The sequence below is a fragment of the Mangifera indica genome, unplaced genomic scaffold (genome assembly GCF_011075055.1).
Source record: "Mangifera indica cultivar Alphonso unplaced genomic scaffold, CATAS_Mindica_2.1 Un_0004, whole genome shotgun sequence".
NCBI lineage: Eukaryota > Viridiplantae > Streptophyta > Magnoliopsida > Sapindales > Anacardiaceae > Mangifera > Mangifera indica.
This window is the reverse complement of record NW_025401096.1, coordinates 262187-334275: the sequence shown is the minus strand read 5'-3', so window position 1 is coordinate 334275 and position 72089 is coordinate 262187. Positions and strand designations below refer to the sequence as shown.

Below are 72089 nucleotides of genomic sequence, written 5' to 3'. Positions count from 1 at the left end.
ACTGGGTCAAATATAATAAAACACCAATGCCACTAAGATACAATACTTCAAGGCTAAGTATCATTTCATCCTCTTCTTTCGAATTGAAATAAGTCTTTTTTTCTAGATCGAGAGACCTAATAATCATTGGGGTGCTCAAAAAATAAGCGTTAACTATATTAAAACATTTTAACAATTTTTTAATATACATTGATTGATAGATAAATATTTTATTTGAATTGTGTTCGATCTACAGGCCAAAACAATCTTTTATTTTCTCCAAATCCTTCATCTCAAATTCCTTTTCAGATATTTAACAATTTTTTAAAGCTCTTCAAGAGTCATAATTAAATTCATATCATCAATATAAACTATTACAATAACAAATCTTGATTTAGACCTTTTTATAAAGACACATAGTTATATAAGAGCATTCATATAACCATCTTTTTTTCAAATATTCATTCAGACAATTGTACCATAATCTTTCAGATTGTTTTGACTTGTATTTTGTAATTAATTGAGTACATGTCTCTTGGATTAACCCTTTTTACTTCTGGCAATTTAAATCTTTCAAGGAGTTTTACATAAATTTTAGTATTCAAATTTTCATATAAATAAGCAGTAACTACTTCTATTAGACACATATCCAATTCTTTTGAGACTATTAAGCTAATCAAATATCTAAATGTAATTATATTCACCACAGGTGCACATGTTTCATCAATGTCTATACATGGCCTCTGAGAAAAACCTCGGGCTACAAGTCTTGCTTTATATTAAGTAATCTCATTTTTCTCATTTTTTTCTCATAAATACTTATTTATAGTCAACGGATAGTATGTCCTTAAGTGTTGAGACTACAGACCCAAACACTTGACATTTTACAAGTGAAACTAATTTTGTTCAAATTGCTTCTTCCCATTTAGGAGAATTATGTCTTTTTTTGCACTCAACCACAATACGTGGTTCAAAATCATTATCATTCATAATTTAGTAGCTATTGCGAATGAGAATACATTGTCAATGTTAACCGTTTCATGGTTTCACATCTCTCGTGTATAAGTATAATTTATAGAGGTTTTTGTATTCTCATTTTCCTGTATTTTAGGAGTTTGTTTCACTTCAGGGTATCTAGTCTCTTCAAGGAGCATAATCTTTTCTGGAGAAATATCAACTAGTGCGGACTCTTCAATTATTTTAGGATCATCATGATTTATATCTGTTTGATTATTTGTTTATCTTTTTCGAAGAATAGTATTCTTCGATCTAATAAGTCTACCACGCTTCTAGTGTGTAACAGATTGATCACTTATGACTCTAATGGACTGTTTAGTAATTACATTAATTCTTATTGATGCGTTGGCAGTTGGTATGTGTGATCTTATCACTTTTGTTGTATCCACAAATGTATTAGGTATTTGGTTGACAATAATTTGTAAACACACTATCCTTTGCATTTCAATTTAACTTTGAGATGTGCAAGAATCTAGATAAGACATAATAGGTAAGTGCCAAGTAAGCTCATGTCTAACTTCAGAAGACATTTTCTTTTTCTCTAAAAGTGAGAATATTGTCTCATTAAAGTAACAATCTGTAAAGTGTATAGTAAAAATATCACTGGTTAATGGTTTCAAATACCTGATAATAAATGGTAAATTATATTCAACATAAATTTTCAAATGATGTTAAGGTCTCATTTTTATGCGTTAAGGAGATGCAATAAAGGCATATACAATACAACCAAATATCCTCAAATAGAATATATCAGATTGGTGATCAATAACTAATTACAAAGGAGAATGTTGATGACAAGAAGAAGGTCGCAAGCGAATTAAAGTTGTAGTATGTAATATAGCATGTCCTCACATAAAAGTTGGTAATTGAGTTTGTAATAATAAACTATGTGTAATTACCTGGAGTTATTTGATAAGAGACTCAACTAATCCATTCTAAGTGTGGACATGCAAGACTGGATGCTCAACATCAATTCTCATAGACATACAATAATCATTAAATGTCTTAGATGTAAATTCACCAGCATTATCTAGTTACACTGACTTGATCAGATAATATGAGAAATGTGTCTTCAACTTAATAATTTGAGTTAATAGTTTAGCAAAGACAATATTTCAAGTTGATAAAAAACAAACATAAGACTATTGTGTAGATGTATTAATTAAGACCATAAAATAACGAAATAACTCACTTAGTGGATGAATGAGTCCACATATGTTTCCTTGAATCATTTGTAGAAATGATGGGAATTGAACTCTAATTTTGGAGGGAAATTGTTTGATTACTAATTTTTCTTGTGAACAACCAATACAAAATTTTTCACTAGATAATAAAATCTTATAACTTTAATTTCATATTTTTCATAACTTATGCAAACTTCAAGTTGTAAATAAGATATAGTTATAATAAATACTTTGATAAAACTTAGGACTTCGGGTCTATATATATATTCTCATAATTTTGTAAACTTTAGGTTACAAATTGGATATAATAAACATATAAATGATATTTAGGACTTTAAGTTTATGTTCATGATTTTATAAACTTTAAATTATAAATTATATGCAATTATGAATAAAAAATTAAATAAAAAATAACAATAATTAAAATATCAATAATTTGTATTTTGTAAATAAGATAATATTATAATTAAAACATTTATATTTATAATATATAAATAAAATTATAATATAATTAAAGTGTTATTTATATTATAATATATCTAAGTGATTTCTGTTTATAACATGTTATAAAGTATGAATTAAACCAGAGAGCAAAAGGATGAAAGAAATGAGTTGCTTTCTTGAGAGACAAAACCAGAAGATGAAAGAAAATGATGAGATGACTATATTGTATTCAAAACGATTTAAAGAGTACTAATCTTTACTTCCTAATCCTATCCTCGTCAAATCACATGTTCAAATCATGGTTCTAAAAATTGGACAAAACGATTTGATCAAAAACTAAAAGCCAATAAGGATATTTTAACTTAATTGAAATTTTGAATCCGGATAAAGTATAATCAAACAAGCCAAACCCAACGATTTAATGTTCAATAGATAGTTTATCTCAATCAAATTTCTATGTTAGCGTGTACCTTATAATAAAAATAAAAAATTTTACAATTAACATAATATGTGTTATTGGACTAAATTCATTTTTACTTTAAATTAATTTTTAATTTTATATTTTAATGAGTCAAAATTAGTTTGAATATTTTTTTTAATCCAATTAGCACACGTACACATGAAAACATTGGTTAAAATACATAAGGTTATACCTAAACTAAGTTCACTTGATATTAGAAACTACTCGACACAAATTTATTTAGAATTGAGTTAGGATGAAAACTCATTTTTTAAACTAAATCGAATTTGAATTATATAAAGTTTAGTTTGATTCAATTTGAATTTATAATTTTATTTTATGATTCATAGATAAAATAACATTATTTTATCTATTATTCAATAAATTAATATCATTTTATCAATAAATCAAAATTTTCATAAATTTTAATCATAAATTTAAATTATAAATTTAAATTATCTTTAGCTTGAAATTACTGATCTTAAGAAAAATAATTTTTTATTTAAAACAAATTCGAAAAAGTAGATATTGGGACTCAGAGTTGTTTCTCATCCACTATAATATATTGGAAATTGGAATTTGGAAATTTTGAAACATATACTTTTTGGAGTCTTGTCTGAATGGGTCGCTTCTGTCAACTCCTTTAATTGTTTTGGACGCATACATTGTTACGGGTCTCAAAAGTTGAAAGACTTTGCCTTTGTCGATTCAAGCGGGCCAGTATGTTTTCAAACAATGAATCAGTAGTAAACCTACCAAGGATGCTTAAGAGTTTTTATATAAACCCACCAAGGACGCTTATCCACCATATCAACTTTCCTCTTATACCATTTGCAATAGAATTTCAATCCTTCAACACCATGAATTCAACAAACCCCAATCAGAACTTTGGTCAGTATGGCGCAGCAACCGGAGTCCCGGTGGCTCAAGGCTTTCAGCACCAACCCAGATTGGGAGATTGGTCTTCTGGGCTTTGTGACTGCTTTTCTGACTGCTCAAGCTGTAAGTTCATTATTCCAATTTCCAAAGAGTTTCTTGCCGACAACCACCTCAAGGTTTCAAAATGATTAATCTGTTTATTGTTTAACAGGCTGCTTGACTTGTTGGTGTCCGTGCGTCACTTTTGGACGAGTTGCTGAGATTGCTGACCAAGGATATACCTGTAAGCCATCAACTACCAATGAGTTAAAATACGAGGGAGTTAAATTGAATGATTTTACGTTAGAAATAAATATCATACAACCTACGGTTGGTTTTTCTTGCAGCTTGTGGTACAGCAGGAGTGCTTTATTGTCTACTTGCTGCGGTGACCGGTTGTACCTTTTGCTACTCTTGCTTTTATCGCACGAAGATGCGGCAGCAGTTCAAGCTGGAAGAGAGCCCTTGTTGCGACTGCTTGGTTCATTTTTGCTGCGAGTCCTGTGCTCTTTGTCAAGAATATCGCGAGCTCCAAAGCCGAGGATTTGACATGTCCATTGGTATGTATATATATATAATGGATAATTGAATTTTAAATTATGAATTATCATTTTCTGATCGTCTTGGAACTTTCTCCAGGATGGCACGGTAACGTTGAAAGACGAAATCGGGAAGTGGCCATGGGAGCTGTTCCTCCTTACGTGGAAGGTGGCATGAAAAGATAGAAAATCCTCGGTGGGAGAAATGTATTATATTTCTTAAGTTAATGGTGGAGGAGAATAAGGAAGAATTAAAAATTAATAAAATTATATTCATCTAATTTTAAATATTTAATTATATGTTTAGATGATTTATTTATATATAATTTGATAAATATAAATTAAAACTAATAATACATAATTTTGCATATTAAAAATTATGAGTATTAATGGATTAAAGAGGTTGAATGCATTGAAATTGTACAAAATAGTCTAAGATTAAATTTTTATTTGATATGCGGTTAAATTTGTTTTACATATTTGATGTATGTAGAAGCGCTTGTTTATCTAAATTGACAGTCATGTGTGGCTGTCTATTGTGTCCCATGAATGAAGATATTATTTAATTATGAGTTGGTCCACAATCCGAAGATGACCATATATATATATATTAATTTATAAGAAAGTTATCTATATTTATTTTAAATATATAAATATATATTTTTTAATTTATATAATTAATTGATTTTAAATTAAAAATAAAATAATATTTAATTATATAATAATAAATATAATTATATATTTAAAATAGTTATATATATAACCACGATTAACTTAGTTAAGTGATAGCGGGAGAGAGAATATTAAGGGATAAATAATTTGCGATGTATCCACCGGCGGAGCGAGGCAGGGGACCATCCTTGACTTTTTAAAAAAACTAATAAGTTTATAGGTTTTTTTTTTTAATTTTATTAATTCATTTTACTTTAATAATTTTATATATACATCCAACAGCCTTAGCAATTTGATATGACAATGCTTGATATATTTTGTCAGACTAAATATGTTATATGTGTTATAAATATGATAAAGATTTTTTGAGTAAAAGATTTTATAATTACAAAAAAGCTTAAGCAGAAAAAGATGGGAAACAAAGTAAATGAAAGCAGGAGAACGAAAAGAGAACGCAAGAAGCATGAATTAAAACGATTAAAAGGGTGCCTCACTCTATATTACGATGAAAGAAGGAAGTTGTTTTATAGACAATTTCCTCCAAGGCGATGAATGCGGCTCACCGTGCATTCCATGCATTCACACCCAACTTTTAAATTTTCTTTTCATGTGGTGGAAAAATTCATCTACTCTTCTTTGAGTTTTCATTACTTATAGATAATTACATTAATTTTGTTAAGGAAAAATACAATAGGATAAAAATCAAAATAAAAGAACATAATTATTTAATATCTTGTAAAGTATGATTGAATGTGTTAAAACTGTCTTATTAAAACCCTTACTAGAAAAACTAGTGGAACAAAACCCAATGAAGGAGAAAATAATATAGTGCACATTTTATCCAAAATGTGATAAACTTAAAAATTTGCTCCCCTAAAAAATGTTTTCCCTCTTTATAGTAAGATTAATTTGGTTGCTTGTTGAGCCACCATATACCGATATTATACGCTAACTTTTCAAATATTGATGTCGATAATATCTTAATGAACAAATCTGTAAGATTATCACTAGATTGTATTTGTTTGACATCAAAGTTTTTGCTCTGCTAGAGCTCATGGGTGGAAAAGAACTTTAATGAGATATATTTAGTTCTATCTTCTTTAATGTATCCACCTTTAATTTGGGTAATACATGCTACATTATCTTGATATAACATGGAAGAAATATTTGTTGTAGAAGGAATACTGTATGTATTCTGGATATGATAGATGACAGACCGTAACCATATGTATTATTGATTGATTTCATGAAGAGCTAGAATCTCTGAATGATTTGAAGACGTTGCAACAAAACTCTATTTGGTGGAACATCGGGATATCATTGTGTCATTATAAGTAAAAACATATCTTATCTGCGAGCAGGTCATATGAGGATAGCATTTGCATATCTAACCAAACTAAGATTTTTAGGGGACTTGATAGAATAGAATAATCTCAAATCTCTAGTCTCACATAAGTAACGAAGTATATGTTTGATTTCATTCTAATGGCGACAGATTGATGTAGAGCTAAATCGGGCTAATAAATTAATTATGAATGATAAATCGATCTAGTACATTGGGCTAAATATAATAAGGCTCAAATAGTATTAAGATATAGTACTTTAGGATTGAGTATCTTTTCATCTTTTTCTTTAGGACAAAATAGGTTCTTTTTCGAATCGAGAGACCGAACAACTATTAAGGTACTCAAAGGATAAGTCTTATCCATATTAAAACATTTTAATAATTTTTTAATATACGTTGATTGATGAATAAGTATTCTATTTGAATTGTACTCGATCTGTAAGCTGAGATAATATTTTGTTTTTCCCAAATCCTTCATCTCAAATTTTTTTTCAGATATTCAACAATTTTTGACAGCTCTTTAAGAGTCTCAATTAAATTCATGTTATCAACATAAACTACTATAATAACAAATCTTGATTCTGACCTTTTGATAAAGACACATGGGCATATAGGGTCGTTCACACAGCTCTCTTTTCTCAAATATTCACTAGTGTGATTGTACTACGGACGTTTAAATTGTTTTAATTCGTTTAATGATCATCATAATTTAATTGAGTACATACCTCTTGAGTTGACCCTTTTTGCTTCAGACAATTTATATCCTTCAAGGAGTTTCATATATATTTTAGTATTCAAATTTTCATACAAATAAACAATATCTATGTCCATTAGACGTATATCCAATCCTTCAGAGACTATTAAACTTATTAAATATCTGAATATAATTGTATCCATCATAGGTGCATATGTTTCATCAAAGTCTATACTTGGTCTTTAAGAAAAGCTTTGGGCTACAAGTTTGGCTTTATATCTAGTAATCTCATTTTTTTCATTTTTTTTTTAAATACACATTTATATCTAATGGGTTATACGTTGTTAGGTGTTGGAACTACAGACCCAAACACTTGATATTTTACTAGATAAGCTAATTATGCTCGAATGGCTTCTTCACATTGAGGTCAATCATATCTTTGTCTGCACTTAGTCATAGTACATAGTTTAAAATCATCATCATTCATAATTTTAGTAGCTATTACAAATGAGAGTATACTATCTCTCATGTATAAGCATAATTTAAAGATATTTCAATATTCTTATTTTCCTATTCTTTAGGATTTGATGCCACTTTAGGGGCTTGTGCTACTTTAGGGACCATAACCTCTTCTAGAGGAACATTAGAGAGTGGATTTTTCAATTATTTTAGGATCATCATGATTCATATCTGTTTGATTATTTGTTTTTCTTTTTCGAGGGATAATGTCTTTCAATCTAATAGGTTTATCATGCTTCTAGCATATAATAGATTGATCAGTCATGGCTTGAATGAACTGTTCAACAGTTACATTAATTTTTGTTGGTGCGTTGGCAGTTGGTACATGTGATCTTGTCACTTTTGTCGTATCTACAAATGCATCAGACATTTGGTTGGCAATAATTTGTAAACTCACTATACTCTGCATTTCAGTTTCACTTTAGGATGTGCAATGATCTAGATAAGACATGGTAGGTATATAACAAGTAAGTTTATGCTTAACTTCAAGAGGTGTTTTCTTTTTCCCTAAAGGTAGGAATGTTGTCTTATTAAAGTGACAATTTGTAAACCGTGCAGTAAAAAGATCACCTGTTAATGGTTTCAAATATCTGATAATGGACAGTAAATTATATCCAACATAAATTTCTAAACAACGTTGAGGTCTCATTTTTATGCGTTAAAGAGATGCAATAAGGATATATTCAGCACAACCAAATATTCTCAAATAAGATATATCAGGTTGGTGATCAAGAACTAATTGTAGGGAAGAACATTGATTATAAGAGGAAGGTCGTAAGCAAATTAATGCTGCAACATGTACTATAACATGTCCCCATATAGAAGTTCGTAATTAAAGTCTTAGTAATAAAGTATATGCAATTACTTGGAGTAGTTTGATGAGACACTTAGCTAATCCATTCAAAATGTAGACGTACGAGACTGGATGCTTAACATCAATCCCTATAGACATGCAATAATCATCAAATGTCTTAGATGTAAATCCACTAACATTATCTAGCCGTATTGACTTGATCAAATAATCTATGAAATATGTTTTTAATTGACTAAGCCATTCAAATCTGATGGATGGTCATCCACTTTTAGTCTTTACTTCTGATGCGAATTTTAATAAGTTGGAAGTGGTGGGAAGAAGTTATAGAAATGACTAATGGCTCTTGTTTATTGTAAATGGAAACATTGTCGTTTAGTAGTTGGCTATTGAGTAGTTTTAATAAATGTATACGGTGTCGTTTAATAACAATTCAATGCTTTTTCATTTTTGGCTATGCAAGCATTATGTAAATAGTGGAATACTGATTTAATGAAATAGAATTTTTTATGCCTAAAACATTTCTCTCTAAAGTTTCTTTCTATTCTGGATTTCTCTGTAAAAAATTTCTCGTTCAATTCTTCTTCCAAAACAACTCGTGCATGCATGGTATCAGAGCTAAGACCTAGCCATGGTGGACGAAACTCATTTTCAAGATTTTTGTTGAGAGATGATGCAGATGATTGTGTAAATAGTAACAGAATTGGAATGGCGGCAACAAGATCATCTACAAGAATCACATACATGGCTTCAACAAATAGGGGAGGAATTGTAGAAGTTGATAGGTGGATTAACTCTTCAACAAACAGAATTAGTTTCTCAAATGGCGACACGATTGGATGAAGGCACTTATAAGGCAGCTCACAATTTGCAACATCCTTAGAGCAGAGTACCAAGGTTAGATATTTCACACTTTGATGGAGAAGATTTCGGTGGTTGGATTTTAAAGGCTCGATAATACTTTGAGGTCGATGATACTCTTACTCATGACAGAACTGAAATTGCAGCTCTACATTTGGATGGCAAAGCCATGCAATGACACCAAATGAAAACCAAAGAAGACGTGATTTTGTCGTGGGAAGAATATACAGTGGCTGTGTGAGCTCGATTTGGAAATTATGCCTATGATGATCCCCTAACAGACCTGAAGAATCTAAGAAAGGTAGATTCCTTACAGAATTACCTTAATCGATTTGATGAGCTATACCCTAAGACTAGAATTCGAGATGATCAAGCTTTGAGTTTCTTTTTTATTGGATTGATAGATGAATTGCAAATACCTATACGCATGTTTAAACCTAGAACTTTATTAAAATCTTACTTATTAGCTAAATTGTAAGAAATTATAGTAGCCACTTTTAAGGAGCAACCTAAGCCTTTAGCCAAGACTCCACAAGTTCTTACCATGAGTAAAATTGGGGACAAAGGCTTAGCTCCTAATGTTGTGTAGCTTAAATAAACCTCTGCTAGCCTATTGCATATATCAACATTCCCAAACTACTGCAACCATTTTCCTTAAGGACAACTACCAGCAAAATATTTGATGAGAAGCGAGCTACGATGGTATGATAAGAGGTTTGTACCTAGCCATAAATGCAAGAAGAGGCTAGCTTTTGTCATTCAATTACCTTATAGTTGAGAAAGTGAGTGAGGTGGTAGTACCAGAAGGATATATGGAAGAATCAGGATTGATGCAACTATCTTTACATGCTTTTTATGGCTTAGTTGGCTTTTATACAATGAGAATTATTGGTATGCATGGTCAAAGGTAGTTTTTTATCCTAGTGGACTCAAGAAGTACTCATAATTTTTTGAGTGAATACATAGTGCAGAAGTTAGGATCCCTAGTGAAGGTGGTAAAAGAAGTGCAAGTCATAGTAGCCAACGGCTAAAAGTTGCAATGCAAAACGGTGTGTAAGGGACTATATATCAAAGTGGAATGGCAAACTATCCTTGTAGATGCTTACACCTTTCTGATAGAGAGCTATAACTTAATTCTAGGAGCATAATGGTTGGTAAGACTTGGAGACATCATATGGAACTTTAAAGCACTAACTATAAGGTTTTTGGTAGGAGGACAATAGTACTTTTTAGAGGGTTCTAAAGACAAAGAGGTAAGTCTTATTGAGGAAGAAAAATTGAAAAGACTTTTGAACAAGCCACAACAATTAGCCTCTATCCAACTTTTACTGGTTACTAACTCAGATGTAACAAGACAACTCTATAACCTCTAGATTGGTAAAAGTGATGAAGCAAAATCTTAGCAAGAATTCGAGGAGCTTTTAGTTAAATATGGGAGTCTTTTTAAAGAGTCTACAAGTCTACCATCTACAAGGTTATAAGATCATCAAATTCTTCTATAAGAGGGGATTTAACCAGTGAATTTAAGGTTATACAGGTATAAAGTAATGCAAAAGGATTTAATAGAAAAATTGGTAAAAGAAATGTTGGATTCAGGAGTGATTCAGAATAGTAATAGCCAAAACTCCAGTTTTATGGTGTTAGTGAAGAAAAACTATGGTACTTGGAAGAAGTGTATTGACTATCAAGCCTTCAACCAAGTAACCATCAATGATAGGTATCACATACCCTTGATAGAAAAGTTATTGGATAAGTTAGGAAAGGCTATGATTTTCTACAAGATAGACCTCCATTCAGGGTATTAGCAAATCCAAATGCATCTAGCTTCTATCATCAAGACAAAACCTTCAAGACCTATAAAGGCCATTATGAGCTTTTGGTGATGTTTTTTGCCTTATCAATGCTTTTGCCACATTCCAAAATGTCATGAATGACATTTTTAAGCCACATTTGCAAAGGTTTTTTTCAATGTTTTTTGATGACATTTTGATCTACAACAAGAGTTAGAATAATCATTTAAGTCACCTGTAGGTTATATTGAAGTTGTTATGATTAATCATTTGTATGCTAAAAGGAGCAAGTACATCTTTGGTGTATCATAAGTGGAGTACTTAGGCTACTTTATTAAGGCTCAAGGGGTTACAATGGATTCTAAGAAGGTAGCTGCAATCCAAGAATAACCTATCTTAGTTGAGTGGATTTACAAGTTTATCAAGATATTATAGGAGGTTCATTATAAGAGAGATTCCTTCTATTGGAATGAGGTTGCATAACTTTCTTTCAAGCACCTTAAATGCTGCTTGAGCACAACCCTAATTATGGCCTTTCCTAACATGAATAAAATGTTCCTCATTAAGGTAAATGCCTCTAACTGTGGGATTAAGGCAATGTTGATGCAAGAAAGCCACTCTATTGCATATATCATTGAGGTTCTCTCCCCAAAGAATCAGCCTCTGTTGATATATAAAAAGAAATGTTGGCTATTTTGCTTGTAATAGGAAAATGGGAACAGAACCGACCATCAAAACCTAAAGCATCTCTTAGAGCAACGAGTGACTACTCCGTCTTAATAGGTGTAGGTTGTAAATCTTATACAATATGATTACAAGATTAAGTACAAAATGGCAAAGAGAACATAGTGGTTAATGCTTTATCTAGAATTCCTTCTTTGTAAGCTCAAACATCGTTATGGTTATTTTACCTTATAAGTTGCTGTTGCAAATTGAGGAGGGGTAAAGAAAGGATACTCACATGCAACAGATTATCCCAGATAAGGAATAGGATCCATAAACCTATAACAAGTTTGAATGGTTGAATGGCAAGCTTAAAAGGAAAAAAAAGCTAGTAATTGCTAACTATCCAAAACTTCAGGAGTGATTACTTTAGTTATTTCATAACTTCCCTATTAGTGACCATTTTGGAATAGCCACCATGATAAGGAAGCTAATAGCAGTGGTATATTGGAAAGGTATGTAGAGGGTTATGCGTAACTATATCAAAAGTTGCAACACTTGTCGACAGTACAAACCAAAGAACTTAACTTCTTTGAGGTTGTTACAACCTTTACCTGTTCCTTTAGGAGTCTTCCAAGATCTGACCATGGATTTCATTGAGGGGTTACCAAAGTCTTAAGGAATGTAAGCTATTTTGGTAGTGGTTGATAAGCTGACTAAATATGGTCATTTCATAACACTCAGTCATCCCTTCTCAGTGTAGACAGTAGCCCATCTCTTCCTTGACAATGCGTACAAGTTGCATGGGAATCCTAACATAATCACTAGTGATAAAGGCATGATCTTCCTTAGTAAATTCTAGCAAGATCTCTTCCATTTGCAGGGTATTCGTTTATAATATTCCACTACCTACTATCCTCAAACGGCTGGCCAAATTGAGGTCATTAATAGGTGTTTAAAAGGATACCTTAAATGCATGACAGGTAAGTTTCGTCACACTTAGGTGCATTGGTTGTCCCCAGTTGAATATTAGTATAATACCAATTATCATTTTAGCATTGACATGTCTCCTTTTGAGGCATTATATGGGTATTCCTTACCATTGCATATCTCTTACTTTCCAAAGGATCTAGTATTACTAAGGTGGACAGCATGCTGAAGGTTAGGGAGACTACTATAAAGATTCTTCGATGTAATGTTGTTAAGGCTTAATCTCATATGAAACTCATGAATGATAAGAGAAAGGTTGATCACGATTTTCAAATTGGTGATTTCATTGAGGGGTTACCAAAGTCTTAGGGAATGTAAGCTATTTTGGTAGTGGTTGATAAGCTGACTAAATATAGTCATTTCATGGCACTCAGCCATCCCTTCTCAGTGTAGATAGTAGCCTATCTTTTCCTTGACAATGTGTATAAGTTGCATGGGAAGCCTAACACAATCACTAATGATAAATGCATGATCTTCCTTAGTAAATTCTAGCAAGATCTCTTCCATTTGCACGGTATTCGTTTATAATATTCCACTACCTACTATCCTCAAACGGCTAGCCAAATTGAGGTCATTAATAGGTGCTTAAAAGGATACCTTAAATGCATGGTAGGTGAGCTTCCTCACACTTAGGTGCATTAGTTGTCCCTAGTTGAATATTGGTATAATACCAATTATCATTCTAACATTGACATGTCTCCTTTTGAGGCATTATATAGGTATTCTTTACCATTGCATATCTCTTACTTTCCAAAGGATTCTAGTATTGCTAAGGTAGACAACATGCTGAAGGTTAGGGAGACTACTATAAAGATTCTTCGATGTAAAGTTGTTAAGGCTCAATCTCATATGAAACTCATGAATGATAGGAGAAAGGTTAATCACGATTTTCAAATTGGCGATTTTGTGTATGTTAAGTTTCAACCCTATCGTCAGGTTTCTCTTCGTCAAGGTAGTCCTAAGCTTTAGCCAAAGTATTATGGTCCCTATCAGGTCTTTGAAATCATTGGGAAAGTAGCTTACAAACTATAGCTTCCTACTAATGTACAAATTCACAATGTTTTCCATGTCTTTCTTCTATGTCCAACCTATGCTAGGGTGCATGCTTCTCCTTTCTTACTACCTTAAGTATAACATGTTTCATGCTATCTTTAAGTAGTTCTTAGTAGAAGGTTGGTTCGACATGGCCAAGCTCTAACTACTAAATTACTCATCCAATGGTTGGGAGAAGCAACAGATACAACAACTTAGGAATTTGTTCATACATTGCAACAACGTTTCCCTAACTTCTCCCTTGAGGACAAGGAAGCTCGAGAGAGGCAACTAATGCAGACCAAAGATAACAAAATTTTAACAAGTTAGAAATGTCGAGAAGAAGTTATAAAAGTGAGTAATGGTTGTTGTCTATTGTAAATGGAAAAGTTGTCATTTAGTTGTTGGTTGCTAAGTAGTTTTAATAAATGTATATGATGTCATTTAATAACGATTCAATGTGTTGTTGTTTTTGGTTACACAGACATTATCTAAATAGTGGAATACTAATTGAATGAAACATAATTTTTGGCACCTAAATCATTTCTCTCTAAAGCTTCTTTCTATTCTAGATTTCTCTATAAAAAAAATTCTTGTTCAATTCTTCTTCCAAACCAATGTCGTGTGTCAATGTCCTATTCCCTTCTCACTAAATGAAATGTTCAAATCATAGTTCTAAAAATTGGATCGATTGGTTCGATAAAAACTCAAAGGCCAATTCAATAATATTTTAAACTTGATTAAAACTTCGAATCAGGATAAACTATGATCAAACAAGTCTAAACCCACCGATTTCATGTTCAATTGATAGTTTATACCAATCAAAATTCTATTTTTATGTGCATATTATAAGAAAAATTAAAATTTTAGAATTGTGTTACCAGAGTAAATTCTTTTTTACTTAAATTTAATCCAAAATTTAATCTTTTAATTATTCAAAATTATTTTAAATATTATTTTTAATCCAATTAGCACAAATGAAAACATTAATTAAAATATGTACAATTAGACCAGAACCAAGCTAGCTTAGTTTCATAAGCAAGCTTAACTCAGTTTGGTTTCACTCAAATTCGTTTAGAGTTCAAGTTAGGAAGGTTAGGTCATTTTCTAAACTGAGTCAAATTCGAGCTGGATGGAATTTAACTCAGTTAGGCTAAAATTCATTTTTTGAATTCACCATAATTACCAATATTGTAGATATGATACATATCTTAAGGTGCATCAAATTTTATATGATACAGTGTATGTATCGTACGATATGATTTGTATCGGTCTGCATAGATAAAATTAACAATATAGATCAATATACCTTTTCAAACTAAATTGGACATGTAATTAGGGATTGATACAAACTGAGTCGAGCTCGAACACCCTTTGGCTCAAGTTTGACTCAAATATAACATGGTTCAATTCAATTTGATTTGAATCAATAGTTCAAATTTATGGTGTAGTTCAATTCAAATTTAATTCGTGGTTCATAGTTGTGACTTGAGTTCATGGCTCATTAAAAAATGACGTTGTTTTACCCAAATAATAAGTAAAACTATCTATTTGAGTTGAACTTAAGCCCAAAATAACCAAACACCTCTTAGCTTAAGTTTAGCTTAATTCCAAAAATGAACAAAATCTTCCTATTTGAATTCAATTCGAATTCAAATTAAACAAATTTGATCTAAACCAAATTGTGTCGAGGTCTCTTTTAAGACTAAGCCGACTTAATTTAGATATAGCTCAAAACTGAGTCACCCAATAGAATCTATTTTCTTTTGTAAAGCAAAAATGAATTTTTTATTGTAACTACATATTACAATTTATTTTTTTATTACATTACTTATTTTTGCATGATGAAGTTTAATTATAATTCTTACTCTATATTTTTTCTTGACTACACTAGTAACAATTTGAGAAGATGATTTTAGTCTTTCATTTATTTTTTGAAAACATTAATGACATTAAATTGAAGTGGAAAATTAAAATGAAAAATATAACCAAAAAAATACTTGAATTTAATTTTTAGATTTTTTATTATTTTATTTTAAAAATATATATGATATGACATATGATATGAAAAATTAAAATTTTAATACATGATACGATCTAACTAGTATGAAATTTATAGTTCAAGTTTGTAACTCATTATTGAGTAAAAAAATGTTATTTTATCATTGAGTTATAAACTTGGAGTACGAATCTAAACCGCAAATTTGATCTATGAATTTGAATTATAAATTAAAATCAGAATTCAAACTGAATTATTTTTTATTCTAACCAAATTTGAACTATCCTTAATTTTAGCTTATTGAACTCAATTAAGGTAATTTTTTTATTTGAATTGAACTAGAAAAAAGGTGTTTGGACCATAGTTATCAGCATCCTATGATATATAACATATATCTTATGATACCATATGATATAAGTGTAAAACGATACGTATCATTAGATATATCAAATTAATATGATACAATAAATGTATCATATGATATGATATGTATCCTACGATATAACACATATTACCAATACAAATTAATATAATTTTTAAATAAAATGATGATATAGTAGAGTTGTATATAAAAGATTTTAAAATTTTAAAGATATTTATTATATTTTTTAAAATAATTACATGTTGATTAAATTATTTTTATTATTTTTTTATTTTTTTTTAAATTATATCATATAATACTTAATACATAATATATAAAATTATATTTTTAATATATAATATGATGTCCAGCCCAACTAATATAATTTATTAGTTTATAATAGATTTGGTACATAACTTTTATCATATGATATATAATATGATAAAAATTATATCATACAATACTAAATATATAATAAAATGTTTACCATATGATTTATTGGAATTTGGAAATTATGAGACAAATACATTTTGGAGTCTTGTGTCAGTCGGTCGCTTCTTTCTAACTCCCTATTAGTTGTTTTGGATGCACACATTGTCACTAGTCTCAAAAAACTTTATCTTTGCCAATTCAAATGGACCGATAAGACTTGAAATAGTGAACCCAGTCGTCACTCTAAACCCTTTATCTTTTCATATAAGAGTTGTATATAAAAAATTTTAAAATTTTAAAAGTATTTATTATATTTTTTAAAATGATAACATGTTGATTAAATTATTTTTATTATTATTTTATTTTTTAAAAAATTATATCATATAATACTTAATACATAATAAATAAATTTATATTTTTACTATATAATATGATGTACAGTCCAACTAATATAATTTATTAGCTTAATATAGATTTGGTACATAACTTTTATCATATGATATATAATATGATAAAAATTATATCATACAGGACTAAATATATATATCATACAGGACTAAATATATAATAAAACGTTTACAGTATGATTTATTGGAATTTGGAAATTATAAGACAGATATATTTTGGAGTCTTGTGTTAGTCGGTCGCTTCTTTTTAACTCCTTATTAGTTGTTTTGGATGCACACATTGTCATTAGTCTCAAAAAACTTTATCTTTGCTGATTCAGATGGACCAATAAGACTTGAAACAGTGAACCCACTCGTTACTCTAAACCCTTTATCTTTTCATATAAGAGTTGTATATAAAAAATTTTAAAATTTTAAAGATATTTATTATATTTTTTAAAATGATAATATGTTGATTAAATTATTTTTATTATTATTTTATTTTTTAAAAAATTATATCATATAGTACTTAATACATAATATATAAAACTATATTTTTAATATATAATATGATGTACAGTCCAACCAATATAATTTATTAGTTTAATATAGATTTGGTAAATAACTTTCATCATATGGGGTATAATATGATAAAAATTATATCATGTAGTACTTAATATATAATAAAACATTTACAGTATGATTTATTAGAATTTGGAAATTATGAGAAAGATACATTTTGGAGCCTTGTGTCGGTGAGTCGCTTCTATCTAACTCCCTATCAGTTGTTTTGGATACATACATTGTCACTAGTCTCAAAAAGCTTTATTTTTATCGATTCAGATGGGCCAGTAAGACTTGAAACAGTGAACCCAATCATTACTCTAAACCCACCAAGGACGCTCATCGAGCATATCGGCTTTCTTCTGATACCATCTCCAGTAGAATTCCAATCCTTCAACACGATGAATTCAACAAACTCCAATCAGAAATTCAATAAGTATGGCGCCCCAACCGGAATCCCGGTGGCTCAAGGCTTTCGGCACCAACCCACATTGGAAGCTTGGTCTTCTGGACTTTGTGACTGTTTCTCTGACTGCTTAACCTGTAAGTCCATTATGCCGATGAGTTTTTTTTCCTACAACCGCCTCAAGGCTTCATAATGATCATTAATCTGTTTATCGTTTAACAGGCTGCTTGACGTTTTGGTGTCCATGCATCACTTTTGGACGAGTTGCTGAGATTGCAGACCGAGGACATACCTGTAAGGAATCAACTAACAATGGGTTAAAAAATAAACGTGTTGTAAAGTGATTAAGTGATTTTTTTATTTTTGTTGCAGCTTGTGGTACAGAAGGAGTGCTTTATTGTCTACTTGCTGCTATGACTGGTTTTACATTTTGCTACTCCTGCTGTTATCTCACGAAGATGCGGCAGTAGTTCAGCCAAGAAATTGTTGCGACTGCTTGGTTCATTTTTGCTGCGAGCCCTGTGCCCTTTGTCAAGAATATCGCGAACTCGAAAGCCGTGGATTTGACATGTCAATTGGTATGTGTGTGTGTGTGTGTGTGTATATATATATGAAATGGATCATTGAATATTAAATTATGAATTGAGTTATCATTTTCTGATCGTCTTGGATCTTTTAACAGGATGGCAGGGTAACGTTGAAAGGCGAAATGGTGGAGTGGCCATGGGAGCTGTTCCTCCTTCTGTAGAAGGCGGCATGAAAAGATAGAAAATCCTCAGTGGAAGAAATGTATTATCTCTCCAAAGTTGATAGAGTTATTGCCATATAATAATGATATATTATAAATTAATAAAACTAGATGAATGTAATTTTGGATACTTAATTACATATTTAAATATTTAATTATTTAATAATGTATCATTTAAATATTTAATTATATATTAAATAATAATTATATATAGCGTTGTTAATTAAAAATTACAAGTGATTGAATCCATAATTTTTGTGCCGAATAAAGTTTAAGGTTTCACTACTCATAAGGTTGAATTTAGATTGAATAAATTTAAAAGATCAATTTTTAAGAAAATCTGGGTATAACCCATGGACAGGAGTGACATGCCATAATATAGAAATGACTAACAGTGGAAAGGTGAACAAGTAGTATACTTGCCATGTAATTATCAATTAGGGTTTACGTATAAAAGTTATATTAAAGTGATAAAGAGGAAAAAACAATTTCTTATTCATGTTATATTCTTCATTATTTATAGTGAAATTTTCTACATCATTTGCATGTGGTTTTTTTTTTTATATTAGGTTTTTTACACAAATATTTGTATTCATGTGTTGAGTATTTGTGTCTTTGATAATTTGTTTCTTTCATAACAAATCATATAATAAAATATTCCACATAATTATTATATTATTATTAATTTCAAGGTTTATTGATTGTTTATTCAAGTCATAAGCTCGTTGGTTCATCCAACTATTCAATATAAAATTTGAGCTCAATTGAAAAACGAAACTCAAACAACTTGAGCTCAATTTACACCCTAGGAGCATGTATCAACGAAATGCTATGTTAGCTTGTTATCTTGATCATGTGTCAGTGGCCCCCATAGTGGTGGAAGGTGGCCTGAAAAAATAGGCACATGTATCAAATCTTGTTCATTTGAGCTTTGAACCTACACAAATAATAATTCTAACAATAAAGTTATTGTGCAGTTATTGTAAATTTTTTTTTTTTTTTATAGCGAGAAATTTGATTTGAATTGGAAAAACAATATTAAACAGATAAAACTTTTAAGTTTACAATAATTATATCAGATAAATAAAAAATTTGATATTGAATATCGTTAAAAGAGACTTGAACTTATATTCTTTTATACATAAAATCTCATATTTTATCACACAAACTACTATTTAGGAATATATTCGATTTGAATAATATTATATACACTAAATTTTAAATATCTTATTAAATATCTAAATTACATGCAAAGCTTTATTAGTTGTTTCTTGTACGGTTATTTTTATAAGTAATTTTTCTTTCGTTTATCAGAAAATGAAGTTAAATTATATGATTAAAGGGAATTTGACATAATTTAAAATTGGTGTTTACTCAATTTTTGAGAAGGCATAGTTGTTTGGAGTAATCGACTCGGTGAATGGGGTATTTCGGTATTCCCTAAAAATGAGGGGCGGTTTTACATTAAATTTATGGTTAAATATTATTTTGTTAAAATTTAATAATAAGTAATACTGGTGCAGCAAAAACGTGATGGGCCCATAACCGACAAGTTCCTTATAAGCCTAGAGTCTCTTGGAGCGTACCTCTAATGGGTCGATCCACAATTATATATTTGTTATTATTTTAATGTTTTGTTTTTTGGATTGTGTTGGATCGGCTTGTGAATCAAATCCTAACCCCTTGTACAACCCGTAAAATTGTAAGTCATGTCTTTGAGGGCTATGCCTACTTTTAGTGGGTCGGGTCTTGCCCCGGCTAATCCAACCCTCTAGATATATCCATGTATTATGAGTTGAACAAGAAAAATTGTAAGGTCAAAACATTATTTGGGTATTAATATTCTATCTTAAACTAACATTTTAACTTTAAAATGATCACCATTTTAAAAAGACAAAAAAATTGAAACTAACATTACAATCGGCAATCCAATTTATATGGGTACTAATAATGAATTAATACATTATTAATATCTTTAATCACATAAGATTATCCATAATCATAATTATTAATAATCAAATTAAATAATAATATATTATCATATAATTAAATAATTAAAAATAAAATAATATATAATTATATAATAACAATATTTATAAATCTAAAATATATATATATATATAATATTATCTTTTAAAATAATATATAAATTTTAAAAAAATTAAATTTTTAATAAATAATATAATATTTAACTACCACGATTGCAACTTAATTGATAATCACTTATTCAAGGAACCTATGAATGCAATGGGACCAAAACTTATTTATTCAATGAGTCGCAACTTGGCATCGAGTAATCAAGTTACAATTAATTATACAGATGTGAACCTAATCAAATGGATATTGACCTAATCAAATGACTCATTCATGTCTTGAGTAGTCCAACCATCAATATATTGCATTAAAATAATTAAAATTTTCCATATATATTAATTGGATTGATCACAAATTTCCAATCGTACAAATAGACTCTTATTAGAGTCTTGCCGTCAATATTTTTTTGTTATTTATAGTGAAATTTTCTCCATCATTTACATGTGGGTTTTTTTCATATTAGGTTTTCACATAAATACTTGCATTCATGTATTGAGTATTCGCGTCTTTGATCATTTGTTTATTTCATAACAAATCATATAGTAAAATACTCTACATAATTATTATATTATTCTTAATTTAAAGGTTTATTGATAGTTTAATCAAGTCAAGTCATGAGTTCGTTAGTTCATCGAACTAGCCATCATATGGTACATAATATGTATTATATAATTATATACAAATAAAAAATAATATATATTATAAAATATATTAAAAATTTATACTACATAATGAATGTACCGACAATTAGTTTTTTTATATGCGATTAGACTAATACATCGAAATTGACAATCTTTTATTCAATTAACTTATTAACAAGGTTATGAAAACCTAAATCCTGTGGTAATCCCGTCCGATTGTCAATTTAGATGTAATCATGTTACTTTAATAAAATCAAACCATTTTACATTTTAAATCAAATCAAACTGAAAAAATGCAGTTTGATTTGGTTTGAATTACGGTTTGAACGTATTAAAATTATCTACTTTTAATTATATATTATTTAATAAAATTAATTGAATTATAGTTTTTAAGAATATAATATATACACATAATATATATATAAATAAAATATACATGTAAAGAAAATAACAAAATAAATATTAAAAAAAGCAAGATCTACAACTAATTATTTATTGAAAATTTTTGTTAAATATAGTTATATATAAGCATTTTAAAAAAATGCGATTTACTATTTAGTTTAATTTGAAAATTGTCAAAACAATAACCCAAACTAAAAACTGTTTTTCAAAAATTTATTGCTCCAATCAAACCATAATTTTTAAACAGTTTGATTTAATTTTATAGTTTAAACTAAATTATGAATACTCATAGAATAAAGGTTATCCTGTTATGACACCTTAATTTGTAAATGGGATAATAATATAATTAAAATATTCATATTTATATTTTACAAATTGGACAATGACATAATTCAAACACCTATAGTTTGCATATAATAGATGGGATAATGATATAATTTAAATATTCATTATTTGTAATAATGAATTAAAATATTTATGTTTACATTTTACAAATTGGATATCCACAAATTTTAAATATTCACGGTTTTTAATTTGCAAATAGGATATAAATATAATTAAAATATTTATGTTTGTATTTTATGAAAAGAACAATTATATAATTTAAATTTTAGTGGTATTGAAATATATTTAAAAGCAAATTATACAATAAAATATTGTAAATGATGTGGAAAATTTACCAGAGAATGGAATATTGAAGTAGGAGATTGAAGTTAGACATAGAAGTTGTGTTACCAAATAACGAAAGCAAAACAAAATTTTCACTTGGATCGAAATCTCCCCAATGACTACATATAAAGGATATGTGAAACGTAAAGGGTGGGAGACCCATTTATATAGGATTCCCACCGCCTCAATTGATTTGATGGGATATCTATAGGGGTGGATTCAAACTGAGCCGAGTTTAAACACAGGCAAGCTCAATATCAACTCAGTAACTGTTCATTCGAGCTCGAGCCACGGCTTGAGCTCACTGAGTGCAATGAAATGGCAACTCGTATTCAAGCTCGTTGGCTTGCGAGCTACTTGTAAGCCTTTCAGGAGCCTAGCTCGGAATACTTAACCAGTCGAGCTACTCGTGGGCTATTAACGAGCTGAGGTCAAATATGCTTAATGATCCGAGCTATCGAGCTCGGCTCGATTATGCCTAACGAGTCAAGCCTGACGAGCTTAAAGTTCACAAGATCACAGTTTCAAAATGTTATTTTCGTTTAAACATCGCTTAAAGCATTTTCATTGTTTGTAAATCAATATATTTATATATTTTAAATATTTTCAAGAAGAAACACAAAACTAATTTAGCAGATAATGAATCCCTGTAACTTCCATTCTTGTTTATCAGTTGTGGTATAGTATAAAATCTAGGCTGCTTCCAACAAATTCCCCTCCATCAATGACTGTAAGAGATCCATAGCTACTAATATTTATGCTTTTTCATCCGGAGTTTTGATCTCGCAAATCATTAGTAAACACCCCTGGGGAAGACAACAACATTTTCAGTTTATCAGATCCTGCATCATCTCTAAATCAAGAAGTCAAACTCACTTTTGAATGATATCACAATATGCTAATCGGTGGATTGCAAATCCGAAAACTCAAAACTATATGGGACTGAATCTTAAGCAGTAGTCTTCAAGCGCATACTAAAGCATATTCGCATACCAACTTCAAGAGGATTACTCACTTCATTTTATATTTTATAACACAAGTATGGTGAAGATCTGAAAAGAGATTCATACACCCAGAAAACCAATCTGACAGAATCCCAGCATAAGGAAGCAGATGAAAGTATTTGACAACTGGGGTAACTACTATGAAGATGATGGTCTGACAATAACACAGATGCTTCAGTAATTTTAACAAAAAAAAGAGGAAGAAAGTAAATTAATAGTCCATAACATAGCTCATTAGAAAACAGTGAAGGCGAAACAAATAAACCACCAATCTAAGACAAAACAACAGTCTAAATAACTCAGAAATTTAAGGAAAAAATTAATATAATTTCCTGCAACTTTGCACCAAACAAGTCATTTATATAACAATTATACTAAGCGATAAAAAAAAAGGACTTCAACCATACAAAAACGCAAATAATCATTTCAAACCCAATTTAAAGTAAATAATCTACAAATCAAGACAACCAAATAAGGAAAAGATACAAACAAAGAATATATCCAAGATCATCATGTCATTCAACAATTCAAACAAATCAAAACAAACTTTGAATCAATAACCTAAACATTTTTAATATTTAATAATGGAAGTTTTCTCCACCCTCAAAGTATAATAATAGCATTTCAGAATTATATCAATAACCTGATGAGGTTCATTTACTTCAAGGAAGCCTCAAGGGTTTACCCTAATAAACCCAATATAGTATCACTCTTGTCTCCTTTTACTTGCTTTACTCTTTTACCCTTGCTTTGTTTGAATAGACAAAAAGTGTTTATCTAACTAACAATATAGGTGCAAAAAAGTTTATAAATGCTATTAAACCCAACCAAATTCTATTAAGATAAAAAAACAACGTCACATACACCCTCAAAGTTAATATTATAAAGACAACAACAATTAAGAATTAAATGCTATTAAATATTATATTACCTTATATCTTTATTTATCTGGCAAGATAAGTTTAACAATCTCGTTTTCACCTTCCATCTTCAAGAAATTAAAAATGAATGAAAGCTATTAATCATACTGCCAACAATTAAAGGAAAAATCAATTTAAAGATCATGCAGTTATGATAAGTAATTGACTACCTCATCTTGTTTCTTCATATTATAACGTGTTCTCATTCAATCGGCTCCACATATAAGAATATTGACTATTTCTGATGACAAGGATGACTTGTACGTGTCAATCACTCTACTACCCACACTAAATGTGCTCCCAGAGGCTACTTTTGTAATAAGAATTGTTAAGATATCGACTGTTATTTGTGAAAGTACTTTATACTTGTATTGATTATCCCTCCACCAATGAAGTACATTAAAGTTGTTTGAGTTAACATCATCAGGTATCTCAACACCACGTTCTACAAGATACATTTCCAACTCAGACTTCATGGTTTCTTTTAAGTAGGTTTTCTCTTTATGATCCTTCAAACACAACCAACTATATCCAAGACCATACTGTCTACTCTCATAATATCAAGAGCTTGATGATTTACCTACAAATTAAATATTAGAACCTATGATATGTTATAAAGTTTCAGTTAATGACAATAATTATCTAATGTACTTGATAGTGCTTGTTGGGTCCTTATCTGTTATTGTGGATGTGCAAATGAAGTTGATGAATTTCCTAATGATAACATATCAATGTATTCCTTGTATAATTTTTTTAATATTTTTTTAATATTTTCTATCTCCACAGGGGCATTTTCTTCACCATATAAAATGGGAAATGTCAAAGTAATCATAAGAAACTTTATCCTAAAATCATCACAAGCCAAACTAATCAGTTAGAAACATGTTCTTTATCTACATATATATTATAATAAACACAATCATTGATAACTTAATTACCTGGGATCCATGATGCTAGCGATTGCCATAAGGAAATTCACTTCACCCCAATATTTCTTAAATTTTTCTGACATTGCTCGTACCATCGTCAATATAGAATAATCTTCATCAAATTCTCGCTCTTTAAGGATCTCTTTTATCCTAAACATTTCTGAAAATACCTATTTGCGATTGTATACTGCGACCTAGAAATTAATTTTGTTATATCATCAAATATTTCTAAAAAATCACAGATAACCTCCAATCTCTCCCATTCTTCCTTGGTCGAGTAATATATATAGTTTGACTCAACAAACATAAAACGAAGGAAAACCTCTCTAAATTGTATTGCTATCGTTAGCATTTTGTATGTACTATTCCATCGCGTGGCACAATCCAAAACTAGCTTCCTTTCGCAAAATTTTTTTGTCTTGCTTCACTTGCTTTTATAAACTTCACACTCTCCCGAATATTGTCCATGATGGATTTAATTATAGCCACCGTATCTTGAACTAACAAATTGCAATATAGGCAGTGCACCTAACATGGAAAACTCTTCCATCAAACAACAAAGGTCTCTGCATTTGAAAATCTTCCTTCAACCTTCTAATGCAACTATCATTTACAGTAACATTGTCTACTGCGACAGTTTCCACCTACAAACAAAATTAATGAATAATAATGAGATGCAATAAAATTATACATGCATTTTTTAAAACAATTGGCAAAGTTGATTTTACCTTATTTTCAATCCTCCAACGCTTTAAACAGTCAAAAATTGCTACTGCAATGTCTATTGTTGTCTTAGGCGGAGGTAAGTGCACAAAATTTATAATTCATTTATTTAACGACCACGACTGGTCCGCCCAATGTGCCATAATTACCATATATTCAATATTTTGATGATCCGACTTCCAAAGATTAGTAGTAATGCTAATCCTTCTGGTCTCATCAAAAGTGTTCTTCAACTTCATACGCTTTGCTTGATAAACCCTAATGCAATCAGCTTTTACTTGTTTCTTTCCAATTTTTTCTTAAAAAGGTTACAGAACGTGACAAAAATTAATGAAGTCGGGGTGCTCAACTATATTAAACGACAATTCAAATATCATAACTAGGTGAGTCAGGGCCTCTCGAACTTGAAACACTAACATCATAATCATTGTATTAGTTAATACAATTAATTTCATAACAATTTTATAGTAACAATAAACATTATTAATTGAACTCAAACTGATATTGTGATGCTCATAATTCGTCTTTGTTTTTAGCACAATTGGAGTAGGAAACCCTAAGGTTGAACGCTCAAAATCGAAAATAGTTTGTCCCCCCCACGACTAAATCATTCCTCATTGCTTTCTTCCTATCAACACATTGACCCATATGTCATGTCAAATGGGAAGTAGCCTTGGTCTTTTGCAATTTCAACTTTTTCTTGCAATATTTGCATACCGTATATATAGCATCTGTAATAGTAACAAACATATCTTCTAAAAAACACTCCTAAACAACTGATGTTTTCCTTCTCTTATTAGATGGAATAATAGAAAATGGTGCTTTTGTTTGTCTTTCAGTACATTTAATTGTTTCATCTTCTTCAACTGAAGATAAGACATCAAAATCTTCAATTGCAGCCAAATCAATATCCACACCATTAATTCCAACTGTTTCAGTAGGTATAGGTGCTTCAATTTGCACCGATTTTCTCTTAATCGATGCATATACAGAAAGAGCCATCATGCTAGTTGTAAATGCTTGTGATGAAACTCGACTTGCTCCGGATGGTTCTACTATTTTTGATGTCATATTTTAAATCACAATCATAATTAGACGGTTAGCTATAAATGTAATTAAAATAAATTAGATATATATAGAATATATTTTACCATATCATATCAAGTACCACAAATTTTAACATTTTTGGTCATTGAGATTCCATTTCTAATATCATACAAAGTACCAAAAATTTTACCATTTCAATAAAAATTCAGAGAATCATAAAACTATTCTCCTTAATTACATTTTGGCTTGTGATTTTATTTTCTAATTAAACATTTTCAACCGATATCACCATAACAGTAGTTTCTATCATTCACAGAGATTTTGGGGCAAATTTCAAAATTAAAATTAGAAAATTAACAATTCTTTTCAAAAAGTTATAGGCAAGTTGTAGGCATTGGTCCTGATCCTTCACTGTCATCTTTTTCTATCTTCAAGTCTACAATTAATTATGTCTGACATGTAATAATTCATAAACTTATTTTACATGTTTCCTGAACTATCACTGAACTTTTCCAATGTAGAAAAAAGATAATGAAAAATCCCTGGAAGGACTCAATCACGTCTTTTTTTAATTGAAGATATATATAATTTACAGGGTAGCAAAAATAGATAAAAAGAAATAACAAAAAAGAAAACACCCAAAAACTCATCGCTCTGAAACAGAAAACTTCAAAAACATGGGTAGATTTAATGACAAAGGGGTGCCTAAATATGACATCCAGGTTGCAACTATTTGGTGTAGTCAGTTTAACAATAATTTAATAAAAAGAGACGATATAATTCAAATAAGGTTCTTTTATTAAAAAGAAGTTCAAAAGCAAATTACTGGAGGAAATTAAACTTTTAACTGATGAAAGCTCTGCTTTCACAATTTTAAACAAGAACTCAAGACTAAAGGACTTTGGAAAGGGATTTGATATTGCCAAAAGGAAAAAATGCTTTCAAAGAATTATTACTTATATCTACTCTTTTGTAGTTTCCAATTGAAATAAATGAAAATAGTTCTTTGGCGTAAGAAAATGATTATTGTGTTTTGAATAAATATTCAATAGATAATCTTCTGGAAACTGGTTATACACTAAAACAACAAAAACAAAATAGGGTTCTTCTCCAAAATAAGCAAACCAACTTCAAAATAGGGTTTAATGTTTAATTAGAATAATTGAAACAAACCAATTTCAAAATCATCAGAAGCCATAAAATGAAATCCACAATGGCAAGCCTATAACACAAATAAGCAAGTATAATAAACCCCCAATTCAAAAACCCTAATTCCAAAGTTACGACTCAACAAATTTAAGCTAAAAATTAACAAATTCAAAGTTCAAAAATGGAAAAACATGAACCGTTTCACCTAGGAAATCCTTGTTGACGGAGAACTGAGGCTAGAACAGAGGATTCAAGGTTGTAGTCTAGAACTGAAAACCAGAGACGTGGAGAGAGACGCAAATGAAAGTGAAGAAAGCCACAAATTTTTATTTCTTTTAATCCAACCAAAAACGACACCATTTGCATGAAGAATACACGGCTTGCGAGTCTAGTCGAGCTACTTGGCTTAAAGCTAATAATTTTACTTTTAATCATAACTTAAATTTGAAAAGACATTGTTAATTTTCTCAATTATAAATAGATGTTTAGATTTTTTTAAGTTAGAATATAAGAGTTTGAAATTTCACAATACCTTGGATGGGAATAAGTCTTTGGGCCTTATTTATTCAATGAATTTCAGCTAGCAATCTCAACTTGGCATCAAGTAATAAAGTTACAATTAATTGTATAGATGTTTTATAAATTATGAATTAAAACAGAAAGCAAAAAGATGAAAGAAATGAGTTGTTTTTCTTGAGAGACGAAACAAGATGACGAAAGAAAACGATGAGACGGCTATGTTGTTTTCAAAATGATTTAATGAGTATTTACCGTGGCAGTTTCCACTGTACAAAGAGCTGAGAATAATAACGGCTTTTGTTTTTTGTCTTAAATTTATCCATGGTAGTAAGTACTCACATTCTCATTCCCATGCGCCCTCTTCATCACTTACTGCATGTGGTGGAAAATTCACTGCATATGTACCACTCTCCTTTTAATTTTTATCATTTATAAATAATTATATTAATTTTATTGAGAAAAAAATTAATTAAAAAAACCAAAATAGATAAATATAATTATTTAATATTTTATAAAGTGAGATTAGATATATTTATATTATCTCATTAAAAAATTTATTAGGAATACCCAACGAGACAAAATTTAATAAAGTAAAAAATAATACAGTATACATTTTATCTAATATGTGACAAACTTAAAAAATTTATTTCCCTAGATGAATTATCCCTCTCTTTATAGTAGAATTAATTTAGTTGTTTATTGAGTTACCACATATTAATGTTATACAATAACTTTTCAAATATTGATGTTAGTAATATTTTAGTGAACAAATTTGCAAGGTTATCAGTAGATCATATTTATTTGACAATAATCATTCAACCTTGCTAGAGCTCATAAGTGTAAAATAATTTCGGTGAAATATGTTTAGTTATGTCCCTTTTAATGTATCTATCTCTAATTTGAACAATACATATTACATTGTCTTCATAAAATATGAAAGTAGTGTCTGTTGTAAAAGAAAAATTGCATGTATTCTGGATGTGATAGATGATAGACCATAATCATATGCATTCTTAGCTAACTTCATAAAGAGTTAAAATCTTTTAATGATTAGGAGATATTCCAACCAAAATTTGTTTAGTGGAACATCATAATATTGATATGTCATTATAAGTAGAAATATATCTCGTTTGTAAGTAGGTCTTATGAGGGTAAAAAATATAACTAGCATTTGTATATCTAACCAAATTAAGATTTTTAAAAGATTTGACAGAAAAGAATAATTTCAAATATCTAGTTTCACATAAATAACGAAACATATGTTTGATTTTATTCTAATGGCAATAGGTTGTTATAGAGCTAAATTACACCAATAAATTCACTGCGAATGATATATCCAGTTTAGTGCACTAGGTCAAATTTAATAAAACACCAATGTCACTACGATATAGTACTTCAAGACTAAGTATCATTTAATCCTCTTCTTTCGGATGAAATGAGTCTTTTTTTCTAGATCAAGAGATCTAATAATCATTAGGGTGCTCAAAGAATAAGCGTTAACCATGTTAAAACATTTTAACAATTTTTCAATATACATTGATTGATAGATAAATATTTTATTTGAATTGTGTTCGTTTTATAAGTCAAAACAATCTTTTGTTTTCTCCAAATCCTTCATTTCAAATTTTTTTTTCAGATATTTAACAATTTTTTAAAGCTCTTCAAGAGTCCTAATTAAATTTATATCATCAATATAAACTATTATAATAGCAAATCTTAATTTTGACCTTTTTATAAAGACACATGGTCATATAAAATCATTCATATAACCCTTTTTTTTTCAAATATTTATTAAGACAATTGTACCATAATCTTTCAGATTGTTTTGACTTGTATAATGATTTTTGTAATTAAATAAGTACATGCCTCTTGGATTAACCCTTTTTGCTTCTGATAATTTAAATCCTTCAAGGAGTTTTATATAAATTTCAGTATCTAAATTTTCATACAAATAAGTAATAACTACTTCTATTAGACACATATCCAATTCTTTTGAGACTATTAAGCTAATCAAATATCTAAATGTAATTATATCCACTACAGGTGCACAATTTCATCAAAATTTATACCTGACCTCTAAGAAAAACCTCAGGCTACAAGTCTTGTTTTATATCATATAATCTCATTTTTTTCTCATAAATACTCATTTATATCCAACGGATAATACGTCCTTAAGTGTTGAGACTATAGACCCAAACACTTGACATTTTACAAGTGAAACTAATTTTGTTCAAATTGCTTCTTCCCATTTAGGAGAATTATGTCTTTTTTTGGACTCAACTATAATACGTGGTTCAAAAGCATCATCATTCATAATTTAGTAGCTACTGCGAATGAGAATACATTGTCAATGTTAATCGTTTCATGGATTCATATCTCTTGTGTATAAGTATAATTTATAGAGGTCTTTGTATTCTCATTTTCCTATATTTTAGGAGTTTGTTTCACTTCAAGGTATCTAGTCTCTTCAAGGAGCATAATCTTTTTTGGAGAAATATCAACTAGTGCGGACTCTTCAATTATTTTAGGATCATCATGATTTATATCTTTTTGATTCTTTGTTTATCTTTTTCCAAAAAAAGTATCCTTCAATCTAATAAGTCTACCACGCTTCTAGTGTGTAGCAGATTGATCACTTACGACTCTAATGGACTGTTTAGTAATTACATTAATTCTTATTGATGCGTTGATAGTTGGTATGTGTGATCTTGTCACTTTTGTTGTATCCATAAATGTATTAGGTATTTGGTTGACAATACTTTATAAACACACTATCCTTTGCATTTCAATTTAACTTTGAGATGTGTAAGGATCTAAATAAGACATAGTAGGTAAGTGTCAAGTAAGCTCATGTCTAACTTCAGAAGACATTTTCTTTTTCTCTAAAAGTGGGAATGTTGTCTTATTAAAGTGACAATCTGTAAAATGTGCAGTAAAAATATCACTGGTTAATGGTTTCAAATACCCGATAATAGATGGTAAATTATATCCAATATAAATTTTCAAATTATGTTAAGGTCTTATTTTTATGCGTTGAGGAGATGCAATAAGGGCATATATAATACAACCAAATATCCTCAAATAGAATATATCAGGTTGGTGATCAATAACTAATTACAAAGGAGAATGTTGATGATAAGAAGAAGGTCGTAAATGAATTAAAGTTGTAGTATGTAATATAGTATGTTCTCACATAAAAGTTGGTTATTGAGTTTGTAATAATAAAGTACGTACAATTACTTAGAGTCATTTGATGAAAGACTCAACTAATCCATTTTAAGTGTGGACATGCGAGATTGGATGTTCAACATCAATTTTCATAGACATACAATAATCATCAAATGTCTTAGATATAAATTCACCAGCATTATCTAGTTACGTTGACTTGATCAGATAATCTGAAAAATGTGTCTTCAACTTAATAATTTGAATTAATAGTTTAGCAAAAATAATATTTCAAGTTGATAAGCAACAAACATAAGACTATTGTCTAGATGCATCAATTAAGACCATAAAATAACGAAATAACCCATTTAGTGGATGAATGAGTCCACATATGTTTTCTTGAATCCTTTGTAGAAATGATGGGAATTGAACTCCAATTTTGAGGGAAATTGTTTGATTACTAATTTTTTTTTGAACAACCAATATAGAACTTTTCACTGAACAATAAAATCTTATGAGTTTAATTTCATATTTTTCATAACTTATGCAAACTTTAAGTTGTAAATAAGATATAGTTATAATAAATACTTTAATGAAACTCAAAACTTTGGGTCTATATATATATTCTCATAATTTTGTAAACTTTAGGTTATAAATTAGATATAATAAATATCTAAATGATATTTAGGACTTTAAGTTTATGTTCATGATTTTGTAAACTTTAAATTATAAATTATATGCAATTATGAATAAAAAATTAAATAAAAAATAACAATAATTAAAATATCAATAATTTGTATTTTGTAAATAAAATAATATTATAATTAAAACATTTATATTTATAATATATAAATAAAATTATAATATAATTAAAGTATTATTTATATTATAATATATCTAAGTGATTTCTGTTTATAACATGTTATAAAGTATGAATTAAACCAGAGAGCAAAAGGATGAAAGAAATGAGTTGCTTTCTTGAGAGACAAAACAGGAAGATCAAAGAAAATGATGAGATGACTATATTGTATTCAAAATGATTTAAAGAGTATTCACAGTGGAAGTTTCCACTGAGTCTTCACAAAATAGTAAAAGACTCACTTAAATTTATCCAAGTTTAACTGCACGTGGTGGAAAATCCACCTAACCTATAACAAGATAGGCCGCCTATGCTTCTCTCTTTATGAGAATTGTAGCCATCAAAAACTGAAGCGTAATTGGCTGTAATTGAAACCAGTCAAGTCTGATGGCCATCGACTTCTAATCTTTACTTCCTAATCCTATCCTCGTCAAATCACATGATCAAATCATAGTTCTAAAAATTGGACAAAACAATTTGATCGAAAACTAAAAGCCAGTAAGGATATTTTAACTTGATTGAAATTTTGAATCAGGATAAACTATAATCAAACAAGTATAAACTCATCGATTTAACATTCAATGGATAGTTTATCTCAATCAAAATTCTATGTTAGGGTGTACCTTATAATAAAAATATAAAATTTTACAATTAACATAATATGTATAATAACTCGTTTTTTAAACTAAATCGAAATTAAGCTATATAAAGTTTAGATTGATTCAATTTAAATTTATAATTTTATTTTATGATTCATAGATAAAATACCTTCATTTTATTTATTATTCAATAAAATAATATCATTTTATCGATAAATCAAAATTTTCATAAATTTTAACCATAAATTTAAATTATCTTTAACTTTAAATTACTGAACTTAAGAAAAATATTTTTTTATTTAAAACAAATTCGAAAAAGTAGATATTGGGACTCAGAATTGTTTCTCATCCACTATAACGTATTGGAAATTGGAAATTATGAAGCATATACTTTTTGGAGTCTTGCCTGAGTGGTCGCTTCTGTCAACTCCTTTAATTGTTTTGGATGCATACATTGTTACGGGTCTCAAAAGTTGAAAAGACTTTGCCTTTGTCGATTCAAGCGGGACAGTATGTTTTCAAACAATGGGCCAGTAGTAAACCTACCAAGGATGCCTAAGAGTTTTTATATAAGCCCCCCAAGGACGCTTATCCACCATATCAACTTTCCTCTTATACCATTTGCAATATAATTTCAATCCTTCAACACCATGAATTCAACAAACCCCAATCAGAAATTTGATCAGTATGGCGCAGCAACCGGAGTCCCGGTGGCTCAAGGCTTTCAGCACCAACCCAGATTGGGAGATTGGTCTTCTGGGCTTTGTGACTGCTTTTCTGACTGCTCAAGCTGTAAGTTCATTATTCCAAATTCCAAAGAGTTTCTTGCCGACAACCACCTCAAGGTTTCAAAATGATTAATCTGTTTATTGTTTAACAGGCTGCTTGACTTGTTGGTGTCCGTGTGTCACTTTTGGACGAGTTGCTGAGATTGCTGACCAAGGATATACCTGTAAGCCATCAACTAACAATGAGTTAAAATACGAGGGAGTTAAATTGAATGATTTTACGTTAGAAATAAATATCATACAACCTACGGTTGGTTTTTCTTGCAGCTTGTGGTACAGCAGGAGTGCTTTATTGTCTACTTGCTGCGGTGACCGGTTGTACCTTTTGCTACTCTTGCTTTTATCGCACGAAGATGCGGCAGCAGTTCAAACTGGAAGAGAGCCCTTGTTGCGACTGCTTGGTTCATTTTTGCTGCGAGTCCTGTGCCCTTTGTCAAGAATATCGCGAGCTCCAAAGCCGAGGATTTGACATGTCTATTGGTATGTGCATATATATATATATATATATATATATATATATAATGGATCATTGAATTTTAAATTATGAATTATCATTTTCTGATCGTCTTGGAACTTTCTCCAGGATGGCAGGGTAATGTTGAAAGACAAAATCGGGAAGTGGCCATGGGAGCTGTTCCTCCTTATGTGGAGGGTGGCATGAACAGATAGAAAATCCTCGGTGGGAGAAATGAATTATATTTCTTAAGTTAATGGAGTGGAATAAGGAAGAATTAAAAATTAATAAAATTATATTAATCTTATTTTAAATATTTAATTATATATTTAGATGATATGTCTATATATAATTTTAATAATAGGAATTAAAATATATCATTTAAAAATTACGAGTATTAATGGATTAAAGAGGTTGAATGCATTGAAATTGTACAAAATAGTCTAAGATTAAATTTTTATTTGATATGTGGTTAAATTTGTTTACATGTTTGATGTATGCAGAAGCGCTTGTTTATCTAAATTGACAGTCATGTGGCTGTCTATTTGTGGCCATATATTAGTTATGAGTTGGTCCACAATCTCGAAGATGGCCATATATATATATTAATTTATAATAAAATTATGTATATTTATTTTAAATATATAAATATATATCTATATTTTTATTTATATAATTAATTAATTTTAAATTAAAAATAAAATAATATTTAATTATATAATAAAAAATATAAATATATATAATCATATATTTAAAAAAAATATATATATATATATATATATATATATAGATAACCACGATTAACTTAATTAAGTAATAGCGGGAGAGAGAATATTAAAGGATAAATAATTTGCGATGTATCCACTGAACGGAGCCAGGCAGGGGACCATCCTTGACTTTTTTAAAAAACTAGTAAGTTTATAGGTTTTTTTTTTTAATTTTATTAATTCATTTTACTTTAATAATTTTATATATGCATCCAACAGCCTTAGCAATTCGATATGACAATGCTTGATATATTTTGTCAGACTAAATATGTTATATGTGTTATAAATATGATAAAGATTTTTTGAGTAAAAGATTTTACAATTACAAAAAAGCTTAAGCAGAAAAAGATGGGAAACAAAGTAAATGAAAGCAGGAGAACGAAAAGAGAATGCAGGAAGCATGAATTAAAACGATTAAAAGGGTGCCTCACTCTACATTACGATGAAAGAGGGAAGTTGTTTTATAGACAATTTCCTCCAAGGCGATGAATGCGGCTCACCGTGCATTCCATGCATTCACACCAAGCTTTTAAATTTTCTTTTCATGTGGTGGAAAAATTCATCTTATATCATACTCTTCTTTGGGTTTTCATTACTTATAGATAATTATATTAATTTTGTTAAGGAAAAATACAATAGGATAAAAATCAAAACAAAAGAACATAATTATTTAATATCTTGTAAAGTATGATTGAATGTGTTAAAACTGTCTTATTAAAACCCTTACTAGAAAAACTAGTTGAACAAAACCCAATGAAGGAAAAAATAATATAGTGCACATTTTATCCAAAATGTGATAAACTTAAAAATTTGCTCCCCTAAAAAATGTTTTCCCTCTTTATAGTAAGATTAATTTGGTTGCTTGTTGAGCCACCATATACCGATATTATACGCTAACTTTTCAAATATTGATGTCGATAATATCTTAATGAACAAATCTGTAAGATTATCACTAGATTGTATTTGTTTGACATCAAAGTTTTTGCTCTGCTAGAGCTCATGGGTGGAAAAAAACTTTAGTGAGATATATTTGGTTCTATCTTCTTTAATGTATCCACCTTTAATTTGGGTAATACATGCTACATTTTCTTCATATAACATGGAAGAAATATTTGTTGTAGAAGGAATACTGTATGTATTCTGGATATGATAGATGACAGACCGTAACCATATGTATTATTGATTGATTTCATGGAGAGCTAGAATCTCTGAATGATTTGAAGACGTTGCAACCAAACTCTATTTGGTGGAACATCAGGATATCATTTTGTCATTATAAGTAAAAACATATCTTGTCTGCGAGCAGGTCATATGAGGATAGCATTTGCATATCTAACCAAACTAAGATTTTTAGGGGACTTGATAGAATAGAATAATCTCAAATCTCTAGTCTCACATAGGTAACGAAGTATATGTTTGATTTCATTCCAATGGCGACAGGTTGATGTAGAGCTAAATCGGGCTAATAAATTAATTACGAATGATAAATCGGTCTAGTACATTGGGCTAAATATAATAGGGCTTCAATAGTAATAAGATATAGTACTTTAGGATTGAGTATCTTTTCATCTTTTTCTTTAGGACAAAATAGGTTCTTTTTCGAATCGAGAGACCGAACAACTATTGAGGTACTCAAAGGATAAGTCTTATCCATATTAAAGCATTTTAATAATTTTTCAATATACATTGATTGATGAATAAGTATTCTCTTTGAATTGTATTCGATCTGTAAGCTGAGACAATATTTTGTTTTTCCTAAATCCTTCATCTCAAATTTTTTTTCAGATATTCAGCAATTTTTGACAGCTATTTAAGAGTCTCAATTAAATTCATGTTATCAACATAAACTACTATAATGACAAATCTCGATTCTGACCTTTTGATAAAGACACATGGGCATATAGGGTCATTCACATAGCTCTCTTTTCTCAAATATTCACTAGTGTGATTGTACTACAGATGTCTAAATTGTTTTAATCCATTTAATGATCATCGTAATTTAATTGAGTACATACCTCTTGAGTTGACCCTTTTTGCTTCAGACAATTTATATCCTTCAAGGAGTTTCATATATATTTTAGTATTCAAATTTTCATACAAATAAGCAGTATCTATGTCCATTAGACGCATATCCAATCCTTCAGAGACTATTAAACTTATTAAATATTTGAATATAATTGCATCCATCATAGGTGCATATGTTTTATCAAAGTCTATACTTGGTCTTTAAGAAAAGCTTTGGGCTACAAGTTTGGCTTTATATCTAGTAATCTCATTTTTTTCATTTTTTTTTTTAAATACACATTTATATCTAATGGGTTATACGTTGTTAGGTGTTGGAACTACAAATCCAAACACTTGATATTTTACTAGATAAGCTAATTTTGCTCGAATGGCTTCTTCACATTGAGGTCAATCATATTTTTGTCTGCACTTAGTCATAGTACATAGTTCAAAATCATCATCATTCATAATTTTAGTAGCTATTACAAATGAGAGTATACTATCTCTCATGTATAAGCATAATTTAAAGATATTTCAGTATTCTTATTTTCCTATTCTTTAGGATTTTATGCCACTTTTGGGGCTTGTGCTACTTTAGGGACCATAACCTCTTCTAGAGGAACATTAGAGAGTGGATTTTTCAATTATTTTAGGATCATCATGATTCATATCTGTTTGATTATTTGTTTTTCTTTTTCGAGGGATAGTGTCTTTCAATCTAATAGGTTTATCATGCTTTTAGCGTATAATAGATTGATCAGTCATGGCTTGAATAAACTGTTCAATAGTTACATTAATTTTTGTAGGTGCGTTGGCAGTTGGTACATATGATCTTGTCACTTTTGTCATATCTACAAATGCATCAGACATTTGGTTGGCAATAATTTGTAAACGCACTATACTCTGTATTTCAATTTCACTTTAGGATGTGCAATGATCTAGATAAGACATGGTAGATATATAACAAGTAAGTTTATGCTTAACTTCAAGAGGTGTTTTCTTTTTCCCTAAAGGTGAGAATGTTGTCTTATTAAAGTGACAATTTGTAAACCGTGCAGTAAAAAGATCACCTGTTAATGGTTTCAAATATCTGATAATGGACAGTAAATTATATCCAACATAAATTTCTAAACAACGTTGAGGTCTCATTTTTATGCGTTAAAGAGATGCAATAAGGATATATTCAACACAACCAAATATTCTCAAATAAGATATATCAGGTTGGTGATCAAGAACTAATTGTAGGGAAGAACATTGATTATAAGAGGAAGGTCGTAAGCAAATTAATGTTGCAACATGTATTATAACATGTCCCCACATAGAAGTTGGTAATTAAAGTCTTAGTAATAAAGTATATGCAATTACTTGGAGTAGTTTGATGAGACACTATAGACATGCAATAATCATCAAATGTCTTAGATGTAAATCCACTAACATTATCTAGCCGTATTGACTTGATTAAATAATCTATGAAATATGTTTTTAATTGACTAAGCCATTCAAATCTGATGGATGGTCATCCACTTTCAGTCTTTACTTTTGATGCGAATTTTAATAAGTTGGAAGTGGTGGGAAGAAGTTATAGAAATGACTAATGGCTCTTGTTTATTGTAAATGGAAACATTGTCGTTTAATGGTTGGCTGTTGAGTAGTTTTAATAAATGTATACGGTGTCGTTTAATAACAATTCAATGCTTTTTCATTTTTGGCTGTGCAAGCATTATGTAAATAGTGGAATACTGATTTAATGAAATAGAATTTTTGGTGCCTAAAACATTTCTCTCTAAAGTTTCTTTCTATTCTGGATTTCTTCGTAAAAAATTTCTCGTTCAATTCTTCTTCCAAAACAACTCGTGCATGCATGGTATCAGAGCTAAGGCCTAGCCATGGTAGACGGAACTCATTTTCAAGATTTTTGTTGAGAGATGATGTAGATGATTGTGTAAATAGTAACAGAATTGGAATGACGGCAACAAGATCATCTACAAGAATCACATACATGCCTTCAACAAATAGGGGAGGAATTGTAGAAGTTGATAGGTGGATTAACTCATAAACAAACAGAATTAGTTTCTCAAATGGCGACACGATTGGATGAAGGCACTTATAAGGCAGCTCACGATTTGCAACATCCTTAGAGTAGAGCACCAAGGTTAGATATTTCACACTTTGATGGAAAAGATTCCGGTGGTTGGATTTTAAAGGCTCGATAATACTTTGAGGTCGATGATACTCTTACTCACGATAGAATTGAAATTGCAGCTCTACATTTGGATGGCAAAGCCATGCAATGACACCAAATGAAAACCAAAGAAGACGTGATTTTGTCGTGGGAAGAATATACAGTGGTTGTGTGAGCTCGATTTGGAAATTATGCCTATGATGATCCCCTAACAGACTTGAAGAATCTAAGAAAGGTAGATTCGTTGCAAAATTACCTTAATCGATTTGATGAGCTATACCCTAAGACTAGAATCTGAGATGATCAAGCTTTGAGTTTCTTTTTTACTGGATTGATAGATGAATTGCAAATACCTATACGCATGTTTAAACCTAAAACTTTATTAAAATCTTACTTATTAGCTAAATTGTAAGAAATTATAGTAGCCACTTTTAAGGAGCAACCTAAGCCTTTAGCCAAGACTCCACAAGTTCTCGCCATGAGCAAAATTAGGGACAAAGGCTTAGCTTCTAATGTTGTGTAGCCTAAGCAAACCTCTGCTAGCCTTTTGCATATATCAACATTCCCAAACTACTGCAACCATTTTCCTTAAGGACAACTACCAACAAAATATTTGATGAGAAGCGAGCTACGATGGTGTGATAAGAGTTTTGTACCTAGCCATAAATGCAAGAAGAGGCTAGCTTTTGTCATTCAATTACCCCATAGATGAGAAAGTGAGTGAGGTGGTAGTACCAGAAGGATATGTGGAAGAATCAGGATTGATGCAATTATCTTTACATGCTTTACATGGCTTAGTTGGCTTTTATATAATGAGAATTATTGGTATGCATGGTCAAAGGTAGCTTTTTATCCTAGTGGACTCAAGAAGTACTTATAATTTTTTGAGTGAATACATAGTGCAGAAGTTAGGATCCCTAGTGAAAGTGGTAAAAGAAGTGCAAGTCACAGTAGCCAACGGCTAAAAGTTGTAATGCAAAAGGGTGTGTAAGGGACTATATATCAAAGTGGAATGGCAAACTATCATTGTAGATGCTTACACCTTTCTGATAGAGAGTTATGACTTAATTCTAGGAGCATAATGGTTGGTAGGACTTGAAGACATCATATGGAACTTTAAAGCACTAACTATAAGGTTTTTGGTAGGAGGACAATAGTACTTTTTAGAGGGTTCTAAAGACAAAGAGGTAAGTCTTATTGAGGAAGAAAAATTGAAAAGACTTTTGAACAAGCCTCAACAATTAGCTTCTATCCAACTTTTACTGGTTACTAACTTAGATGTAACAAGACAACTCTATAACCTCTAGATTAGTAAAAGTGATGAAGCAAAATCTTGGCAAGAATTAGAGGAGCTTTTAGTTAAATATGGGAGTCTTTTTAAAGAGCCTACAAGTCTACCATCTACAAGGTTATAGGATCATCAAATTCTTCTATAAGAGGGGATTTAACCAGTGAATTTAAGGTTATACAAGTATAAAGTAATGCAAAAGGATGTAATTGAAAAATTGGTGAAAGAAATGTTAGATTCAGGAGTGATTCAGAATAGTAATAGCCAAAACTCCAGTTTTATGGTGTTAGTGAAGAAAAAATATGGTACTTGGAAGAAGTGTATTGACTATCAAGCCTTCAGCCAAGTAACCATCAATGATAGGTATCACATACCCTTGATAGAAAAGTTATTGGATGAGTTAGGAAAGGCTATGATTTTCTACAAGATAGACCTTCATTCAGGGTATTAGCAAATCCAAATGCATCTAGCTTCTATCATCAAGACAAAACCTTCAAGACCTATAAATGCCATTATGAGCTTTTGGTGATGTTTTTTGCCCTTACCAATGCTTTTGCCACATTCCAAAATGTCATGAATGACATTTTTAAGCCACATTTGCAAAGGTTTGTTTCAGTGTTTTTTGATGACATTTTGATCTACAACAAGAGTTAGAATAATCATTTAAGTCACCTGTAGGTTATATTGAAGTTGTTGAGATTAATCATTTGTATGCTAAAAAGAGCAAGTACATCTTTGGTGTATCATAAGTGGAGTACTTAGGCTACTTTATTAAGGCTCAAGGGGTTACAATGGATTCTAAGAAGGTAGCTGCAATCCAAGAATAACCTATCTTAGTTGAGTGGATTTACAAGTTTATCAAGATATTATAGGAGGTTCATTATAAAAGAGATTCCTTCTATTGGAATGAGGTTGCATAACTTTCTTTCAAGCACCTTAAATGCTGCTTGAGCACAACCCTAATTATGGCCTTTCCTAACATGAATAAAGTGTTCCTCATTAAGGTAAATGCCTCTAACTATGGGATTAAGGCAATGTTGATGCAAGAAAGCCATTCTATTGCATATATCATTAAGGTTCTCTCCCCAAAGAATCAGCCTCTATCGACATATAAAAAGAAATGTCGGCTATTTTGCTTGTAATAGGAAAATGGGAACAAAACCAACCATCAATACCTAAAGCATCTCTTGGAGCAACGAGTGACTACTCCGTCTTAATAGGTGTAGGTTGTAAATCTTATACAATATGATTACAAGATTAAGTACAAAATGGCAAAGAGAACATAGTGGTTGATGTTTTATCTAGAATTCCTTTTTTGTAAGCCCAAACATCGTTATGGTTATTTTACCTTATAAGTTGCTATTGCAAATTGAGGAGGGGTAAAGAAAGGATACTCACATGCAACAGATTATCCCAGATAAGGAATAGGATCCACAAACCTATAACAAGTTTGAATGGTTGAATGGTAAGCTTAAAAGGAAAAAAAGACTAGTAATTGCTAACTATCCAAAACTTCAGGAGCGATTACTTTAGTTATTTCATAACTTCCCTATTAGTGACCATTTTGGAATAGCCACCGTGATAAGGAAGCTAATAACAGTGGTATATTGGAAAGGTATGTAAAGGGTTATACGTAACTATATCAAAAGTTGCAACACTTGTCGACAGTACAAACCAAAGAACTTAACTTCTTTGAGGTTGTTACAACCTTTACCTGTTCCTTTAGGAGTCTTCCAAGATCTGACCATGGATTTCATTGAGGGGTTACCAAAGTCTTAGGGAATGTAAGCTATTTTGGTAGTGGTTGATAAGCTGACTAAATATGGTCATTTCATAACACTCAGTCATCCCTTCTCAGTGTAGACAGTAGCCCATCTCTTCCTTGACAATGTGTACAAGTTGCATGGGAATCCTAACATAATCACTAGTGATAAAGGCATGATCTTCCTTAGTAAATTCTAGCAAGATCTCTTCCATTTGCAGGGTATTCGTTTATAATATTCCACTACCTACTATCCTCAAACAGCTGGCCAAATTGAGGTCATTAATAGGTGCTTAAAAGGATACCTTAAATGCATGACAGGTAAGTTTCATCACACTTAGGTGCATTGGTTGTCCCTAGTTGAATATTAGTATAATACCGATTATCATTTTAGCATCGACAAGTCTCCTTTTGAGGCATTATATGGGTATTCCTTACCATTGCATATCTCTTACTTTCCAAAGGATCTAGTATTGCTAAGGTGGACAACATGCTAAAGGTTAGGGATACTACTATAAAGATTCTTTGATGTAATGTTGTTAAGGCTCAATCTCATATGAAACTCATGAATGATAAGAGAAAGGTTGATCACGATTTTCAAATTGGCGATTTCATTGAGGGGTTACCAAAGTCTTAGGGAATGTAAGCTATTTTGGTAGTGGTTGATAAGCTGACTAAATATAGTCATTTCATGGCACTCAGCCATCCCTTCTCAGTGTAGACAGTAGCTTATCTCTTCCTTGACAATGTGTATAAGTTGCATGGGAATCCTAACATAATCACTAGTGATAAAGGCATGATCTTCCTTAGTAAATTCTAGCAAGATCTCTTCCATTTGCATGGTATTCGTTTATAATATTCCACTACCTATTATCCTCAAACGGCTAGCCAAATTGAGGTCATTAATAGGTGCTTAAAAGGATACCTTAAATGCATGACAGGTGAGCTTCCTCACACTTAGGTGCATTGGTTGTCCCTAGTTGAATATTGGTATAATACCAATTATCATTCTAACATTTACATGTCTCCTTTTGAGGCATTAAATGGGTATTCCTTACCATTGCATATCTCTTACTTTCTAAAGGATTCTAGTATTGCTAAGGTGGACAACATGCTGAAGGTTAGGGAGACTACTATAAAGATTCTTCGATGTAAAGTTGTTAAGGCTTAATCTCAAATGAAACTCATGAATGATAGGAGAAAGGTTAATCACGATTTTCAAATTGGCGATTTTGTGTATGTTAAGTTTCAACCCTATCGTCAGGTTTCTCTTCGTCAAGGTAGTCCTAAGCTTTAGCCAAAGTATTATGGTCCCTATTAGGTCATTGAAATCATTGGGAAAGTAGCTTACAGACTATAGCTTCCTACTGATGTATAGATTCACAATGTTTTCCATGTCTTTCTTCTATGTCCAACCTATGCTAGGGTGCATGCTTCTCCTTTCTTACTACCTCAAGTATAGCATGTTTCATGCTATCTTTAAGCAGTTCTTAGTAGAAGGTTGGTTCGACATGGCCAAGCTCTAACTACTAAATTACTCATCCAATGGTTGGGAGAAGCAGTAGATACAACAACCTAGGAATTCGTTGATACATTGCAACAACGTTTCCCTAACTTCTCCCTTGAGGACAAGGAAGCTCGAGAGAGGCAACTAATGCAGACCAAAGATAACAAAATTTTAACAAGTTAGAAATGTCGAGAAGAAGTTATAAAAGTGAGTAATGGTTGTTGTCTATTGTAAATGGAAAAGTTGTCATTTAGTTGTTGGTTGCTAAGTAGTTTTAATAAATGTATATGATGTCATTTAATAACGATTCAATGTGTTGTTGTTTTTGGTTACACAGACATTATCTAAATAGTGGAATACTAATTGAATGAAACATAATTTTTGGCACCTAAATCATTTCTCTCTAAAGCTTCTTTCTATTCTAGATTTCTCTATAAAAAAAATTCTTGTTCAATTCTTCTTCCAAACCAATGTCGTGTGTCAATGTCCTATTCCCTTCTCACTAAATGAAATGTTCAAATCATAGTTCTAAAAATTGGATCGATTGGTTTGATAAAAAATCAAAGGCCAATTCAATAATATTTTAAACTTGATTGAAACTTCGAATCAAGATAAACTATGATCAAACAAGTCTAAACCCACCGATTTAATGTTCAATTGATAGTTTATACCAATCAAAATTCTATTTTTATGTGCATATTATAAGAAAAATTAAAATTTTAGAATTGTGTTACCAGAGTAAATTCTTTTTTACTTAAATTTAATCCAAAATTTAATCTTTTAATTATTCAAAATTATTTTAAATACTATTTTTAATCCAATTAGCACAAATGAAAACATTAATTAAAATATGTACAATTAGACCGGAACCAAGCTAGCTTAGTTTCATAAGCAAGCTTAACTTAGTTTGGTTTCACTCAAATTCGTTTAGAGTTCAAGTCAGGAAGGTTAGGTCATTTTCTAAACTGAGTCAAATTCGAGCTGGATGGAATTTAACTCAGTTAGGCTCAAATTCATTTTTTGAATTCATCATAATTACCAATATTGTAGATATGATACATATCTTAAGGTGCATCAAATTTTATATGATACAGTGTATGTATCGTACGATATGATTCGTATCGGTCTGCATAGATAAAATTAACAATATAGATCAATATATCTTTTCAAACTAAATTGGACATGTAATTAGGGATTGATACAAACTGAGTCGAGCTCGAACACCCTTTGGCTCGAGTTTGACTCAAATATAACATGGTTCAATTCAATTTGATTTGAATCAATAGTTCAAATTTATGGCGTAGTTCAATTCAAATTTAATTCGTGGTTCATAGTTGTGACTTGAGTTCATGGCTCGTTAAAAAATGATGTTGTTTTACCTAAATAATAATTAGATAAAACCCACCACCAAGGACGCTCATCGAGCATAACGACTTTCTTCTGATACCATCTCCAATAGAATTCCAATCCTTCAACACCATGAATTCAACAAACCCCAATCAGAAATTCAATAGGTATGGCGCCCCAACCGGAATCCCGGTGGCTCAAGGCTTTCAGCACCAACCCACATTGGAAGCTTGGTCTTCTGGACTTTGTGACTGTTTCTCTGACTGCTCAACCTGTAAGTCCATTATGCCGCTGAGTTTTTTTTCCTACAACCGCCTCAAGGCTTCATAATGATCACTGATCTGCTTATTGTTTAACAGGCTGCTTGACGTTTTGGTGTCCATGCATCACTTTTGGACGAGTTGCTGAGATTGCAGACCGAGGACATACCTGTAAGCAATCAACTAACAATGGGTTAAAAAATAAACGTGTTGTAAAGTGATTAAGTGATTTTTTTTATTTTTGTTGCGGCCTGTGGTACAGCAGGAGTGCTTTATTGTCTACTTGCCGCTATGACTGGTTTTACATTTCGCTACTCCTGCTGTTATCGCACGAAGATGCGGCAGCAGTTCAGCCTAGAAATTGTTGCGACTGCTTGGTTCATTTTTGCTGCAAGCCCTGTGCCCTTTGTCAAGAATATCGCGAACTCGAAAGCCGTGGATTTGACATGTCAATTGGTTTGTGTGTGTATATATATGAAATGGATGATTGAATTTTAAATTATGAATTGAGTTATCATTTTCTGATCGTCTTGGATCTTTTAACAGGAAGGCAGGGTAACGCTGAAAGGCGAAATGGTGGAGTGGCCATGGGAGCTGTTCCTCCTTCTATAGAAGGCGGCATGAAAAGATAGAAAATCCCCAGTGGGAGAAATGTATTATCTCTCCAAAGTTGCTAGAGTGACTGCCATATAATAATGATATATTATAAATTAATAAAACTAGATGAATGTAATTTTGGATACTTAATTACATATTTAAATATTTAATTATTTAATAATGTATCATTTAAATATTTAATTAAGTATTAAATAATAATTATATATAACATTATTAATTAAAAATTACAAGTGATTGAATCCATAATTTTTGTGCCAAATAAAGTTCAAGGTTTCACTACTCATAAGGTTGTACTCAGATTGAATAAATTTAAAAGATAATTTTTTAAGAAAATCTGGGTATAACCCGTGGACAAGAATGACATACCATAATATAGATATGACTTGCAGTGGAAAGATGAACAAGTAGTATACTTGCCAAGTAATTATCACTTAGGGTTTACGTATACAAGTTATATTAAAGTGATAAAGAGGATAAAACAATTTCTTATTCATATTATATTCTTCATTATTTATAGTGAAATTTTCTACATCATTTGCATGTGGTTTTTTTTTTATATTAGGTTTTTTACATAAATATTTGTATTCATGTATTGAGTATTTGTGTCTTTGATAATTTGTTTATTTCATAACAAATCATATAATAAAATATTCCACATCATTATTATATTATTATTAATTTAAAGGTTTATCAATTGTTTATTCAAGTCATAAGCTTGTTGATTCATCAAACTATTTAATATAAAATTTGAGCTCAATTCACAAACGAAACTCCAACAACTTGAGCTCGATTTACACCCTAGGAGCATGTATAAACGAAATGCTATATTAGCTTGTTGTCTTGATCATGTGTCAATGGCCCCCATGGTGGTGGAAGGTGGCCTGAAAAAACAGGTAGATGTATCAAATCCTGTTCATTTGAGCTTTGAACCTACTCATGTATAATAATTCTAATAATAAAGTTATTGTGCAGCTCTTGTAACTTTTTTTTTTTATAACGAGAAATTTTATTTGAATTGGACAAACAATATTAAATAGATAAAACTTCCAAGTTTACAACAATTATGCCAGATAAATCAAAAATTTGATATTAAATATCATTAAAAGAGACTTAAACTTATATTCTCTTATACATAAAGTCTCATATTTTATCACTCAAACTACTATTTAAAAATACATTCGATTTGAATAATATTGTATACACTAAATTTTAAATATCTGATCAAGTATCTAAATTACATGCAAAGTCTTATTAGTTGTTTTTTGTACAATTATTTTTATAAGTCATTTTTCTTTCGTTTATCAGAAAATTAAATTAAATTATTTGATTAAGGAGAATTTGACATAATTTGAAATTGGTGTTTACACAATTTTTGAGAAGGCATAGAGTTGTTTGTTGGGAGTAATCCACACCCGGTGAATCAATTCCTAACCCCTTGTACGACCAATAAAATTGTAAGTCATGTCTTTGAGGGCTATGCCTACTTCCAGTGGGTCGGGTCTTGCCCCGGCTAATCCAACCCTCTAGACGTATCCAGTAGAATCCATGCATTATGAGTTGAACAAGAAAAATTGTAAGGTCAAAACATTATTTGGGTATTAATATTCTATCTTAAACTAACATTTTAACTTTAAAATGATCACCGTTTTAAAAAGACAAAAAAATTCAAAGTAACATTACAATCAGCAATCCAATTTATATGGGTACTAATAATGAATTAATACATTATTAATATCTTTAATCACATAAGGTTATCCACAATCATAATTATTAATAATTAAATTAACAGTTATTATATTATTAATAATCATATTTAATTATTAATAATCTAATTAAATAATAATATATTATCATATAATTAAATAATTAAAAATAAAATAATATATAATTATATAATAACAATATTTATAAATCTAATATATATATATATATATATATATATAATATTATCTTTTAAAATAATAAATATAAATTTTAAACAAAATTCAATTTTTAATAAATAATATAATATTTAACTACCTCGATTGCAACTTAATTGATAATCACTTATTCAATGAATTTCAGCTAACGGTCGCAACTTGGCATCGAGTAATAAAGTTACAATTAATTATATAGATGTTAACCTAATCAAATGGATATAGACCTACTCAAGTGACTCATTCATGTCTTGAGTAGTCCAACCATCAATATATTGCATTAAAATAAAGCCAAAGGACTATTTCCCACCCAAAGTATGCGTATTTCTCAAGTTTCTCCCCATTAACTTTGAAAATCTCATTTACCCACCTATGAGTTGTTAAAATTAACTGAGTCCGTTAGTTATATCATTTCCCCTCTTAAACCCTAAAAACTAATATTTTACCCCAACCTAAGTTTTTTAAAACAGCATTTTCGCCCCTAGGGTTTCCAATTTTCAGAGTGCTTTTTTTCGGTGTCATTTCTTCCTCTCTGACGACCTCCAAACGATGACTCTTCCTCTCTATCACGGTCTTCTTCCGATGGCTCTCCTGGGAGTGGTGATCAACGAAGACGAGTCGTCTTCATCGTGTCTTCATCCAGAGACGAAGACAACTTGTCTTCGTCGACGACGAAGACTCCTCATCAACGAAGAGTCTTTATTGTCGACGAAGACCTCGTCTTCGTCTCTAGACGAAGATGACTTGTCTTCGTCGATCACCTCTCCTAAGAGAGCCGTCGGAAGAAAACCGAGCCAGAGAGGAAGAGCCTTGGCCTAGAGGTCGCCGGAGAGGAAGAAACGACACCGAAAAAATGCACTCTAAAAACTGGAAACCCTAGGGGGGGAAATGCTGTTTTTTGAAACTTGGGTTGGGGTGAAATTATTAGTTTTTAGAGTTTAAGAGGGGAAAATGAAATCAAATTTAAGTTTATTTTTTATAATATAGACAAAATGACGATTTTACCCTTGAAACCGTTAGTTTTAACAGTGCACGGGTGTGGGATTTTCAAAATTAACAGGGAAAAACTGGAGAAATGCGTATACCTTGGTTGGGAAATAGTCCTTTGGCCTTAAAATAATTAGAATTTTTCATATGTATTAATTGGATTGATCACAAATTTGCAATCGTACAAATAGACTCTTATGAGAGTCTTGCAGTCAATATTTTCTCTCTAATATTCAGTTTAGTTAAAACAAATTAAACAAGCCTCTTAGCCATTCACCTACAAAAACATTAATTTATGTCCTAATCTTTACTTCGCCCTAGTCAAGGTAGATAATCATATTCGCATTAATCATGTTGTATGACAGTGAATCAAAATCCGTAAAGTTATCTGAATTCAGATTGTACGAATTTAAAAGATAAATTTTTAAGAAAATTTGGGGTATAACATGTGGACAAGAGCAACCTACTATAACATGGATATGACTTGCAGTGGAAAGATGAACGAGTACACTCATAATGTATTTGTCAGTTAGGATTCACATATAAAATAATGAGAAAAAACAATCTGTTATTCATATATATTTTTTTTGTTATTTATAGTGAAATTTTCTCCATCATTTGCATGTGGGTCTTTTTCATATTAGGTTTTCACATAAATACTTGCATTCATGTATTGAGTATTCGCGTCTTTGATTGTTTGTTTATTTCATAACAAATCATATAGTAAAATACTCTGCATAATTATTATATTATTCTTAATCTAAAGATTTATTGATAGTTTAATCAAGGCAAATCATGAGTTCGTTAATTCATCGAATTAGCCATCATATGATACGTGATATGTATTAAATAATTAGATACAAATAAAAAATAATATGTATCATAAAATATATTAAAAATTTATACTGCATAATGAATGTACCTATAATTAGTTTTTTATCTGCGATTAGACTAATATATCAAAATTGACAATCTTTTATTCAATTAACTTATTAACAAGGTTATGAAAACCTAAATCTAGTGGTAATCCCGTTTGATTGTCAATTTAGATGTAATCATGATACTCTAATCAAATCAAACCATTTTATATTTTAAATCAAATCAAACTGAAAAAATACAGTTTGATTTGGTTTGAATTATGGTTTGAACGTATTAAAATTATCTACTTTTAAATATATATATTAGTTAATAAAATTAATTGAATTATAGTTTTTAAGAATATAATATATGCACATAATATATATATATAAATAAAATATACATGTAAAGAAAATAAAAAAATAAATATAAAAAAAAACAAGATGTACATCTAATTGTTTATTGAAAAATTTTGTTAAATATAGTTATATATATGCATTTTAAAAAAATACGATTTACTATTTAGTTTAATTTGAAAATTGTCAAAACAGCAACCCAAACTAAAAACTGTTTTTCAAAAGTTTATTATATCTCAATCAAACCATAATTTTTAAACGGTTTGATCTAATTTTATGATTTAAACCAAATTATGAGCACTCATAGACTAAAGGTTACCCTGTTATGACACTTTAATTTGTAAATGAGATAATAACATAATTAAAATATTCATATTTATATTTTATAAATTGTACAATGACATAAATCAAACATCTATAGTTTGCATATAATAGATGGGACAATGATATAATTTAAATATTCATTGTTTGTAATAATATATTAAAATATTTATGTTTACATTTTACAAATTGGATAATGACAAATTTTAATATTCATGGTTTTTAATTTGTAAATAGGATATAAATATAATTACCATATTTATGTTTGTATTTTATGAAAAGAACAATTATATAATTTAAATTTTAGTGGTATTGAAATATATTTAAAAGCAAATTATACCGATAAAATATTGTAAATGTTGTGGAAAATTTACCAGAGATTGGAATATTGAAGTAGGAGATTGAAGTTGGACATAGAAGTTGTGTTACCAAATAATGAAAGCAAAACAAAATTTTCACTTGGATCTAAATCTCCCCAATGGCTACATATAAAGGATATGTGAAACGTGAGGGGTGGGAAACCTATTTATATCGGATTCCCACTGCCTCAATTGATTTGGTGGGATATCTATAGAGGTGAATTCGAACTAAGTCGAGCTCGAACACAAGCAAGCTCGATATCAGCTCGGTAACTGTTCATTCGAGCTCGAGCCATGACTTGAGCTCGTTGAGCGCAATGAAATGGCAACCCGTATTCAAGCTCGTTGGCTCACGAGCTATTTGTGAGCCTTTCACAAGCCTGGCTTGGAAAACTTAACGAGTCGAGTTACTCGTGAGCTGTTAATGAGCTGAGGTTGAATATGCTTAATGATCCAAGCTATCAAGCTCGGCTCGATTATGCTTAACAAGTTGAGTCTAATGAGCTTAAAGTTCACGAGATCATAGTTTCAAAATGTTATTTTCATTTAAACATCGTTTAATGCATTTTCATTGTTTGTAAATCAATCTATTTATAGATTTTAAATATTTTCAAGAAGAAACACAAAACTAATTCAACAGATAATCAATCCCTGCAACTTCGATTCTTGTTTGTCAGTTGTGGTTTAGTGTAAAATCTGGGTTGCTTCCCACAAATTCCCCTCCATCAATGACTGTAAGAGATCCATAGCTACTAACATTTATGCTTTTTGATACGAAGTTTTGATCTCGCAAATCATTAGTAAGCACCCTTGGGGAAGACAACAACATTTTTAGTTTATCAAATCCTGCATCATCTCTAAATCAAGAAGTCAAACTCACTTTTGAATGATATCACAATATACTAATCGGTGGACTGAAAATCCGAAAACTCAAAACTATATGAGACTGAATCTTAAGCAGTACTCTTCAAGCATACACTAAAGCATATTCGCACACTAACTTCCAGAGGATTACTCACTTCATTTTATATTTTATAACATAGGTATGGTGAAGATATGAAGAGAGATTCACACACCTAGAAAACCAATCTGGCATAATCCCAACGTAAGGAAGCAGATGAAAGTATTTGACAACTGGGGTAACTATTATGAAGATGATGGTCTGACAATAACACAGAAACTTCAGTAATTTTAACCAAAAAAAGAGGAAGAAAGTAAATTAATAGTCCATAACATAACTCATTAGAAAACAGTGATGGCGAAACAAAGAAACCACCAATCTAAGACAAAACAACAGTCTAAATAACTCAAAAATTTAAGGAAAAAAATAATATAATTTCCTGCAACATTTGCACCAAACAAGTCATTATATAACAATTATACTAAGCGATAAAAAAAAGGCACAATCAACCATACAAAAACGCAAATAATCATTTCAAACCCAATTTAAATTAAATAATCTACAAATCAAGACAACCAAATAAGGAAAAGATACAAACAAAGAATATATCCAAGATCATCATGTCATTCAACAACTCAAACAAATCAAAACAAACTTTGAATCAATAACCTAAATATTTTTAATATTTAATAATGGAAGTTTTCTCCACCCTCAAAGTATAATAATAGCATTTCAGAATTATATCAATAACCTGATGGGGTTCATTTACTTCAAGGAAGTCTCAAGGGTTTACCCTAATAAACTCAATATAGTATCACTCTTATCTCCTTTTACTTGCTTTACTCTTTTACCCTTGCTCTGTTTGAATAGACAAAAAGTGTTTGTCCAACTAACTATATAGGTGCAAAAAAGTTCATATATGTTGTTAAACCTAACCAAATTCTACTAAGATAAAAAAACAATGTCATATACACCCTCAAAGTTACTCAACTATTAAACATTATAAAGACAACAATAATTAAGAATTAAATGCTATTAAACATTATATTACCTTATATCTTTATTTATTTGGCAAGATAAGCTCAGCAATCTCATTTTCACCTTCCATCTTCAAGAAATTAAAAATGAATAAAAGTTATTAATCATACTGCCAACAATTAAATAAAAAATCAATTTAAAGATCATGCAGTTATGATAAGTAATTGACTAGCTCATCTTATTTCTTAATATTATAACGTATTCTCATTCAATCGGTTCCACACATAAGCATATTGACTGTTTTTGACGATAGAGATAACCTGTACATGTCAATCACTCTACTACCCACACTAAATGCGCTCTCAGAGGTTACTGTTATAATAGGAATTGCTAAGATATCGACTACCATCTGTGAAAGTACTTTATACTTATATTGATTGTCACTCCACCAATGAAGTACATTAAAGTCATCTGAGTTAACATCATCAGGTATCTCTACACCATGTTCTTCAAGATACATCTTCAACTCAGACTTTATGGTTTCTTCCGAGTAAGTTTTCTCTTTATGATCCTTCAAACGCAACCAACTATATCCAGGACCATAATGTCTACTCTCATAATATCAAGAGTTTGATGATTTACCTACAAATTAAATATTAGAACCTATGATATGTTATAAAGTTTCAGTTAATGATAATGATTACCTGATATACTTGATGGTGCTTGTTGGGTCCTTATTTGTTATTATGGATGTGCAAATGAAGTTGATTAATTTCCTAATGATAACATGTCAACGTATTCCTTGTATAATTTTTCTAACATTCTTCTGATATTTTCTATCTCTACAGGGGCATTTTCTTCACTATATAAAATGGGAAATGTCAAAGTAATCATAAGAAACTTTATCCTAAAATCATCAAAAGCCAAACTAATTAGTTAGAAACATGTTATTTATCTACATATATATTATAATAAACACAATCATTGATAATTTAATTACCTGGGATCTATGATGCTAACAATCGCCATAAGGAAATTCACCTCACCCCAATATTTGCTAAATTTTTCTAACATTGCTTGCACCATCGTCAATAGAGAATAATCTTCATCAAATTCTCACTCTTTAAGGATCTCTTTTATCCTAAACACTTCTTGAAAATACCTATTTGCAGTTGTATACTGCGACCTAGAAATTAATTTTGTTATATCATCAAATATTTCTAAAAAGTCATAGACAACCTCCAATATCTCCCACTTTTCCCTTGTTGAGCAATATATATAGCTTAACTCAACAAACATAAAACGAAGGAAGACCTCTCTGAACTGTAGTGTTATCATTAGCATTTTGTATGTACTATTCCATCACATAGCACAATCCAAAACTAGCTTCCTCTTTTTTATTCCACACTGCATAGCAATTTTCGCAAAATTTTTTTGTCTTGCTTTAATTGCTTTTATAAACTTCACACTCTCCCAAATATTGTCTATGATGGGTTTAATTACAGCCACCCCATCTTGAACTAACAAATTTACAATATAGGCAGTGCACCTAATATGGAAAACTCTTCCATCACACAACAAAAGTCTCTATATTTGAAAATCTTCCTTCAACCTTCTAATGCAACTATCATTTGCAGTAGCATTGTCTACTGTGATAGTTTCTACCTACAAACAAAATTAATGAATAATAACTAGATGCAATAAAATTATACGTGCATTTTTTAAAACAATTGGCAAAGTTGATTTTACCTTATTTTCAATCCCCTAACCCTTTAAACAGTTAAAAATTGTTGTTGCAATGTCTATTCCTTTCCTAGGCGGAGGTAGGTGCACAAAATTTATAATTCGTTTATTTAACGACTACGATTGGTCCATCCAATGTGTCGTAATTATGATATACTCAATATTTTGATGATCCAACTTCCAAATATCAGTAGTAATACTAATCCTTTTGGTCTCATCAAAAGTGTTCTTCAACCTCATACACTATGCTTGATAAACCCTAATGCAATCAACTTTTACTTGTTTCCTTCCAACTTTTTCATAAAGAGGTTACAAAACGTGACAAAAATTAATGAAGTCGGGGTGCTCAACTATATTAAATGGCAATTCAAATATCATAACCAAGTGAGTCAAGGCCTCTCGAACCTGAAACACTAACATCATAATCATTGTATTAGTTAATACAATTAATTTCATAACAATTTCATAGTAACAATAAATGTTATTAATTGAACTCAAACTGACCTTGTGATGCTCATAATTCATCTTTGTTTTCACCACAGTTGGAGTAGGTGACCCTAAGGTTGAATGCTCAAAACCTAAGATAGTTTGTCCCCCCATGACTATATCATTCCTCATTGTTTTCTTTCTGTCAACACATTGGCCCATATGTCGTGTCAAATAGGAAATAGCTTTGGTCTTTTGCAATTTCAACTTTTTCTTGAAATACTTGCATATTGCATATGTCGCATCTATAATAGTAACAAACATATCTTTTGGAAAACACTTCCAAGCAACTGATGTTTTCCTCCTCTTATTAGATAGAATAATAAAAGATGATGCTTCTATTTATCTTTCAGTACGTTTAATTGTTTCATCTTCTTTAGCTGAAGATGAGACATCAAAATCTTCAATTGTAGTCAAATCAATATCCACATAATTAATTCCAACTGTTTCAGTAGGTGTAGGTGCTTCAATTTGCACCGATTTTCTCTTAATCGATGCATATATAGAAGGAGTCATCGTGCTAGTTGTAGATGCTTGCGATGAAGCTCGACTTGCTCCGGATGGTTCTACTCTTCTTGATGTCATATTCTATATCACAATCATAATTAGACGGTCAATTGTAAATGTAATTAAAATAAATTAAATATATATAGAATATATTTTACCATATCATATCAAGTACCACAAATTTTACCATTTTTAGTCATTGAGATTCCATTTCCCGTAGGCATACAAAGTACCATTTCAATAAAAATTCGGGGAATCATAAAACTATTCTCCTTAATTACATTTGGCTTGTGATTTTATTTTCTAATTAAACATTTTCAACCCATATCACCATAACAGCAGTTTCTATCATTCACAGAGATTTTGGGGCAAATTTCAAAGTTTAAATTAGAAAATTAACAATTCTTTTTAAAAAGTCATAGGCAAGCTGTAGGCATTGGTCCTAATCATTCACTGTCATCTTTTTCTATCTTCAAGTCTACATTTAATTATGTTTGACATGGAATCATTCATAAAATTATTTTACATGTTTCCTGAACTATCACTGAACTTTTCCAATGTAGAAAAAAGATAATGAAAATTCCCTGGAAAGACTCAATTAAGTCTTTTTTTAATTGAAGATATATATAATTTACAGGGTAGCAAAAATAGATAAATGGAAATAACAAAAAAGAAAACACCCAAAAACTCATTGCTCTGAAACAGAAAACTTCAAAAGTGTGGGTACAAAGGGGTGCCTAAATATGACATCCAGGTTACAACTATTTGGTGTAATCAGTTTAACTACAATTTAATAAAAAGATATGGTATAATTCAAATAAGGTTCTTTTATTAAAAAGAAGTTCAAAAGCAAATTACTGGCAGAAATTCAACTTTTAACTGATGAAAGCTCTGCTTTCACAATTTTCAACAAGAACTCAAGACTAAAGGACTTTGGAAAGGGATTTGATATTGCCAAAAGGAAAAAATGCCTTCAAAGAATTATTACTTATATCTACTCTTTTGTAGTTTCCAATTGAAATAAATGAAAATAGTTCTTTGGCGTAAGAAAACGATTATTGTGTTTTGAATAAATATTCAATAGATAATCTTTTGGAAACTGGTTTTACACTAAAACAACAAAACAAAATAGGGTTCTTCTCCAAAATAAGCAAACCAACTTCAAAATAAGGTTCAATGTTTAATTAGAATAATTGAAACAAACCAATTTCAAAATCATCACAAGCCATAAAACGAAATCCACAATAGCCAGCCTACAACATAAATAAGCAAGTATAATAAAACCCTCAATTCAGAAACCCTAATTCCAAAGTTACAGCTCAACAAATTTAAGCTAAAAATTAACAAAATCAAACTTCAAAAATGGAAAAACACGAACCGTTCCACTTGAGAAAACCTTGTCGACAGAGAACTGAGGCTAGAATAGAAGATTCAGGGTTGTAGTCTGGAACTGAAAACTAGAGATGTGAAGAGAGACGTGAATGAAAGTGAAAAAAGCCACAAATTTTCGTTTCTTTTAATCCAACCAAAAACAACACCTTTTGCATGAAGAATACATGGCTCGCGAGTCGAGTCGAGCTGCTTGGCTTAAAGCTCAGGGTCGGGCTCGGAGTCGATTTTGCTATCATATGGGGCTCGGGCTCTGGCTCGTTTTGGGCTTGAATGAGCCGAGCTCGATATTGAACTTGAACAGACTCGATTTGAATCCAACCTTAGATATCTATTATTATAAAAGTACAATTATGTGTATAATTTACCTATATAATTTTATATATAAATAATAATATATTAATATATAATTAAATAATTAAAAATAAAATAATATATAAATATATATATTTATAAATTTAAAATAGATATATATATATATATAATATTATTCTTTTAAAACAATATATAAATTAAAAAATTAAATTTTTAATAAATAATATGATATTTAACTAAAGTGATTGCAACTAAATTGATAATCTCTTATTCAAGAAACTTATGGATGCAATGGGACCAAAACTTATTAATTCAATGAATTCCAGCTTAAAGATATTGACCAAAACTTATGGATTGCAACTTGCCATCAAGTAATAAAGTTATAATTAATTATAAAGATGTTGGCCTAATCAAATGGATATTCACTGACAAAATTCATCAACGAAATTGAAAATCTTAGATAAAGAAAAAATATTATTTGTTAAAATTTAATTTTGAAAAAAATTATTAGTTTTTTAAATTAAGGAAGTAAAATAATAGAAATTTTAAATATTATTATTAAATAATGATTTTACTCTTAATCCTAACTTAAATTTGGAAAGACATTGTTAATTTTTTTAATTATAAATAGGTGTTTAGGTTTTTTAAAGTTAAAAAATAAGAGTTTGAAATTTCACAATACCTTGGGTGGGAACAAGTTTTTTGGCCTTATTTATTCAATGAATTTCAGCTAGCAATCGCAACTTGGCATCAAGTAATGAATTAGGACAGAAAGCAAAATGATGAAGAAATGAGTTGTTTTCTTGAGAGACGAAACAGGATGACGAAAGAAAATGATGAGATTAAATGAGTATTTACGGTTTGAATTTTTATCATTTATAAATAATTATATTAATTTTATTTAAAAAATTAATAAAATAAAAACCAAAACAGATAAATATAATTATTTAATATTTTATAAAGTGAGATTAAATGTGTTTATATTATCTCATTAAAAACTTTATGAGAAATATCCAATGAAATAAAATCTAGTAAAAGAAAAAATAATACAGTACACATTTTATCTAATATGTGACAAACTTAAAAAACTACTCCCTTTGATGAATTATCCTTCTATTTATAGTAGAATTAATTTGGTTGTTTATTGAGTTACCACATATCAATGTTATACAGTAACTTTTCAAATATTGATGTCAGTAATGTTTTAGTGAATAAATTTACAAGATTATCACTAGATCATATTTGTTTGACATTAATCATTCAACCCTGCTAGAGCTCATAAGTGTAAAATAATTTTGGTGAAATATGTTTAGTTATGTCCCCTTTAATGTATCTATCTCTAATTTGGACAATACATATTACATTGTCTTCATAAAATATGAAAGAAGTGTCTGTTGTAAAAGAAAAATTGCATGTATTTTGGATGTGATAGATGATAGACCATAATCATATGTATTCCCAACTGACTTCATGGAAAGCTAAAATCTCTTAATGATTTGAAGATATTCCAACCAAAATTTGTTTGGTGGAACATCATGATATTGATATGTCATTATAAATAAAAATATATCTCGTTTGTAAGTAGGTTTTATAAAGGTAAGAAATATAACTAGCATTTGTATATCTAACCAAATTAAGATTTTTAGAAGATTTGACAGAAAATAATAATTTTAAATATCTAGTTTCACATAAATAACTAAATATATGTTTGATTTTATTCTAATGGCAATAGGTTGTTATAGAGCTAAATCACGCCAATAAATTCACTGCGACGGATATATCCAGTTTAGTGCATTGGGTCAAATATAATAAAACCGCAATGTCACTAAGATACAGTACTTCACGGCTAAGTATCATTTCATTCTCTTCTTTCAGATGAAATGAGTCTTTTTTTCTAGATCGGAAAACCTAATAATCATTGGGGTGCTCAAAGAATAAGCGTTAACCATATTAAAATATTTTAACAATTTTTCAATATAGATTGATTGATAGATAAATATTTTATTTTGAACTGTGTTTGATCTATAAGCCAAAACAATCTTTTGCTTTCTTCAAATCCTTCATCTCAAATTCTTTTTTCGGATATTTAAATTTTTTAAAACTCTTCAAGAGTCCTAATTCATATTATCAATATAAACTATTATAATAGCAAATCTTGATTCTGATATTTTTATAAAGACACATGGTCATATAAGATCATTCATAAAACCCTATTTTTTTTCAAATATTCATTAAGACAATTGTACAATAATCTTTTAGATTATTTTGACTTGTATAATGATTTTTGTAATTAATTGAGTACATGTCTTTTGGATTAACCCTTTTTGTTTCTGGCAATTAAAATCCTTCAAGGAGTTTTATATAAATTTTAGTATCCAAATTTTCATACAAATAAACAGTAACTACTTCTATTAGACACATATCCAATTCTTTTGAGACTATTAAGCTAATCAAATATCTAAATGTAATTATATTTACCACAGGTGCATATGTTTCATCAAAGTCTATACTTGGCCTCTGAGAAAAACCTCAGGCTACAAGTCTTGCTTTATATCAAGTAATCTCATTTTTCTCATTTTTTTCTCATAAATACTCCTTTATATCCTACGGATAGTACGTTCTTAAGTGTTGAGACTACAGGCCCAAACAGTTGACATTTTACAAATGAAACTAAAGTTGTTCAAATTGCTTCTTCCCATTTAGGAGAATTATGTCTTTTTTTGCACTAAACCACAATACATGATTCAAAATCATCATCATTCATAATTTAGTAGCTACTGTGAATGAGAATACATTATTAATGTTAACCGTTTCATGGTTTCACATCTCTCGTGTATAAGTATAATTTATAGAGGTTTTTGTATTCTTATTTTCCTGTATTTTAGGAGTTTGTTTCACTTCAGGGTATCTAGTCTCTTCAAGGAGCATAATCTTTTCTAGAGAAATATCAACTACTGTAGACTCTTCAATTATTTTAGGATCAGCATGATTTATATCTGTTTGATTCTTTGTTTATCTTTTTCGAAGAATAGTATCCTTTGCTCTAATAAGTCTACCACGTTTCTAGTGTGTAGCAGATTGATCACTTATGACTCTAATGGACTATTTAGTAATTACATTAATTCTTATTGATGCGTTGGTAGTTGGTATGTATGGTTTTGTCACTTTTGTTGTATCCACAAATGTATTGGGTATTTGGTTGATAATAATTTGTAAACACACTATCATTTGCATTACAATTTAACTTTGAGATGTGCAAGGATCTAGATAAGACATAGTAGGTAAGTGCCAAGTAAGCTCATGTCTAATTTCAGAAGACATTTTCTTTTTCTCTAAAAGTGGGAATGTTGTCTCATTAAAGTGACAATCTGTAAAGTATGCAGTAAAAATATCACTGGTTAATGGTTTCAAATACCTGATAATAGATGATAAATTATATCCAACACAAATTTTCAAATGATGTTAAGGTCTCATTTTTATACGTTGAGGAGATGCAATAAGGGCATATACAAATACAACCAAATATCCTCAAATAGAATATATCAGGTTGGTGATCAATAACTAATTACAAGGGAGAATGTTGATGATAAGAAGAAGGTCGCAAACGAATTAAAGTTGTAGTATGTAATATAGCATGTCCTCACATAAAAGTTGGTAATTGAGTTTGTAATAATAAAGTACGTGCAATTACCTAGAGTCATTTGATAAGAAACTCAACTAATTCATTCTAAGTGTGGACATGTGAGACTGGATGCTCAACATCAATTCTCATAGACATACAATAATTATCAAATGTCTTAGATGTAAATTTACCAGCATTATCTAGTTACACTAACTTGATCAGATAATCTAAGAAATGTGTCTGTAACTTAATAATTTGAGTTACTAGTTTAGCAAAGACAATATTTCGAGTTGATAAAAAAACAGACATAGGACTATTATACAGATGCATCAATTAAGACCATAAACTAACGAAATAACCCATTTAGTGGATGAATGAGTCCACATATGTTTCCTTGAATCCTTTATAGAAATGATGGGAATTGAACTCCAATTTTGAAGGGAAATGGTTTGATTACTAATTTTTCTTGTGAACAACCAGTGCATAATTTTTCACTGGATAATAAAATCTTATGACTTTACTTTCATATTTTTCATAACTTATACAAGCTTCAAGTTATAAATAAGATATAATTATAATAAATACTTTGATGAAACTTGGGACTTCAGGTATATATATATATTCTCGTAATTTTGTAAACTTTAGGTTACAAATTGGATATAATAAACATCTAAATGATATTTAGGACTTTAAGTTTATGTTCATGATTTTATAAACTTTAAATTATAAATTATATGCAATTATGAATAAAAAATTAAATAAAAAATAACAATAATTAAAATATCAATAATTTGTATTTTGTAAATAAGATAATATTATAATTAAAACATTTATATTTATAATATATAAATAAAATTATAATATACTTAAAGTATTATTTATATTATAATATATCTAAGTGATTTCTGTTTATAACATGTTATAAAGTATGAATTAAACCAGAGAGCAAAAGGATGAAAGAAATGAGTTGCTTTCTTGAGAGATAAAACAGGAAGAGGAAAGAAAATGATGGGATGACTATATTGTATTCAAAATGATTTAAAAAGTACTTATAGTGGAAGTTTCCACTGAGTCTTCACAAAAATGTAAAAGCTTTGGTCTTTCACATCTTAAATTTATCCATGGCATTAAATGCTCACAATTTTCATTCTTAATCACTTAATGCGTTCCCCCGAGAATTTTCCAAGTTTACTGCACGTGGTGGAAAATCCACCTAACGTATGACAAGGTAGGCCTATGCTTCTCTCTTTATGAGAATTGTGGCCATCAAAACTGAAGCGAAATTGGCTGTAATTGAAACCAGTCAAATCTGATGGCCATCGACTTCTAATCTTTACTTCCTAATCCTATCCACGTCAAATCACATGTTCAAATCATGGTTCTAAAAATTGGGCAAAACGATTTGATCGAAAAGTAACAGCCAGTAAGGATATTTTAAACTTAATTGAATCCGGATAAAGTATAATCAAACAAGTCCAAACTCATCGATTTAATATTCAATAGGTAGTTTACTCAATCAAACTTCTACGTTAGCATGCACCTTATTTTACAATTAACATAATATGTATTATTGAACTAAATTCATTTTTACTTTAAATTAACTTTTAATTTTATATTTTAATGAGTCAAAATTAGTTTAAATTTTTTTTAATCGATTAGCACACGTACGCATGAAAACATTTGTTAAAATACATGAGGTTATATCTAAACTAAGTTGACTTTTTTTAATCTATTAGCACACATACGCATGAAAACATTTGTTAAAATACATGAGGTTTTATCTAAACTAAGTTGACTTGATCTTAAAAACTACTCGACCAAGGATGCTTAAGAGTTTTTATATAAACCCACCAAGGACGCTTATCCACCATATCAACTTTCCTCTTATACCATTTGCAATAGAATTTCAATCCTTCAACACCATGAATTCAACAAACCCCAATCAGAACTTTGATCAGTATGGCGCAGCAACCGGAGTCCCGTTGGCTCAAGGCTTTCAGCACCAAACCAGATTGGGAGATTGGTCTTCTGGGCTTTGTGACTGCTTTTCTGACTGCTCAAGCTGTAAGTTCATTATTCCAAATTCCAAAGAGTTTCTTGCCGACAACCACCTCAAGGTTTCAAAATGATTAATCTGTTTATTGTTTAACAGGCTGCTTGACTTGTTGGTGTCCGTGCGTCACTTTTGGACGAGTTGCTGAGATTGCAGACCAAGGATATACCTGTAAGCCATCAACTACCAATGAGTTAAAATACGAGGGAGTTAAATTGAATGATTTTACGTTAGAAATAAATATCATACAACCTACGGTCGGTTTTTCTTGCAGCTTGTGGTACAGCAGGAGTGCTTTATTGTCTACTTGCTGCGCTGACCGGTTGGACCTTTTGCTACTCTTGCTTTTATCGCACGAAGATGCGGCAGCAGTTCAAGCTGGAAGAGAGCCCTTGTTGCGACTGCTTGGTTCATTTTTGCTGCGAGTCCTGTGCCCTTTGTCAAGAATATCGCGAGCTCCAAAGCCGAGGATTTGACATGTCCATTGGTATGTATATATATATAATTATATATATCAATAATTGAATTTTAAATTATGAATTATCATTTTCTGATCGTCTTGGAACTTTCTCCAGGATGGCACGGTAATGTTGAAAGACGAAATCGGGAAGTGGCCATGGGAGCTGTTCCTCCTTACGTGGAAGGTGGCATGAAAAGATAGAAAATCCTCGGTGGGAGAAATGTATTATATTTCTTAAGTTAATGGTGGAGGAGAATAAGGAAGAATTAAAAATTAATAAAATTATATTCATCTAATTTTAAATATTTAATTATATATTTAAATGATATATTTATATATAATTTGATAAATATGAATTAAAATATATCATTTAAATATTTGTTTAGATATTCAAAACAAATAATACATAATTTGCATATTAAAAATTAGGGCAAGAAAGCTATTGGAAATTATTCTTTTTGACATATGTGGACCAATAAATCTCTCATCCAATAGGAAAAAAAGGTATTTCATCATTTTTATCAATGATTGTAGTCGAAAAAATTGAGTTTATTTTTTACAAGAAAAATTTGAAGCTTATAAAGCAATTGTTGAGAAGGAAGTTGGAAACCCAATAAAAATTCTTCATACAAATCATGAAAGAGAATACAACTCACATGAATTTGCAAATTTTTGTGATACTCATGGAATCAAGAGGTAACTTATAACAGCATATACACCTCAACAGAATAGTGTTTGTGAAAAAAAAAAATCCTACTATTTTAAATATGGTGCAAAGTCTTATGACAAAAAGCTATATTCGAAAAAAATTTTGGCCTAAAGTAATAAATTGGAGCATTCATATTTTGAATAAAAGTCCCACACTTTTTGTTCAAAATATGACATCAGAAGAAGCATAAAGCAAACAAGAACCAACGGTTGACTATTTCAGAATTTTTGGGCATATTGCCTATACCCGTGTTCCAAACTAGAAAAGGGAGAAATTAGATGACAAAGGGGAAAGTGCATTTTTCTGGGTATTATTGAGCAATGAAAAGCTTATAAGCTTTATAATCCAATCACCAAGAAAATTATTATTAGCAGGGTTGTTGTATTCAATGAAAATCAAACCTAGCATTGGAAGAGATATTCCAACAAATTTTGATAATCAGAAAAGTCAACAATCTTGGGAGAATATGCAGAAAGCAACAATTCCAGAAAATGTTCGAAGTTTATCTACAGTGAAAGAAAATGAACAAAGGCCTGAACAATTTAGAAGAAGACCCTGATGGATGTTCGATTTTGAAGTAGCTAAAAATGACCAGTTTGAAAATCCACTTGCATATTTTGCTTTATTTTCTGATTGCAATCCTGCAAATTTTAAAGAATCTATGAAAGAATCAAAATGGGAAAAGACGATGGATGAAGAAATTGCAACCATTGACAGAAACAATACTTGGGAGTTGACAAAGCTTCCAAAAGGACATAAGACAATTGGTTTCAAGTGGGTTTACAAGACAAAATTGAAGGAGAATGGTGAGGTTGACAAGTACAAGGCACGATTGGTCGCTAAGGGATACAAACAAGAATATGGGATTGACTATAAAAAAGTTTTTGCTCCAGTTGCTTAACATGATACAATCAAATTGATGATTGCAGTAGCAACTCAAAATTCATGGCCTATTTTTCAATTAGGTGTGAAATCAACATTCTTGCATGGTGATATGCAAGAACATGTATTTATTGATCAACCCCTTGATTATGTGAAGCATGGAAGTGAACATAAAGTGTACAAATTGAAAAAGACATTGTATGAGTTAAAACAGGCTCCACGTGCTTGGTATAGTTGAATTGATGATTATTTTCTAAAGGAAGGTTTAAAAAAATGTCCGTATGAACATACACTATTAATTAAAATAGGTAATGATGAAGATACTTATTGTGCGTTTATATGTGGATGACCTTATTTTCACTAGAAATGATATGGACATGTTTGAAAATTTTTAAAGATCCATGAAGATTGAATTTGATATGTCTAATCTTGGAATGTTACATTATTTTCTGGAAATTAAAGTGGTGCAATCAAGTGTTAGGACTTTTATTTCTCACAAGAAATATGTCCAAGAGATTTTAGACAGGTTTCACATAAGAATTGTAATTTTGTCTCTACACCAACTGAGTTTGGTTTGAAGCTTTTAAAGGATCCTGAAGGAAGAAAGGTGGACAACACTCTTTACAAGCAAATTATGGGAAACTTGATGTATCTTACTGCAAAATGACCTGATATCATATGTGTAGAAAGTCTCTTTAGTAGATACATGGAAAGTCTCTTTGGTTTCTAAATTCTTGTCTATGTTTTAGTTCCTATTATTATATAGCCTATTTAAAGACTTTTAGTTGATGAATAAATATGCATAAATTTTCTCTTCTTTCTCCCCTGTAATTTTTTTATTTTGACTAACACTGTGATTGTTAAGTTTATTTTGCACTTGAACTTGTTTTTCAAAATTCTTAAGTTTTCACTACATATACATTGTTTTTAGCTCAACAAGATTGTAATATCATACAAGTTAAAGATTGACTCACTTATATGAGCAATCACCTTTGGTATGGAGAGAGCGAGTAAAGATGAGACAATATTCTTAAGAAAAGTGGCATTGAAAGAGTATGCCACTTTTCAATAAATTTCTTGAGAAAAAATCTATCAAAGTTAAGATGTCACCTTGATGATTGATCAAGATGAGGTCATGGATAGACACATTTGAAAATAATCGATTTGGATTCTCCATATTCAAATAACTTGTGAATGTCATATGTGAGTTCTTAATATAGATAAATACCTACAAGTGTGAAGATGATTAAGAATTCAGGTTAGGCATTTGGTATAATGATTGAACTAAAATTTGTACAGTGTTAGAAATGATATTTGAGAAAATACACACGATAACACTTTATTTATACCATGTGTGCATAAGTAAGACAACCAATTAAAGTAGTGAGAGGATGAATCTCTGCTCCCTCACTATGTGAGACTTTATAAGTATTACCTCATGTTGATACTCTTTTAACTATTTGCTATTGTTCGATGTTTACTCTTAGTATTGTTATTTTAGCTTAGCACCTATGGTCATACATGTTTCGGTCCATAGAACATAACTAAAAAAACAGCTAAGTTTAAATTAAAAATTTCAAGTAAAAGAGGAAGACTTAAATATATTACGTGTGTCTATTAGTCGATTGATCATGCCACTCATATAGAAGAATAGACCTAATCAAAAATACATAGGAAAGTACCACAACAATTAATTAGGGATTAAAAAAAGCTAGTGTTATTGAGTAAGTCTAGGGTGTTGCAAGTCTAATGATTTATTTTGTTTTATTCGGGTTAAAGCAATTATGTTATTCTTAATAGATGCATAGTATTTAGCTCCTAAGTGTAAGTTGCTCACGAGGTCGCACACGAGGTCGTATGACACATTTACAAGTATGAAAAGTACTACTGTATGAGATTTCTGTGACTAAGTATTTGATTCAGGTCTTCTATCATATATGAGTAAGAGATATTAGGTCTAGGTCTACCTATGATGGATTGACCCAACCCGATTTACTTTAATTGCCAAGGGTAGTTGGTTTAGAGGAGTTATTGGCAGTTAGACATCTATTTAAATGTTCAAACTGCCTCTCCAAATTGATTAACATCATTTTACAGAAGAAATAGTTTCTTCTCTTTGAGAACCAAAAACACACAGAACCAATGCACTTCCTATCTCCCAAGGATCACGGTACTCAAGCAAATGGAGTCGTAGAAATGACTCACCTCAACACCTTGTGTTGTATATGGATTGCTTTTATCATGAAATAGAAGTCAATTATGCCGAATTTATATTTACAGAATTGATTTTTGGCATGTTAAATGTTTCCAATAGCCCCTTTAATAGTAAGAGAGAGAATACTAAGAGATAATAATTTAAGATGGACCTTATAGTGCTCTAATGGCCAATGTTTTCATTCCAGGTATTGCCCCAATCAAAGGGTCAATTCGGGTCTTTGGTTAGTTTAACTATAAACATGACATCAAAGATATAGTAAAAATTGAGCAATATCATGTATACATACTTTTGAGTATATAAATGAATACACATGATGTGTAATTATGTGATTAGATGTTACTTTATTTTTAATTCAAAATCACTCAATTACTTAATTACACATGTCAAGTGTCTATATATTTGTGTATTCAAAATGAATAAATATAGGTTTACTTATAAAATTTTTACATATACATTATTAGTTAAAACAAAATTTGATAAGGTTTTTCAAATATTCAATTTAGGTAAAAAGTTAATTAAAAATTAGAAATTAGAACAATATATAACTAATCATAATTGTGGTCTAGTGAGTTGGTGCATGTTCCTTTCAATTGTTAGGAAACCATCATGACTTCAAGTTGACAATTTAACATGTTTGACTTAGTGGCTAAACTACAACTCAGCATGATTTGTTTGGTTCAACCATATATTTTTTTTATTTTTGATGATCGGAGAACATGGTTTGATTTCGCTAGACAAATAAACTCTAAGATGTAATGATTTGACCCATAACCATTATACTAATTCAATTGCATATTGATCAAGTCTAATGGTTAATAAGAGTTTAAATATTGATCTAGAAAATAATGACCAATGGGTCCCAATTGAAATTTTTTAACCGAACAATCCAATCTAGATTTTAAAACATTGCTCTTGAGTTGACTTGATAAGTTATTAGAAATATTTAGCTAATTCTTAAATATTAATCCTATATTTTATATGAAATGAAAATCTTTGGTTATTTATGTTGGCAATAAATCATGTCAAAAATCAAATTCTGTGAAATACAGTAAACATAAAATTTTGTACCCAAATTCTAATTCCAACGAAGCCCATTCGAATACAATATAAGGTGTTGACGTTAGTCATTTCCACAACACCATTTGCCCACGTACTACAATGTTTTTGGGAGACTTGATCTTTCTATATGCAATTTTGGTTCTGATTCTGTGTGTGAAGCATCCAAAAGAAAAAGAAATCTATTTTTCCATTAAAATAGTGTAAAAATATTATATCCTTGGGAGAAGGTAGTTTTTGGATAATTTATAAGTGTCAAACTGTCCTCCAAATCCCTCTAATAACTGCTCTTGGCAGTTAAATTAAACAGAATCTGACTGACCCATCATAGGTGGATCTGGACCCAATAGTTTAAAACCAATCTATTATAGGCTAAAATGAGATGAGAATAGGGTTAGTGGTGGATTGTGGCCTGTTAAGCCTGACTGAAAATGGAAGGCTCGACAAACCACGAGTTATATTAACATGCCAAATATAAACATCTTAGAATAAGCTATAATACGGTGTGTCATGCTTTTATGTTGATAAGACACCCTTAAACATTATTTTTATTTTTCAAAAACTTAAATTTTATAAATTAATTTTTGCAAATCACTCAAATTGACCTGCAAACCTTTTTGTGAACCTCTGATACAGTCCACAAATTTGTAGACTCTACCAAGATTGGGTTATGTCAACCCACATACCAACACTAATAATTGATCACAAAATACGATATGTTTTTTTATTTTTTCATATATAAGGTCAATCAAAAGTTTTAGGCCAAAAGACTTATTCCTACCCAAAGTATGCTATTTTCCCAAATTCTCACCTCTTATATTTGAAAATCTAAAACACCTACATATAGGCGGTTAAAGTTAATGAAACTTTAACCCCTTAAAATTTTATCTTTTTTCACCCCCGTAACCCTAAAAAATAACAATCTATCCCTTAGGCAAAGTTTTCAAAAGTAGCAATTTTTCCCTAGGGTTTTTTTCATTGTTCGACGACATTTCCAGCACTTCTCGGATGACATCTCTTTTCTCTTCCTTCGGCGGTCGCTCCTTCACCATCTCTCCCTCCAACTAGCAATCCTAAGCCCAACAGAAAGACGATGTTTCATCTTTCTCGACAAAGTTGGACCTTTTTTTCAACGTCAATCGATGGCACCAAAGATCTGGAAACTAAACTTGGCTGCCTGAGTGAAAGGAGATGTTAGAAGCTCTTTGTCATCAGCAATGGTACCAAAGATCTGGAAACTAAACTCTAGAGGAAAAATATTTTTTTTAAAACTTGACCTAAGAGGAAAACTTTTAGTTTTTAATGTTTTGAGGAGCAAAAAATAAATTTTAGTTTATTTTTAATATTATAGATAAAATAACGATTTTATCCTTAAAATTGTTAACTTTAATTGGTCATGGATGAGTGTTTGAAATTTTCAAAGATAAGAAATGAGAACTTGTAAAAACAATATACTTTGGGTGGGAATAAGTCCTTTGGCCAAAATTTATGACTTTCTCACATTTAGGCATATGGATGTTGCAGCAAATTCCAACCTACTTCACTGTTAATACGAAGGAAATTAAAGCCTAAAAGTTGTTAATAGATTTAGTTTAATTGGAAAAAATATTGTAATTTGTAAATTAACTGATTATTTCGATTGTAGTTGATGGGGTTAATTTCAGTTAATTTAAAAAATTGCACCAACAAAAAGACACAAGACCAAAGTGTAATTATGTACAAGTGAATAAAAATATATGAGGGGAATGGTAGTGCGATTTTTCGCAGGCCAAATAAAATATTTTTTAAAGCGATTCAATTCATTATTTGAAGTTTATGTCTATTGTTATCATATTTAAGTTTTAGGAAAATGTAATATAATAATGACAGTAACTACAAAAGAGTTGTTTTTTTATCTTTGTACAATCCTTCATTCATTTATAAGATGAAGGAATAATTAATTACCTAAAATTATATAAAAGGTATATATAAATCTTAAAACATAGTTAAAAGAGAGAATAAATATCATTGTCCGACTGGCATGAAATATAACAATATTGTAGTCATTATCTTAATTTATTAGAGATAAGGATAAAATATAATCCATAATCATTGGGCGCTAAATTTGGCACATTGACGGGATTGGGGGAAAGTATTGATATTGTCAATTGTTGATCTTTTTCTACTTTCGAGTGACTAAGTTGCATATAGATGACTTGTTTGATTGTTACACACATAGCAATTATACAAATCTTAAAACATAGATATATAAAAGGTATATCTAAATCTTAAAACATAGTTAAAAGAGAGAATAAAGATCATTGTCCGACTGACATGAAATATAACAATATTGTAATCATTATCTTAATTTATTAGAGATAAGGATAAAATGTAATCCATAATCATTGGGCGCTAAATTTGGCACATCGACGGGATTGGGGGAAAGTATTGATATTATCAAGTGTTGATTTTTTTTTGCTTTCGAGTGACTAAGTTGCATATAGATGACTTGTTTGATTGTTACACATAGCAATTACACAAATAGTTAGTAACATCTTTGGGTGTTAATTTGTGAGTTTGATTACGAAGGATTTTGACCGTATGACAATTACAGTTTCGTCTTAGAGGTTCGGAGTTTCGTCTTAGAGGTTCGGCTTAAGATCAATATTCTTATATCAACTTCCCTATACATTTATAAAATTCTCAAATTTTGCCTCGTATATTAGGATGAGAATATTTTTATTAATAGGGACCAAAACTTACTATAGAAATTTTACCATTCCCAAGTACTTAAACAAAGTAATTAAGGGTGGATATGAATCAAATTGAGTTCAAATACTCTATGATTTAAACTTGATTTAAATGAAAATTAGTTCAATTAGAGTTTGACTCAAGTTCATTGAGCAAAAATTTAAGATGAATTTGTGACTTATTGACAAAATAACATTATTTTGTCAATGAATCGTAAACCTAAACCACAAACAAATTCAAATCGAACTCCTTTTAATTCGAGTTCCATTTGATTTCAAAATAAATTGAATCTCTTCTTAACTTGAACTCAATTTAAATTTAAATTAAACCAATTTGAGTCAAGTCAAACCAAACCAAATGAATTTCCAAGGCCAAATCAGCTGTATTCTAGTCCAGCAATACATGCCACAGTGACAAAATTGTAATTTTGCAGTTTTAGATAGGTCCCAAAATTTTACAGATTGCCGGTGGATCTATGGTCGGCAAATTTGACCTAATAAAAGAAGCTAGTTTTATCCCCCCAACGCTCACCTCGTTGTCGATACTGTAAAAGCCTCTTTCCAATAAACCCAACATTATTATTATTTTTATTTCTCGGATAAAAATCTATATAGCTCCTAAGGTTTCAAATTTTACATTTCTATCCTATAGGTTTTGAAATTACTCTTTTACCCTCTTATTAGTCTTTGTACCTCACTATTGAATTATACTGAATTCTACTGTGGTCAAATT

At 30.1% G+C, this 72089-nt stretch overlaps 3 protein-coding genes and 2 pseudogenes across 3 annotated transcripts; all 5 read left to right on the top strand.

Annotated features, from left to right (window-relative positions):
* The first annotated feature begins 3892 nt into the window (after nt 1-3892).
* On the top strand, nt 3893-5110 carry LOC123205385 (protein PLANT CADMIUM RESISTANCE 2-like). Its single transcript, XM_044622329.1, has 4 exons — nt 3893-4086; nt 4175-4246; nt 4350-4562; nt 4642-5110. Exons 1-4 carry the CDS (start codon nt 3945-3947, stop codon nt 4725-4727), a joined length of 513 nt encoding a protein of 170 aa, XP_044478264.1. The 5' UTR covers nt 3893-3944; the 3' UTR covers nt 4728-5110.
* A 12703-nt stretch (nt 5111-17813) lies between these two features.
* LOC123205387 lies at nt 17814-18949 on the top strand (annotated as a pseudogene).
* Nucleotides 18950-34127: 15178 nt separating this feature from the next.
* LOC123205386 (protein PLANT CADMIUM RESISTANCE 2-like) lies at nt 34128-35090 on the top strand. Its single transcript, XM_044622330.1, has 4 exons — nt 34128-34326; nt 34415-34486; nt 34590-34802; nt 34906-35090. The coding sequence occupies exons 1-4, from the start codon at nt 34185-34187 to the stop codon at nt 34989-34991; spliced, it is 513 nt and encodes a 170-aa protein (XP_044478265.1). The 5' UTR covers nt 34128-34184; the 3' UTR covers nt 34992-35090.
* A 10675-nt stretch (nt 35091-45765) lies between these two features.
* On the top strand, nt 45766-46525 carry LOC123205372 (annotated as a pseudogene).
* Nucleotides 46526-63084: 16559 nt separating this feature from the next.
* On the top strand, nt 63085-64058 carry LOC123205384 (protein PLANT CADMIUM RESISTANCE 2-like). The gene is made up of 4 exons (XM_044622328.1): nt 63085-63313; nt 63402-63473; nt 63577-63789; nt 63878-64058. Exons 1-4 carry the CDS (start codon nt 63172-63174, stop codon nt 63961-63963), a joined length of 513 nt encoding a protein of 170 aa, XP_044478263.1. The 5' UTR covers nt 63085-63171; the 3' UTR covers nt 63964-64058.
* The last annotated feature ends 8031 nt before the right edge of the window (nt 64059-72089 follow it).

What these genes read in the sequence shown, in the direction of transcription:
- LOC123205385 (XM_044622329.1), top strand. Translation starts at nt 3,945, where the DNA reads ATGAATTCAACAAACCCCAATCAGAACTTTGGTCAGTATGGCGCAGCA. An exon ending in TGCTGACCAAGGATATACCT is followed by an intron (nt 4,247 to 4,349) that starts GTAAGCCATCAA and finishes TTTTTCTTGCAG; the next exon opens with CTTGTGGTACAGCAGGAGTG. An exon ending in AGGATTTGACATGTCCATTG is followed by an intron (nt 4,563 to 4,641) that starts GTATGTATATAT and finishes AACTTTCTCCAG; the next exon opens with GATGGCACGGTAACGTTGAA.
- LOC123205386 (XM_044622330.1), top strand. Translation starts at nt 34,185, where the DNA reads ATGAATTCAACAAACCCCAATCAGAAATTTGATCAGTATGGCGCAGCA. An exon ending in CTTTTCTGACTGCTCAAGCT is followed by an intron (nt 34,327 to 34,414) that starts GTAAGTTCATTA and finishes ATTGTTTAACAG; the next exon opens with GCTGCTTGACTTGTTGGTGT. An exon ending in AGGATTTGACATGTCTATTG is followed by an intron (nt 34,803 to 34,905) that starts GTATGTGCATAT and finishes AACTTTCTCCAG; the next exon opens with GATGGCAGGGTAATGTTGAA.
- LOC123205384 (XM_044622328.1), top strand. Translation starts at nt 63,172, where the DNA reads ATGAATTCAACAAACCCCAATCAGAACTTTGATCAGTATGGCGCAGCA. An exon ending in CTTTTCTGACTGCTCAAGCT is followed by an intron (nt 63,314 to 63,401) that starts GTAAGTTCATTA and finishes ATTGTTTAACAG; the next exon opens with GCTGCTTGACTTGTTGGTGT. An exon ending in AGGATTTGACATGTCCATTG is followed by an intron (nt 63,790 to 63,877) that starts GTATGTATATAT and finishes AACTTTCTCCAG; the next exon opens with GATGGCACGGTAATGTTGAA.